The following is a 72,089-nucleotide window of genomic DNA, read 5'->3' as shown; positions in this document are numbered from 1 at the left end:
CTTATAGGCCTGATTCTAATGTTTATCAATACAGAGATTTTAACCTGTCATTTTTCCAGCTTAGGCTGGTATGCCCTTTCTTAGACAGCCTGGTGCTCCTTCATTTTAAAGGCTTTATCTTATAATAACAATCAGCATAGCCACTACTGTCTTACTCAGAACTCCTGTATCAAGTTATCCACCTATTTTAGCCTTTCCTGGTCCAGGGATTATAGGTGTGTGCCATCCCAACCAGCCACACCTGCTATATCTTAAAGCAATGTATCCCACTTTGGGACAGCTCTAACTGTTAGCAAGCCTTTTCTGGCTTTAAATATGACTGGTCTCTTTACATTTGTTACCTAGTTCTGTCCTCTGGGGCCGAGCAAAACAAGACTAATTCTACCTCAATGTTATAGCCTTTCAAATTCTCAAAGGTAGCTAGCATGGTCCCCTAGTTTTTCCTCCAAGTTAAATATCCCTAGTTTGTCCAATCGGTCTTCATATATGTTGTGTACACAAGGCTTTTCACTATTTTTATTTCCCTCCTCTAGATATTCTCTAACAACAACAATTACACAACTAACATTTCTATAACACTTACTATGCACAAGGTTTTATAATCATTAGGTGCTTTAGATAGTATCTTATTTCATCCTTACCACAACTAAAAAATAAGTGCTATTATTATCCCCATTTTACAGGTGAGAAAATTAAAGTAGACTGACTTTCTTAGGGTCACACAGCCAGTAAATATCTGAAGTCAAATTTGAACATAGGAATTCCTGACTCTTGGCTCAGTACTCTATCTACTGCAATACCAAGCTACTCTATGTATTCCTGAAAGGTATGATCCTCTTAATATATCCCAAGGTCACACTAACTTATTTAAAAGTCATATTGCACTACTGACTTATAGTTTGTAGTTCACTAAGAACCTCAGATACTTTTCAGAACAGCTATTTATTCATGCCTTCTTCATCTTAAACTAGTAAAGTTGAATGTTTACCCAAGTGCAGTTATATTTGCATTTATTACTTATCCCTTCTGACCATCTTATGTGATTCAGCCCAATGCTCTAGTCTGTCAAGAGCCTTTTAGATCCTGACTCTATAAAATTTTATTTTTTCTATATTTTTAATGTCTTCTAGCTTTTTATCATCTGCAAATTTCATGAGGATGCTACCTATGCATTTTTTCATTGTTACTGATAAAAATGTTAGTAACATAGCATAGGGTCAAAGTACCAATTTCTGGGATACTTCCAGGTATGATAAAATTGAACTATGAACAACCACTCTTTGAATCTGTCTATCCAAACAGTTTTAAATACATTTAATTGTATTATCTTCTGGTTCATATCTTTCCATATTTTCCATAAGATTAATATGAGATGCTTTATCAAAAACTTTGGTAAAAATCCAGGTAAATTATATATCCAGAGCACTAATTCTCATCTCCACTTTAATAATCTTATCAAAAACAAAAATGAGATTAATTTGGCATGATTGATTCCTAATGGAGCCATGCTGTCTCTCTATAATAATGATTTCCCTTACTACACATTCCCAAGCATTTTTTAAGTGATCTGTCCTAGAATGTTTCAAGGAATCAAAATCAAACTTACTGTCCTTTAGTTTTCAGACTCCATTTTCTTCCTTTAAAAAAAATGAGGATATCATTTGTCCTTCTCCAATCTTGCATTATCTCTCCTGCTTTTGAAGATCTTTCAAATATCTCCGACAGTTGCTAAGCAACGGCATCTGTTCATTTGTTCATGTTCATAATCTAAAAATATAGTTCATCTGGGCCAGCAAGGTGATCTCTTATTATGTCGTTACTTCTCTTGAGTACCAACTTTTTGTGAGTGTATTGTTCTGGCATTTCCAGTGTAAAGATTATTCTCCTTTGCAGAGAAATCAAAGTATGAATTAATATTCTTGGCTTCTCTCCAGCTGTCTGTCATCATTATTCCATCTATCCTAAGTAAAGGTCCCATACATTCTGTGATTTCCATTTTTCTCCCAATATAACCCAACCCCCCCCAAATCCCCAAAGTTTGTGTTTCTTGCTTCAGCTGATTTTGAGTTTTAACAATTTTAACACAATTTTATAGAACAATGGTACACTCATATGTCTCAATTATTAATTGGCTTTGCCTCCTTCTTCCCCCCATTTAAAAAAAAAAAACCTCTAAGATGCTGAGTTTTTTGTGCTTCCACACTGATCATTTCAAACAAATCTCATTTTTTCCTCCTCCTTGTCTTCAGAATTTTACTCTTGAACATCTCTCATTCTTTCCTTGAGGTTTTTTACTCCATGGAATACCACCTATCTTCCCTCTAAACTCTTTGAAATCTGTTTTTCCACTGTCAAATAACACCCAAATTTCCTCTTCTCATTTATCACAAAATTCTACTATATAATGATCCCTTTCTCATAATGACTTCAGTATTTCCAAATTTTCATCCTAGGAATCAGTTTCTCCCTAAAGTGAGAATGAGATTGGAAAAAAAAAATTGCCTTTTGTCAGCTCCCTCATATATTAAAGGATGAAATTTTTACAAGGCAAGTAAAAAAATTGCTAACTTTTTCTTTCTTTCTTTCTTTCTTTCTTTCTTTCTTTCTTTCTTTCTTTCTTTCTTTCTTTCTTTCTTTCTTTCTTTCTTCTTCTTCTTCTTCTTCTTCTTCTTCTTCTTCTTCTTCTTCTTCTTCTTCTTCTTCTTCTTCTTCTTTTTAGCAATGAGAAAGTTCTAGGTGATGCAAAGATAATTGAAGTTATTCATAATTACTGTACCATGCTACAATGTCAGGTTTGTAAACTTTCTCCCAAACTCCTCATCTATGTTCTCTTTTTGTCCAGGTGGCCTGTAATATACTCCAAAACAAATCACTTTTTCTTCCTTCTTTTTTTTTAACCCATACATTCCCAATCATTCTTTCTCTGCCTGGTTTCTAGACTTCTTTAAACTAGTCTCTCTTTTTAATATATTGCTATCTCACAACATTTTTACCTATTTTTTCTTTTGAATAAGGTATTGCCATTCAGAGATACAATTTAGTCAAAAATTTCATTCTACCAAATCCCAGTAATTACCAATAAGTTCAATTTTGCTTCCTTGTATCTCTATTCTCTCATTTGTTGACTAAATTTTAGACACTATAAAGCTACTCAGTTTCATGCCTACAACATTTGCTTGTTCTCACTGTTGGAGAAAATGATGCCTGTCTGTATGTATATGAGGCAAGGAGGGGATACTAGATCAATAAAGAGATCATTTTTTAGGAGAAAAAGTAGCTTTTCCTTTCTCAGAGCATCTCTTCTCATCTGGAGGTGTATCAAATATGTTTTGAAGTTCTTAATGAACAGCTGTCCTTTTCATTCCCTTCTCCTCTGTGTAACACTTCTATTATTCACCATCCTGACAAAGATCATCTCCCTTCTCCTAAGATTCTTTCTTTTTCCATTGAATTCTTGCATCTGTTTACTTTAGGAACCCTTCCAGCTCTCTAACAACCTTCACCTTCTCTACAAATGAGAGCAGCCTACACTTGGAGCACAAATAAAAGGCCCTTGGCTACTGCAGAAAAACAAACATTACACAGTGGAAGCAAATTGTATAATTTGTCCAGCTCTCTGTAATGACTGAAAATTTTAGCTTTCTTTCTTGAAACTATATTTGGATATTCACATTTCAAATCTAAGCACCTAGTTAAAATTTTATAACCAATTATTCCTTCTTAATAACCTTTCAACCCTATTCTGCAACTCCACAGTCACAGCCATAGACATCTCCCATTCAATGTTGTACCAAACTCCTAGCTGTTTCACCAATTTTCTCTACCCACAAATCTACTCTATCAAATTGCTTAACCCTCTCTCTAAAGGTTTTAAAATCAGGGAGTTTTTGCATGTTGTCATATATATAGGAAGGACATGATCAAAACAGAGAGAATTTGGCATAATTAAGTAAAAATAGAATGTGTACTAGAGCATCTTCTCAGAGTAAAACATGAAGTTTTAGAGATTCTTTGGGAAATATATGTGAAGGGAAAGAAAGAAACAGAGAGAGAGACAGAAACAGAGAGACAGCGACAGAGAAGGAGGGAGGGAGGGAGAAGGGGGTAGGGATGGGGAGAGAAGGGAGGGAGGGAAAAAAATGAGGAAATCTGTCTACTCACCATGTTGCTGATTTCCAGCTTCTCTAGAAACGGCTACAATGAGCCTCCTTGAGGGAGAGTGAACCTTCTTTTTGGTTGGAGCTGAGATCTCATCTCCATTTCCAGTTAAAGAGTTCATTCACTTTTAATATATGGTGATCTGTATGACATCTCCAATTTCTGTCTCTTTTTCACTTAGATAAATGAGTTTTCTTCTTAGTCTCTATTTGTGATTATTGTAATCTTCCTTGATCCTCCTTAATCCTACTTAGTTTTTTTTATATTTTCCTCAATTGACATTGATCTGACTTCTCTTCAACTCTTAAATTGAATCCAAACCAATATCTGGGCCTGGAGACTGTTCTGCAAACTTTCTGTATTAAGTGCAAATCTCTCCTTCCCAAATTCAACCTCTGACCTACTTAAATAGTTCAAATCCTTGCAAGTCATCTGTGTAATTTTCTTCCTTATGTGAGTTAAGTTTTTCATTCTTCTCTTCTTTCTCCTATAATTTTTTCCCATAGTTACAATTGCCCATTAGATATTTTTGTTTGTCCTTTATAACCCAAGGAAAGAACATAAGAATAAAGTTCTTCCACCTCCTTCCCATTGTCTGTTATTATCATCCCAGATTACTAGAACAGAGGCTCCATCCCTCCTCTTTTCCCAAAACTTTTAAACAACAACCAAGGTAGTCCTTAGGGTTTTTTTTCTTGACCATCTCTTTCTGGGCTATACTACTCATGACTCTGATTTGACAGTGCCATCAATTGGAATTCATCCTCCATTGGTTGCTCTTCCTTCCTGTCACAGGAGCCACCTGCTAATGACTGCTGAGATCTAACTCTGACTAGCAGATTATGTCACCTGAGAGGCCAATAATGATACAAGGAGACTGAGAGGCAGTCTCTTGACCTCTTACCTCTCACCTCTCACTTTTCATTTATTTTATCTCTATACCGAATATATATTTTCTAAGCACAGCAAGGTTATTATTGTTTAAAGAAAAACATACATTCTTTCTCAAGCAACATCTGTATCAATAAAAATGACCTCCAAATAGAAATCTCTGACTCTTTGGATCATGTCAGTCTTTTTTTTTTTCCTTGTCAGCTCTGCTCAATGAGTAAAATAAAGATTGTAATAACAAAACATTCCTTAAGTCTCTCTAGTGTGCTTTCACAGCTATGGGGGCTGAAGAACTAATCCACCCAATGGTGCAATCCCCTCTTACCTTTTTACAGGTTTTCCGGGTTCCACACTTAAGTGTGGTCCTCAAGACCTTCCATTTTGTTTTTTAAAATTTGAATTCACATCAGTCACTTCAGACACTTCCCCTTTTCTTGCTTATCAAAATTGTTTTTTTATTTATGTATCTTTAGAATTTTATCCTTTAAAATTTCTTTTTCTTCTGGTTGACTTCCCTTATAGAATTTAATTGATGAAATGCCACCTATCTAGGGTATATGTCTCACTATATGTGATTTTCCTCTTCTTCACTATTACAAATTCTAAAACAGAATTGTGATTTCATCTTTTACCAGCTACAGTGGTTACTTCTCCTATCTCCTGATTCTTGTAATTTCTATCCCCCAAATCCCCTTTGTTGATGAGAATTCCATAGCTATCCTCCTGTCCCTAAAAATTTTCCTTACTGACCTTTATGCCTGGGATGAGATCTTTGCTTTTTTTTTTTAATTTAGACAGAACATCAGCAGATGTCTGGAAACATTGATATCCACATCATTATATATCCTGCTTCCATGCCAGATTTTTTTATCATTTTTCACAAAAATTCCTTATTAATTTCTTCTATCTGTATGTCCTATAACAAATTCTGATGACAGTAGTACATTTTTTTTGGCTGAGGCAATTGGGGTTAAGTGACTTGCCCAGGGTCACACAGCTAGGAAATGTTAAGTGTCTGAGGTCAAATTTGAACCTAGATCCTCCTGACTTCAGTGTGTTACTTTTGTTTTTGACTCTGATCTTTATTCAAATACTCTCTTTCTCTCTTCTTTCCCTCTGGTTCCCAGAATTCCTCCCATCAATATGCCTTTCTAATATATAATACCACTATTCCTTCCTCTCTCCTTTACTTTTCTTTTTTTTTTAAAGTTAGATGTATTTTCACAGAACCATATTACATTCATAATTACAATCCTGACAATTTTCATTGATATTCATAAAGCCAAGCTACTCTTTGCATTACTATCCTTATTCATGCTCCTTAACCCCTGTTTTGTGCATTTGTATCTATACATATGACTTAGATTTTATTACTTTAGATTGCTTCTTGTAAATTTCTGGATGTCTTTATTCATATTATTCTTCCTGCTTTATGACTATTTTCTTTGGCAGCAGCTCTCAAATTATTGGTCTAAGAAACCCTTTATATTATTAAAAATTATTGAGGATGTCAAAGAGCCTTTGTTTATGTGAATTACATTTATTAAATATTTATCATATAAAAACAAAAGCTGTTAAGTTTTTACAATATTTATTTATTTTGCTGAGGCAATTGGGGTTAAGTGACTTGCCCAGAGCCACACAGCTAGGAAGAGTTAAATGTTTGAGGTCAGATTCGAACTCAGGTCCTCCTGACTTCAGGACTCTTGAGCTATCCTCCACACCACCTAGTTGCCCCTAAAATATTTAATTTTAAAACAATTGACTCATCACATAATAAGTAACATTTTAATGAAAAACAACTCTTTTTTCCAAATTGGGGAAAAACAGTAAAATAAATGACATTGTTTTACATATTTTTGAAAATCTCTTTCAATGTCTGGCTTAAGGAGAGCTGGGTTCTTCTATCCTGTTTCTATATTCAATCTATTGTGCTACATTGTTTTGGTTAAAAATAAAATCTGGCAAATCACACAGATATGTAATTAGAAAAAGGAGTTATGTTTTAATAGGCAAATAATACCTTAATATTATTATGATAATAATAATCCTTTAAAGGTCTCAATCCCTCCCCTAGGGGTCCATAAAACACATTTGCTTTATGAAGTTCTTTAGAACCATTGCTTCATGGTTTCCATATTAGGGAGGGCAATTGACTGGCACAATGGATAGAATTCAGTGCCTCAAGTCAGGAACTCATCTTCCTGAATTCCAGTCTGGCCCCAGACACAAGTTATATGAATCTGGGCAAATCATTTAACCCTGTTTTCCTCAGTTTCCTCATCTTAAAAAGAGTTGGAGAAGGAAATGATAAACCATTCCAATATCTTCCCAAGGAAACCCAAAATGTAATCACAAAGAGTATTACACAACTGAAACATCTGAACACCAAAAATCTATATTAGCATGTTGTATTTATATCCACTATTTTTTCTCCTTTCTCCTTCAAAGTAAAGCCCTTCTGATATTTTCAAGATTCCAGACAAATAAATACATTTTTATCATTACTAGTTAGATGCCATCCCCAGAATCCTGCCATCTCCATATATTAAGCCATAAAACCAAATAATCAAATTCTATTCCCGGATATCCTTTTCTTAACCAGTTGTTCAATTCCTAAATCTATCTTTTCTTCTGAATCTCATGGCTTGAATCAATAGCAGTGACAAAAATACCATTTAGATCATTAAGGTTTTCATTTTCTTGATCAGTTCCAGCTAGGGTCTACCTTATACATAAGAAGAATGAGTTCTCATGCCCTTCTTCTCTGCCTTCCTTCTTGCCACCATCAATTATGCATTCACTATTGCCACTTAATCCTATCCAATAATTTTAGCCTGATTGGGAAAAATGGAACTGGATATTGTTCTGCAGATTAAAAATTTTACCAGGATGGGCTCATTCTCTGTGGGAAGATACTTTTTTTCAAGGATTTTCAATAGTTTCCAAAAAATATCCTGTCAGATATCACACTTAGTTATTATCAATAGTCAGTTTATCATATTCTTTCCAGTGTGAGTCCCTCACTGAGACTAGACTGGAATACCAGGATAAGTAATTTCTTACAGAAGAATAAATAAAATCTATCCTTTCTGATCCTATCTGAGAGGATAGAAGTACGTGCAGCTGTCCTGGAGGGGACTATCAGACACTTGAGGAAGAGGTGCTAAAATGAAATAAGAGGGGACTAAAGCAGTCTGGGTAACTCCAAGAACCAGTTTTGTCTAGTCTACTAAATTGCCTGGGGCCATCCCAAACCCCAGTAAAAGATATTCTCATAATGGGAGACATTATCAATGAGGAAGGAAAAACAAATGTGTATTTTATAGTAAGACTTCAAAGGAAAAAAAAATATTTCCAGAAGAAGACACAACATACTATAGTAGATAGAGAATTGCCCTCAGAATCAGGAAGATGTAAGTTCAAGCCTCACTTCTGATACATACAGACTGTGCTAAATAGATAAATCATTTAATCTCTTGGTGGCTTCTGGCAATTCTCTATAATTTGCAAAGAAAATTCCAATTCAATTAGAGGAAGAAGTCTCTTTTCTTAATTAGAAGTTCCTTATATGAATAAAATCAAAGATCCAGTAACCATTTCTAGAAGTAAGGATGTTGAAAGAGCAACAAAAATCGGGAATTCTTTTTTCCATGGAATACTTTCAAACTGCATGCCATAATTTGAGTAAAAGTCTATGGTAACATACTAATATGGAAGTCCCTATCTCCTGTCAACACTATTTCCATTCAACATATCCTCCTGTCTTGGTGTTCTTTTCTCACTCTTGGGTTAACTCAAATGAAAAGTGTTTTGTTGGCCACATTTTATGAGATACTATTGTTATTTCAAGCTATAAATAAGTTCAAGAAACCTCCTGCTTTAATCATCTTCACTGGAGGCTGTTTTAAAAGCTCTTCAACCCACAGAGGAAAATTTGATCCAAAGGAATGAAACTTTTTGTTCTTTTTTTGACTTTGGGGCCATTTGTTTTAGGTAAGGAGATGATAAATAGGTCAGCTTAGGTATTTCTGTAGGAAATTTTGAAAAACAAAACAAAAGAAAAGAAAAAACCCTAGGACTATTCTGAGACTATCTGTAAGAGCACCAGTGACAACATTCAGTCAAAACACACAATCCTACCTTCTCCACTAGTGACTACCATTCTAAAGGAATGTATAGTCCTTATGTGTTAATTTTAGCTCCATCAATATCTATGTATTGCTTGTTATATCCAGAGAGCCTTTCCTTGGACACAATGAATCAGGGAGATGAATCCCACACTTGGAAGGGTTGGGCATGCTGTTGGATGATGGGGAATGAGTAACTCAGCCAAAGGGACAGAGAAGGCTGTATCTTGACCCATCAAATCTGCTCCATAGCCATCTGACAGGATTCTTTTTTAGAAGTAGAAGTCAGCCCTAAAGTCAGGAGGACCTGAGTTCAAATCTGGCCTCAGACACTAAACACTTCCTAGCTGTGTGACCCTAGGCAATTGCCCCAGCAAAAAAAAGAAGAAAGAAGAACAAGAAGAAGAAGAACAAGAACAAGAACAAGAAGAACAAGAAGAAAGAAGAAGAAGAAGAAGAAGAAGAAGAAGAAGAAGAAGAAGAAGAAGAAGAAGAAGAAGAAAGAAGAAGAAAGAAGAAAGAACAAGAACAAGAACAAGGAAGAAGAAGAAGAAAGAAGAACAAGAACAAGAACAAGAAGAAGAAAGAAGAACAAGAACAAGAAGAACAACAACAAAAAGAAGAAGAAGAAGAAGAAGGAAGAAGAAGAAGAAGCAGAAGAAGAGGAGGAGGAGGAGGAGAAGGAGGAGGAGAAAGAGGAGGAAGAGGAGGGGGGGGGAGGAGGAGGAGGAGGAGGAGGAGGAGGAGGAGGAAGAAAGAAGAAAGAAGAAAGAAGAAGGAAGGATCTGCAGAGATCATCTTAACCTGAATCAGGGGAGGGGAGGGGAAAGGGAGGCACTCAGTGAAGTCTAGATTTCAATCAAAGATTCATAAACTTAGATGAGAAAAAATACATATCTTTTCTCCCCAAAATCAACAACTGAAATTTATATATATATATATATATATATATATATATATATTTTTTTTTAAATCATGACTTTAAAAAACTATTCTGACACACACACAAAAAGTAAGAACTCTTGATCTAATCCAATTGACTCATTTTAGAGATGGAGAACTGAAACTCAAAGAAATGAACTAAATTTTTAAAGGTTACATTGAACAATTAATCATTTTCAGGACATTTATTTCCAGGTTATTATATCCTTTTGTACATTTTCCATTTATCAAGTAATAAAAGCTTATCTTTAATATTAACTCAAGTGAATCTTAGGTCAAGGATTTATGATTCCATTAAGGTGAAGAAATCCCCACAGTCAAGCCAGATTTCACCCACCCAAAACTTAATTGATAGTTACCTGGGAATTAGAAAGATTAACTGATTTGTTCAGAGTAAAAGAACTAGTAAATGTTAGAGGTAGCATTTAAACTCATATATGTTTAGAGCATGCATCCAATGTTCTAGTAACTTCATCACACTGCTTCTTGAGAAAACTTCTTGGGGGAAAAATCATGAAGTCCATTGCAAAACTATATATAAATGATTATATATATATATATATATATGTTGATAGGTATTTTGTATTATTTATGTTATTGTTTGCCTCCTTTAGTGTTAAGAATGGATAACAGGCTATATTTATACCTAGAAAAATATACACAAGTTTAATATTTTCTGCTTAATGGAAAGGAACTGAAAACTGAGTGGATGCCCATCAATAAGAGAATGACTGAATAAGTTATGATATATGAATCTAATGGAATATTATTGTTCTATAAGAAAACATCAGCAGAGTGATTTCAGAAAGGCTTGGAGAGACTTTCATGAACTGATATTAAGTGAAGTGAGTAGAACTAAGAGAACATTAGACATAATGAACAACCAGACTATAATGATGATCAACCATGATAGACTTGGTTCTTTTCTACAATGAGATGATTCAGGCTAATTGCAAAAGACTTGTGATGGAGAGAGCTATCTGCATCCAGAAAGAGGGCCATTGAGATTGGATGTGAATCACAACATGTATTTTCACTTTTTTGTTATTATTTGCTTGCTTTTTTTCTTTCTCATTTTGTTTCCCTTTCAGTCTGATTTTTCTTGTACAGCATGATAAAAATTTGGAATACAAGGTTTGCAAGGTTGAATGTTGAAAACTATCTTTGTATGTATTTTGAAAATAAAAAGCTATTATGAAAATTTTACTTAATAAAGGTAGTAGGTAAACAAAAACTGGGTACAGTAAATTAGGTCCTTCATGATTTATTCTCCTGATTAATGCCCTGGCTTCCATATTGAACAAACTCCCATATTGATTATCAATAGGAAATTTCCATGTGTAATTTTACCTTTACTATCCTTAGATTATTTCCTCTTGAGGCTTTCTCTCTCTCCCACCAAAGAGAGTTATTGTTGGTCTCCTTAGTTCTCAGAATTTCAAGATTCTATAAATAATATGAACTATGTAAGGAAAATAATGCAATTATTAAGGAGGCACAAGCCCAACTTTCCCCCCTAGTAAAAGAAAATGGACTATCAAGGTCATTGAAGAAATAGAAGAAGGGAGTCTCAACTTTCCCAAAGTTTCTCCAGCTATTGTCCCAATCATCCTTCAGAGGATTATGGATGTAGAGGTAGAAAAATCCTCAAAAGTCAACTAGTCCAATATTACAATTTAACAAATGATGAAAATGAAATCAAAGACTTCAGGAAGAGATTAAGTTGCCCAAACTCATATGGATAGATAATAGCAGAATCTATATTTGAAATCAGGTCCCATGATTTAATGCTCTTTTCACAGCATCATAGTGGACAGCAAAGAAGTAGGGGTCAATATGAGTTATCTTTGTTCTTCTGTAGTTGTAGTCTTAATGCATTTCCAAAGTCCTTTTAAAGAAATTCATCTATACACACTTGTGCACAGTCAGGTTCTTTAATCAATTATCAAATGACTAAAAACATATTTATTGACTGCCACTAGATTTAGAATCATAGAATTTTAAAAGTAAAAATGGTTTCTAACATCATATAGTTAAATTCATACCTGAAACATGAAGATTTTAAAAACAACCCCAATAACTGGTCATCCAGACTCACAGAATCTTGAAATCTTTCAAGAATTGGTTGGAGGACACGTTCTGTACTTTGTCGGTTGCTAGCCAACCAGCCAGACACATGCCCCAAAGACAAGTCATATGTTTACAATCTCAGAAAAAAAGCAAAACTTTTGCCAAAATTTTTATTCAATCTGCAATTTTCCAAATAGGCCATTATAAATCCCGAGTAAGGATCTGAGTCTTACAGGTTGTCTCTCCTTTCTCCCTTACCCTGATAGACTAGGAGGGACAAGACAGATTTTGTTTTTATTTCTGTATTTCCAATGCTCAGCACAGCTCCTGCTCTAAGGTGAGTGCTGGATAAATGTTTGTTGAACTGAATTGAGTGGTTAACCAAGGGCAAGAAAAATTCCCCCCTGTTGTGATAGAATCACTCTAAGCCACTGTTTGTAAAATTCAGGGTCTGGATTAGAGAGCTTTTAAGGTTCCTTCCAAATACATATCTATTTAATTAGGAAGCTGGCTTCAGATATTTCCCTATTCACAATTCTCTTTACCTTGATTTAACTCAGTTTTATCTGTAAAACAGGGATGATAATAAAACCCATTTCTCAGGCTTGTTGTGAGGATCAAATTATATAATAACTGTTAAGTGCTAAGCACAATGCTGGCACATAGTAAGTGCTATATAAATGTAAATGATTATCAGTATTATCATCTGTAAAACAGCCATAGCTCCTAACTCTCAGGGTTCTTCTGAGGATCAGTTATAAAGTGTTTTTCATAATGACTGGTACATATTAAGTGCTACAAAAATGTTAACTATTGTTATTACTATTACTATCACAATCTATAAAATGGAGATAATAATAGTATCCGTCTCCCAAAGGATCATGTGAGATAAAAATAATAATAAAGCCACTTAGTACAATGCTTAGCACAGAATAAGCACTATATAAATGTTACTTATTATTTGTTATTGTTTAGAAATGACTGAAATGACTGAACAATAACAACAAAAGTCTTTTTCAGTCACATCTGATTTTTCATGACCCTATTTGGGATTTTCATGGCAAAGACACTGAAATGCTTTGTCAGTTCCTTCTCCAGCTCATTTTAGAGATGAGGAAACTGAGGCAAAAAGGATTAAGTGGCTGACTCAGGGTCACACAGCTAGTTAGTGTTTGAGGTAAGACTTGGAACTCAGGAAAGTGAATCTCTCTGACTTTAGGCCCCTTTGCCACCTATCTGCCCCAATTGTTATTATAGCAAATCTAAATCTATGACTTCCAAGAATAGGATACTCGCTGCCTCCTACAGCATACTATTCCATTTCTGGATAGTTCTCTATATTGGGAAACTCTTTTTTTCATATTGAACTAAAATGTGTTCATGTTATTTCTATCAATTTATCTTTATTTCTATCTTCAGGGGCCAAGTAGAATAATTCCAATCCCTCTGTCACATATCGCAGTATCTCTTCCATCATTGTCATCTTCTGAACACATTACTTCCAACAACTTGGGACTAAACTTGGTACTTCAGTAGTGATTTAATGTAGGAAAAGGGGAATGAGACTATCATTGCTATTACTATAGGTAATAACTCTATACTGAGCCCAAGATTGCATTTTTGGCTTCCCTCTTACTATTTTTTTCTACTGAGGTTACAATCCACTTATACCTCCAACACTCATTGTTTGCCATTCCTGGAAATAAAGGATGAGGATAGAAAAAAGGTTCTTTTCAATTCACCAAGTTAACTACTGCCCCTACTCCATAAATTGCAGTGGCTTCTGAACACCTCCAGGATCAAATATAAACTCCTCTAACTTTTAAAACCCTTCCAACTGCCCCCTATACTGCAACCACACATATTTTTCCAGTATTATTATATCCCACTACTCTCCATGTTTTCTGTAATTAACTAAATCTGGTTCCCCTTGCTGTTCCTTAGACAAGAAACTTGACCTCCCAACTCTGGGAATTTTCATTTATGTCTTCATGATACCTTGAATTCTTTCCTTTATTTTCACCCTTCTCCCCTCATCTTTATCTTCATATGTGAAACCAGTTTTTCTTCCTTAATTCTAGTGCCTTTCTTTTTTTGTTTATTTCTAATTTATCCTGCTTATAGCTTGTTGGCACATGATAGTTTACATGTTGTCTCCCTATTATCCCGTGAACTTCTTGCAGGCAATCTTTTACCTTTCTTTTGTATCCCGCTACATAGTGAACACAATGAATTCTAACGGCACATGGAGATTGAGCACAAACTACACCAAGACCTGAATTTACTTAGGGCTCTCCAGTTACAGTGGAGAAGACACAAACATTTCCTATCTGTCTGACCAAATATAAGCTGTTTTGCCTTTCTCTGCTTCAGTTCCCTCAGCTGTACAAATAAGGGGAATGATAGCAACTACTTCTCAGAGTTGTTGTGAGGATAAAGTGAGTGGACATGGAAATCACTTTACAAATCTTAAAGTTACTATATATTATTTTTGTATTATATATTATTATCACTATTATTACATTAAGAGATACAAAATGGGATAGTTTTTTAATGACTTTATTTTTTTGAGGGTTTTCTTTTTTTTCTCAGTAATGTTTTATTTTTCCAAACACATGTAAAGACAGTTTTCAATATTCATTTTTGTAAGAATTTTTGTTTCAAATTTTTCTCCCTCACTCCCTTAGCTCCCCCCTCCCCAACACCACAAACAACCTGGTATAGGTTAAACATGTGTAATCCTTTTAAGCATATTTTCATATTTGTCATGTTATACAAGAAAAATGAGACCAAAAGGGGAAAAACATGAGGAAAGAAAAAGCAAACAAACAAAAAGGTGAAAATAGTGTATTTCAATCCACATTCAGTCTCCATAGTTCTTCCTCTGGATCTGGATGGCATTTTCTATCCCAAGTCTATTAGAATTGTCTTGCTGAAAAGAGCTAAGTTTGATATAGTTGATCATGACACAATCTTGCTGTTACTGTGTATAATGTTTTCCTGGTTCTGTTCATTTCACTCAGCTCATTTCATGTCTTTCCAGGCTTTTCTGAAATCATCCTGCTCATAATTCCTTATAGAACAATAATATCCCATTACATTCATCTACCATACTTATTCAGTCATTTCCCAACTGATAGGCATCCACTCAATCCTTGCCATTACAAAAGGAACTGCTACAAACATTTTTGCACAAGTGGATTCTTTTCCCTGTTATATGATCTCTTTGGGAATACAGACCAAGTAGTGACACTGTTAGATCAAAGGATATACACTTTGGGCATAATTCCAAATTGTTCTCCACAATGTTTGGATCATTTCACAACTCCACGAACAATGCATTAGCATTCCAATTTTCCCACATCCCCTCCAACATTTACATTATCTTTTCCTATCATCTTAACTATTCTAAGAGATGTGAAGTGGTACCTCAAAGTTGTCTTAATTTGTTCAAAATGGACATTCTTAAAAACAACTACAATTATCGGTTGTAATATTTGAAATACAAAGAAGATATGATTGTCAATTAATGAAACTTGTAAAGAATTCAATCTCAGGTATGAATTGGATCTTCATTGTGGCATCAGTGATGGAGATAATTATTCATAAATGATGAAAATTTTCCCTCTGCCAATGCAAATTTGCAAATGTTCCTCAATTTACTGTGTACAATTGTCTTTGGGGCACAGAAGAAATGAAATCACTTTCCACACACAGCTGGTGTGTGTGTTAAAAGTGGGCTTGAACACAGATCTTCCTAATATTGTGCTACAATTTTCTTCTATACCATACTGCCTTTCTGGTTCCAGTAGCACCACTGAATCAAATGTTCATTAAAATCTTGTTTGCACCCAGATTCATGTAACAATTACATTATGTTGGTGGTATTTAATAAAGGTAGAAGATACTAAAACCAGTGACACTTATCCAACTTCAGAATAAAGTGAGAAACCTTGGAGAGCAGTAAGTGTCCTTATGCTAAAGTTCTGAATAATTATGGAAATTAAAATTAAAAAATCTCAAAATCATAGAATCTCAAGGTTAAAAAGGAGCTCTGAGATCATTAAATTCATCTAATTCTGCACCTGAATGAGAACCACCTCCTATCCACAACTCTGACCTGGAAACAAAAATGGTTATGATATCAATTGAGGAATGGTTGAAAAAATTGTGTATGAATATACAGTAATATTATTGTGCTGTTAAAAAAAAGCCATGCAAAGATTTATATGAAGTGAAATGTGCAGAGCAAAATGAGCAGAATCAGAAAATGATCTATATTACAACACCATATTATAAAACAATCATAAAAAGCTTAAGAATTCCAATCAACCAAGTGATCAGCCATGATTCTATAGTAGTGAAAAAAAATGCCACCTACTCATGGCAGAGATGATAAAATAATATGCAGAATAAGATATATAGATATATATATATATATTTGGACATTAAAAAATTGAATTACTTCTACAACTTTGATTAGTGTCTGATATTACTTGAATATCTTCAGTGAGGGGGAACCTATTATGTCCTAAGTTACTCTAACCCAGTTTTGCTTAGTGCTAATTCTTCTGAGGGAAAAAAAAAACCTACTTTCATATCTGAATATATACCTTCTCTTACCCTACTCAGTAAGCTTCTTTGGAACCAAAATATAAAAGAAAAGAGGGTAGAATGTCAATTTAATCAAATCAACCAGCACATTAACCTTGTTTGAATGTATATATAATACCCCACATCCCTATTTCCTCACCTCTGGAAAGAAGGGAGGAAAGTTTACTTTATAGCAACATAGCTTTAGAGCTGGAAGAGACCTCAGAAATCTTTCTACTCTGACATGCTGCTACAGTACTTGATTATCTTGGCTATTAAACAGACAGAGTTTGTTTTTGTGGTTGTTACTGCTGTTTCCATTTACATTGTTGTAATCAATGCTTAGCACAATGCCTGGTTATTATGTGCACATAATAACCACTTAATAAATTTGTGCAGTATTTTTTTTCTGTCTCTCTGCCAGACTTTGACTCTCTCTTTCCTTATTTAGCTACTTTTCTACTTAGTTATAACTATCTATTTATATTGATTTTCTGTTTTACTATACTTTGCATCAGTCCATATAGGTCCTCTGATATTTCTATTACTATTATTTCTTATTTCACAGTGTTAGTCTATTATATTCATGTGCCACAATTTGTTCAGTCATTTCTCAATCATTGGGCATCTGCATCCAGTTTTTTGTTGCTACAAAAAGTACTTGTATGGATTTTTTGCTTTATAATTTCTGTCTTATATCAAATCTATAACTGTCTCTCTATGGCTTCCGACCATAGTTCCTAGTTCTTTCCTCTGAGTCCAAGTAGAACAAGTAACAGCCTTTCAGATAATTGAAAGCAAATGTTGCATTAACTTTTCCAGGCTAAACATTGTGAGTTTCAAAAGTCTATCTTCACATGTTATAATCTCAAATTCCTTCATTTCCTTGTTTGCTCTTTTCTAAATATGCTATCGTTTATCAGTGTCTTTTATAAACTGTAATACCCAGAACTGAGTATAATACGCCAGATATATTTTGATCAGAGAATAGTAGAGTGGAACTTTCATATTCTCAGGTCCTGAAAACTATCTCAACACAGCCTATGATTATGTTAGCTATTTTGGTTGCCATATTATGTCAAAAGCTACTTCCTGACACAATGGTCCTGAGTTCTCACTTCTCTAGATTTTTGCTCCCTTTCCATCCAGCTCCAGAAATGATTTGTAAATACCATTATTTTGTGATTTTCAAGGTATCCACCAGCTTCCCTAACAAGTGCATAGGCTCACAAAGCACATAATAGAAATAATCCTATTTGTAATTAGATACCTTGCACCTGACTCCACAGAAGGAAGAAAACAAGCATTTATTCAGTGCCTATTATATGCGAGGCACTATGCCAAGTAATTAATAAATATTGTCTCATTTGATCTTCACAATAACCCTGGGAGGAAGGTGATATAAAAATATCCACCAATTAACAAACTTTCTGCAGGAACTTTTATAATAAACATGAGTCATTATATCGCCCTGTGTGAAGCTTCAATTTAAGGCTCCCACATTGAAACTAACTTCCATGGCTCACCTATCTGTGCTTGCCTACTCACACCAGAGAAATCACATATTTGTGAATATTGATCTTCCACAATTTAATTGACCACACTTTGGTGTTGTGCTACATGTACAAAACTATGAATTCTATTTACAAAAGAGATGCTTTAATAGCATTTTACAATGACATAGTCTAAAAGAATAATTGAGCGGTTTTAGATACAAGGCAAGCCTATTTCTTTCCTTTGCTTTCACCTCCTCCTGGCAATTTTTAATGCTATCCCCTCATCCTTTGGCACTGGCAACTTTAGTTGCCATCCTGTGTCATCCTGTCACAGAGTGACAAGAATCTGAACCTTCCTAGCATTCAAGAAAACATGTAAGAGGAGAAGGGAAAGCAATGTTGCTCTATTTACCAGTGGTCCAGGATTACATCTATACCAGAAAACACAATATATAAATCCTGATTTGAGCTTAACTTCAAGTAAGAAAATAAAGCATATCCTACTGATAGAATTGTGTAAGACTCAGGTTTCAGTCCTCATATTATAGAGAAAATAAAATATTGTTCTGAAAAGCTGAATAATTCCTCTATTTGTTTACCAAATGTTGCTTAACATTCATTTTCAGACTCCAGGGATGAAGGACTTGTTTGCCAACTTTTGGTTTCCAGAACATAACATTGAGAAGAACTGAAAAAAGAAAAATTCAATTTATTGAAGCCTACTTTGTTCAAGACCTTATACTAGGTCCTACAGGGAATAGGAAAATAAGTAAATAAGAAAGTCTCTGCCTTCAGATAATTTACAATGTAGTGAAGAACATCAGACATTCACACAAGTAACTATAAAAGAGAATGTGAAAATGGTATATGAAAATGAGTGCCATATGTATTCAGAGGAGGGAGTGATCACTTCCATTTGGGAAATACCATTTTCCTGAGTGTATATATAACCTTTTTAGGGGAGGCTATGAAGACTAATAGAGTTCAGAGAAGGAGTAGAAGGAATTATAGAAAATGTAAAATACTGAAAAGTACTATTGGATTGAGTGCTATGCTGATGGTAGCAATCAATGAATGGGTCAAAAAATTTATAAAGCACTTATTGTGTGACACTTGTTTGCATATTGACTCCTCCTCCTAGATAATAAGCTCCTTTAGGGCAGATGATATCTTTTACCTTTTTTTCTATCCCCAGTGCCTGGCACATAGTAGTTGCTAGATAAATATTTATTGACAGGTACTGTTCTAGATATTGAGGATACAAAGACAAAAGTGAGACAGACTACCATTCTAGAAATTTGCATTCTATCAGGGGATTCTAACATGCTCATATATTGCTGTTGTTCTTATTCTTGCTGTTGTTGTTATAGAGTGGTTTCCAATTCTTTGTGACCTGTTCTGGAGTTTTCTTGGCAAAGATACTGAAGTGACTTTCCATTTCCTTCTCCAGCTCATTTTATAAATGAGGGAACTGAAGCAGAGTTGACTTGTCCCACAGTTAGTAAGTGTCTAAAGTCTAGCTTTCACTCCTCCACCTAGCTGCCCCTATGCCCATATATAAGGACAGACAAAACATAATGCTACATTTGATTCTGTAGTGAGGTGGTACAGTGAATAGAGTGCTGAACTTGGAGTCCAGAAGACTTGAGTTCAAATATGATCTCAAACAAACTTCTAATTGCCTCAGTTTCTTCAATTGAAAAATGGATGTCATAACAGAATCTACTTTCCAGAGTTTTTGTAAAGAGCAAATGAGGTAATATTGTAAAGTACTTCACAGAGTGCCTAGTACATAGTAGCTTCCCATCTCTTGAGGAAATAACAACTAGATCTCAGAAAGAAAGAAATAAGACTATATACTATACATATGACATTGGCCAGAGTGTCACTAGTCTTAGAATCTCATTGTGATCTTTAGTGCTGATACTTAACCTTGAGGTAAAAGTTGTGTTGCCCAAATATCCAGGATTTGTGATATTATTGATGTAGGTATTCCATTCAGTGATTCAGAGAACAGCCCATTATGGACATTACCCAATTTCTGGTACTCTGATCCATATTCTCCCAAAAGTTCACCAAAGGCATTCTATCCAACATTCTAGGGATCTTTTTCAATTTCTCTTAATATCATAGTGGTACCAATGGAACCCACAGACTGTCCATAAAATTAAAGACTTAGAATTTTAAAGAACCTTAGAAGCCCATGATTCCAACCCTCTCATATAATAGATAAGGAAACTAAGGTCAAGGAAAACTAAGTGATCAAAACCATGCACCTTATAACTATCTGAGGTAGCGTGTTTTCTATCTACTTGACCACCCTACCCATTGGTCATTCCTGGCTCTACCTACAAGATCAGCCCATTTTCTTCCTAATTCATACATTCCTCTGACACCATGCTTGACACTTCTTCTCTTGTACCATTCTTGATTTGTGGGGCACTGTAACCTGCTCATGCCCACCATGTACCTCTCCATTGTTTTCTGAGTGAATCTCCATTTAAATTCTCTAGAAACTATAGTGTTCTATGGCTCACTGTTATGTGATGACTTATGAAACAAACAGTAATAAGAATAAAAGCAAAAACTAAAGCAGTTACCTCAACTCCTTTCTTGAGATCTTGTGAAATGTGGAGTGAAGAAGTAACAATACTATTTCCATCTGTTGTACAAAAATGGAAGATGTACCTGCATATTCTAAAAATAGAATTGCAAGTTAATTTTAGATTAAAATAAATTGCTCTGGACCCACCGAAGTTTCCAAAAAAATTCTAGTAGGAAAAAGGACAGTCACTATCACTTACCCATTGGCCTTCTCTTTAGTAGGTTAAATCATCTGAATTCTTTTAACTTTGACCCTGTTTTCCAACCCTCAATACATTCAGACCGCCCTAGTCCATTACTGACTCCAGATTCCTTATAACAATCCCAAACTGGGCCCAGTACTTGATAGGCCTGAGAAGCTCTGAAGCAAGAGTAACAGGATGAAATCCTGGCTTCCTCAGGCTCTTTTTCTGTTTATACATCCGTGTGTCATATTTGCTTTTTTAAAAATAACAGCACTCCATTACTTACTCATGAACTCATCACCCTCGGGAAAGAGATAAGTAGCATTACAGATGGGAAAAACATAGAGAGTGAGAGAGAATCTGCTTGAGTGGAGGGAGTTGAGTTCAGCCACAGAGGTAGAGAAATTGCTGATGATGTTATTTTGACTTTAATTGGAGAGAAAAAAGACAGCTGGGTTTCTGACAGTCTTGTACAACATTGTGCTGTTTATATAGTAGGCACTGAGCTCATGAACATAAAGAAACAACCCATAGGGATTCTATAAAGAGTAATCACTAGCCAACTGAAGTTGAAAACAGCAGCAGAGTGTGGATATTAACTCAATAAGACCCTGTTATAAAATGAGTCATTGAGAGGGCGGCATGACATAGTGGAAATAATGACCAGCAATTTTGATTCATGGGGCCCAGGTCAGAATTCTGATTCTGCAATGTACTTTCTGTAAACTTGAGGCAAGTCAGTCCCCACTTTCTGGGTCTCAGTTTACTCTTATGTAAAATTGAGGTTGGATTAGATGAGTTCCTAAATTTATGATTCTATGATCTTCCACATCCATACCCATACATATGTACCATCAATCAAATCACATCATGTAAGCATAAAGACTATGCATTCTAGTGGCTGGCATAATATAGGTCATAATTAGAGTTAACACTTTGTTCCCTGGGAACTAAGGCATATTTAATAAGGTAACACAGGGATTCATTTGAAATGACACTGCCAGATTATTGGAAATTTCAAATATTGAATAATTCTTCTTTGGGTAAAGTGGCCCAAGTTTTTTTTTATTATTAAAGATTAAACCCATAGGGTAGGGAAAAAGAGAGAAGCAAACTCTATCAATCCATTTCAGTGTCTTGTCTTCAACATATAATCCTAGAGAATTATTTAGAGTACTGAAATGTTCAAGAGACAAAGCAAGACTTGGTGTTGCAACTTCAAAGCCAAATCTCTCCCTCTCTCCCTTCATTACACTAAGATGACTTCTTCTATTTAGTTTACTCTGAATAAATCCACCTTTTTACATAAAATTTCCATTAAGTCTCTTGTTTAACATTGTGTGCCTAGCTTTTTCTCCCTATAGACAGAAAAGAGTTCTCTCTCCAATCAAACCCCTTTCCCAATGTTGGAGCATAGCCATTCAGCTTTTGCCTCCTTTTCTTCCCCATTCCTCAGCATCTCTCTCTCTCTCTCTCTCTCTCTCTCTCTCTCTCTCTCTCTCTCTCTCTCTCTCTCTCTCTCATCCCTCATCCCATACTAGTCAAGAACACAAGACAGAACCTTTCCAAAACTATCATTTATTGCCTTTCTTTCTGTCCATATGAATATTAAGTAAAATAGGCATAAGTAATAGAATTGAAGATTGGAGGAGATAAAAATCATTTGGCTCATCTGAAGTAAGAGTAATGGTCATCTATTCAACTTAATACAACAAACTTTTATTAAATGCTTATTGTGTGCCTGACACTGTTCTGTTGGAGATTAAGACATTGTCTCTATCCTTATGGAGCCTTTGGGATACGGTGGGGGTGAAACTCCTCTCCCCCTCCCAAAAAAGAACTATAATAGATGGAAAAGAAGTACATCCTAGATACAGCATCTGTCCCTAAGACTACTTCCTCACTTGTATTAGACCCTTGTACACAAGCAAAGGGCATAACCCAAATAAATGCACTGACTTGGGGAAATAGCCCTAAAAGTCCATTTAATTTTTATACAAGATGGGGACTGAACTTTTGATTTAGGGAACTCCTAGACAAGGGAACACCCTCTATCAAAGTATGTCTAACTTTTCTGTAATTTATAATCTCAGCCAGTACACTGAAAGATTAAGTGATTTATTTAGAGTCAGTCTGACTGAATATATCAGAGGTGGAATTTGAACCTGGGTCTTCTTGACACTTTTAATCCATTATAAAGCTTCCTTTATTCTATTTTAAAACAGCTGTAATTATTATAAAAATCGGTTCTACATTGAGTTGTAATCTTTTTCCTTATAACTTCCCACTATAAAAATAATATTTGGGGGTGGATGAGTGGAGGAGATCTTTTCTTAAGGTATAAAATTCTAATTTATACCAATGGCCAGAACCCTTACCAAATATTATTCTTTCTCTTCTCATGCTAGAATTCTGGGAATCCCAGGTAATAGCTTTCCATTGACATACATTTCTAAAGTCAGAATAAAGCACAAAGATGTCCATTCAATTTTCAGACAAAAACAGCCACTAGCTAAAATCACTAATGTGGGAGCTCGGGGGAGGGGAGAAGATCTGATGAAATGGAAGGTTAAAACCAAAATAGCAAACTATGTCCCCAAGGGTTGCTCCCATTTGGCCTTTTGCATCCTGAAAGAAAATAATTAAAGCAAGGCCTGGTACAAGTTTAAAAGTTTCTCTTTTCCCATAAAGATTTATGGATAGAAGACTCAAATAACTCAATTTCTCTGTCACTTTGCTTAATTGCTGTACTATCACCGACTTCCACAATGGAAAATCTGACTAGATGGTGGTCATGGCTTAAACACGGCTTTGACTGTTTCCAGCTTGCACAGCAGTTGTGAGAAAGAGGAGGAGGAGGGAGGAGAAGGAGAGGAGGGGGAGAAAGAAAGAAGAGAGAGGAGGAACAGAATGGAAGGAGAGCAGGAAGGAGGAAAAGAAGAGGGTAGAGAAGAATGAGGGGGAAAAGGAAGAAAGGCATACTTCTGTAGAGACCTGTTTGAAAGCTCAGTGTTTGTTCTATAGTTTTCCATAAAAAATACAGGCACCCAGGAGTATACTGTAGGGGAAGGGGAGATGGAGTGATGGTAGGTGTGGGGGTAGAATTCCCTGCCAATAAGCATTTTCCCAAATTTAAGTATTTTCTTATAAATATCACATATAGCTCAGAGAACGAATATTAGCAATTACTTCTTTTTCATCTAGTCTACAAAGTCTTCCTATAGGTAAAGCAAAACACACATACCCAACTTCTTAAAAAGAAGATTTTGCTAGAAGAGAGTTGTGGGACATTGGGTTGTTTAAAACTGCAAGAGCTTCTTAGAATTTGTACCAATCAAAGCCAAATGTGACTTCATGTCTCAAAATAGCAAAGTGAAACATTACTAAACTCAGCCCAGAGAGTGCCGACCCCATGGAAAACAGAGCCAGAGATGTCCAGGCCTGGCTGTGGCAGTGCATTAAGGGAGCTGACCTTGAACTTGGATAAGGCCAAATCCCCATTATTTTTTCCATCTGCTTTTTTATTTTTTAAAAATTATTCCAGATCTTGCTTATGTCCTACTTAAGTTTAAATATCAGATAACACAATTGACTCTCCACAAGGGAAAAAAAAGAAAGAACACAAAAGAAATTCAGCTGACTTTCTTTTTAGATGTTTTCATCCTTCTTTCTTTCTTCCTTTCCTTCCTTCTTTCCTTCTTTCTTCCTTTCCTTCCTTCCTTCTTTCTTTCTTCCTTTCCTTCATTCCTTCCTTTTATCCCTTCTTCCCTCCCTTCTTCCCTCCTTTCCTGATTTCCTTCCTCCTTCTCTCATTTCTCTCCTCTCCTTCTTTCTCTTTTTTCTCTTTCTTTCTTTTTTCTTCCTTCCTTCCTTTCTTTTTTCTCTTTCTTTCTTTCTTCCTTCCTTCCTTCCTTCCCTTTCTTTCTTTCTTGCTTGCTTCCTTCCTCCTTTTTCACTTCATTTCTTTCTTTCCATTCCTTTTTTTCTTCAGTAAGGAATTTCTTTGTTTAAAAGGCATTTGTTCTTGATCTCTAAATTTTGTGGACAATTTATTGATAACATTCATAAGCTTTAGGTTACTCTGATATTGGGACACATAAGGATTGTTCACCACATTTTGGAATGCCACTTGGAACTTTCTAGATCCTAAAGGATGCAAGCACTTCTAGGTCACTAAGAATTTTATTGAATTATATTAGTCCTGCTATCTTAGGCATGACCTATCTCATACCAGACATGCCTCTTTAAATGCTGTAATTCGTATAATGCCGTAACCGCCTAGTTTTAGTAGAATGGCAGCTAATACTATAGAGCCTGCCCCTGAACCATTCTCTACCATGCCCCTGAAAGAAGGAAAAAAAAAAAGGAAAAGAGCCAAACTGAACTCCCTCAGTTCTCTGGGCTTCTTTCTCCCTTTAGGCTAGCTCATTTTCCTCCTGAGCTTTTTTCACCCTTTCAGTCTTTTCTTTGATCTTTCCCTCCTCACATTTTTTTCATATTATTATTGATGTTCATCAATCTTCTGGGCCCTTGGTTATATTTTGTTCAGTGTACCATTGACATTTTTATCACAATCCAGTTTATAAACTTTAGCAAGATCATGGCCAACTCTTCCCAATAACCAAGGAGTCTTTCTCTTGATGCTTGTAAGGTTAAGCAGAGTTGAGGTTTATTTTAATTACTCTGTTACAATCTGCTAGCAACACTGGGATTTTGCAGTTTCATAAACATACTGGTTTTCTTGGCACATAAAATAATAAAATAGGATTTAGTCTAATAGTCTCTAAAAGTATTCCTTGGCTTTCTGAAGCTCACCACTAATTTAGGGCATCTCTGGCTACCATCTTTTTATTAATCTGATCCATCATTTTACCTGTAATCTCTACAATTTCATTTGCTACTTCTTTAATCCCCACCACTAAAGAAGGTGTTTGGTGAATATTTTCAATTTCTATTTTACCCTATAATTCTAGAATATCAGGACAATTTTCTTCAACAATTTTTGAAAGATGATATCTACGTTCTTTTTTTGATCATAGCTTTCAAATAGACCAATAATTTTAAAATCATCTCTCCTGGATCTATTTTGCAGGTCTGTTGTTTTTCTAATGAGATATTCCATTTTGTGTTCTATTTTTTCATTCATTTCCTGACGACCTTCCAAGTTGTCCTTGGTGTCTGGGCTGAGAGGTCTAGAAACTGATGCTGTTGCCACTGATTCAGATGCTCCAAGGCCCACTCCTGGTGAGCTAGAGCCAGACCTGTGCTGATAACATCTTTGCTGGAATTGTCCTCCAGTCCCACCCTGGTGCAACAGATCTTTCCTGCTGACCTTCTAAGTTGTCTTTGACTAGGAAATTGCTTCACTCCATCTATCTTGGGTCCTGAGACTCTAAGATTTCCTTAGAATCATTATTTATTTGTATTCATTTTATTGTTGTTACTATTATTATATTATATTTTGGAAATGCTTGTTTTATTCCATAAGTTGAAAATAAAATAAATAAATAAAATTAATGTTAAGAAACAAAATAAGAGATAGCAGGGTGTTGTGAATGGAAGCCAGTCTTGAAGTCAAGAGGCCCTATATTCAAGTCATATCTCTGACACATACTGACTAGGTAACCATGTACACTGCCCCAAAGTCAAGTTGTTGATAGCTGCATTAGGAAAAGGAATTTTCACACTGGAAATTCTTCACTGAAGAACAAAATGTAGACATATGGATGCATTTAATTCAGCTAAAATATCAACATCTACCAAAAACCAAACAAACAAACAAATAAACCCTTTCCTAATTTTCACCCACCCCCAATTCCCAATGTCTTTCCCTTAATCATTATTTTTGTATGTATTTTTTCATATATGTGGATGTATTATCCCCCAGTAGAGTGAGCACTATGTTCATTTTTGTCTGTGTCTCAGGGCTCAGAATAACATCTGAAACATAGCAGGATCTTAATAAAATTTTGTTGCTTAATTAATTCTTGAAAGGACAATTCTAATAAATTTCATCCAAATAACTTCAAGGAAATAAAAAATACCTGAACATTAACTAAGTTTCTTGTCCCATGGTACACATGATCTGGTTAGAGGTGTCAACATAGGTGCAGCCTATAATCATCACACAGTCTACAACACTACCAAGTTCAGTCTAAGCCAGATGACAATGTAATTAGGAAATATTTAACAAAATAAAAATATAATAAAACATAGATCATAACATCACATTTTAAAATTAAGTCAATTTACAGTTGCAGTCCCTGATTCTATATGAATTTAATATCACTAATTTAATTCATTTTTTGGAGCAAAACTTACCTATGCCTTGAGATCTTCTACTGGAACTGTTCTTAATTTGGTTAATCCATGAGCTATTTGACTTAAATTGTAAAACATTGTAAATGGAACACAGTTGAAAAGTGAATAGTAGGAAACAGAGATAAATTTCTACTCATATGTATTCCGGTCATGATGTTTTGTTTCTTCCAACTTGAGTCATTCAGCTGACTACACTCATACTGTCAGATCTGAGGTTCCCAGGGAGGTACATTTCAAACTTTTATAATTCAAAATAATAATAATGCCAGCATTTATACAGCATCTACTATGTACCAAGCACTGTTGCTAAGTGTTTTACAAATATTATCTTACTTGATCACAATAACCCTGGAAGGTGCATATTCATAGATGAGAAAACTGAGGCAGACAGGGTTAAATGACTTGCCCAGAATCACACAGCTAGTAAATGTCTGAGGCCAGATTTGAACTTAAGTTTTCCTGATTCCAAGCTATCTCGCTGCCTCTCCATTCCCATGACTCAACACTATAGCAAATGGACCCTTACTAGTATACTTCTCATTTACTAATCACCATGACATCATTAACTGTTAAACATAAAACATTTGCTTAAGAACAAGGTAAAGGCAGAAATACTCATAACACTCATCAGAAAGCAAATGCAAGAACACTATTTTCTCAGTAGAAGTCAATAGAAGAAATAATTATAATGCTTATTCAAACAGATGGCAGAAGCAGGAATAACCAAAACATTCAAAAATTATCCTTTAAACCTAGGTTTCTCTCACCGATATGTCCAATGTCTGTGAGAGAAAGTGGTTACACACTTACAGAAACCTAATAGAGAAGTATATGAGTGAAGAAATCAATGTGTCTACCTCACTTCTGGGTTATAGTCCATGATGTCCTATTCCCTTCAATCAACCAATCAATAAATATTTATTAAGTGCCTACTATGTGCCAGACAGTGATAGGTACTGAGGTTACAAATACAGAAAATGAAATAATCTTGAAAGCTATGTTATAAATGAAAATTCTGAGACTCAGGGGAGGCTATGATTGTCTGTGAGCATACAGGTAGTACTCATTCTGTCATATCATGGATTATGAAAGATGGAATAATTACTTTTCATATCTTTAATCCAACATAGGCTAGATAACTCCTTTGGGGGAAAGAAGGGATATTAGAGCAGAATTTTGGTAAGATGATTTCTGCAGTCTCTTACAACTTTAGCACCCAATGAGCCTCTAGGGATTCCTGGTATATGTGAGATATTCTTCTATCATTTCTATTCCACGTCACAATTTCTAAGTTTATGTATTCTTTTGCCAAAAAGGATGTACCAAAGTAAATACTGGAAAAAGAGTCAGAAGGAGGGGAAATAACTGTCAAACTAATGTCATTTCATCTTGTGACAGGGTAACTAGACTTATGAATCAAAGGAAGGTCACAGTCATAGTGGATTGATTTCAGGAAGACATTTGACAAAAGTTCTCATGCTATCTTTGTCAATGAAATAGCATTCAGCTTCTTAACTTGTATTTTGCAACCCCATATGAGAATTTGTAATTGAATGTATGGGTCCTGAAAGTATGATTTATTATCAGTAAATGTTTGATTTATTACATAATATATTTATATTTATATACCTATTTATATGCCTATATACCTGGGGTAATGTAAAAATTTATCAGGAGAAAAAGGGTCACTAACAGAAAAAATTTAAGAAGTTCTAATTAACAGAGGGTAGCAGAATACTACAGTTAAGTGAATTGGTAACCATCTCTGCAACTACACCTGAAGAGTGGTAAGTTATAAATCACTTGCAATTGAAAGGAAGTAGAGATATGTAGTACAGCTCTATATTCACCCCTGTCTAGTTCCCACATTTTGACATTGTGATAGGTGTAGAAATGAAAAGCATGCTTATTATGTTTACAAATGACACAAATGGAGGCTGGAGTAGATTTTTTAAATGTTGGATGAAAGCGTAAAGATTCACAAAGATCTTTTAAAATCTTGAAAATATGATAAAACTAACTAGATTTCAAAAAAAAAGAAATTTTGGTCTGAATTTGTTATTTCATCAATGTGGGATTCTTTTGCTAATGGAGAAACACCTTCCAATGATACAGATCCTAGGATCTTAAGTCTTGAACTAGAAAGGAACTCAGAAGCCTTTGGGTATAATTTCTCTTTTGACAGATGTTGAAATTGAGGCAAAGAAATATTATGTGATTCACCTAACAACACAATGGTTTTTAAGAATCAGAAGTAAGATTTAATTTAAGAGCTTTTGTTTCTAAAAGAAGGTTGTCTCCGAACATAAATTTGCAATTGAATGAAATGTGTTTTGTAGTTAAATCATTTTTGAATCATGTTCAACTCTTCATGGCCCTATTTGCATTTTTTCTTGGAAGAGATACAGGAATAGTTTGTCATTTCCTTCTCTAACTCATTTGATAGATGAGGAAACTGAGGTAAACAGGATTAAATGACTTGCCTAGAGTCACACAGCCAGTAAGTACCTGATGCCTGATTTAAACTCTAGAAGATTACTTGTCCTGACTCTAGATTCAGCACTCTATCCACTATACCACCTAACTTCCTGGCTATTTTGTTAATATATGTTGAACTGAACAGTATAGGAACAAATTTGCTCTATTTTGTGTCCTCTTATGAACTTTTTTTGTTTTTCTTTTGAATATTTGAATATTTTATTGATGCTCACTTCCTTCTCTGTCTGAAAATGTGTCTCATTCTCCAATTCTAGTCCAGTAATGATTTCCCCTGTAATCAGAGTCCTGAACTCTTTTAGAGTTATTTTCCTTTGCATTATTGTAGTCATCAGGTAAATTGTTCTCCTCTTGGCTCATTTCACCCAGCATCAATTCACTCAAGCCTTTCTAAATTTTTTTGAATCCTTCACATTCATCACTTTTTTATGGCACAACAACAGTCCATTGTATTCATGTACCACAATTTAACCAGCCATTCCCCAGCAATGAGCACCTACTTTGTCTCTCTTCTGTTTACTGTCTTTGCTGTAAACACCCAAATACATCAAAGATTTGTACATGCTGCAAAATGACCTATGATGATGGTTTGTGTTCTATGATGGGATAACTTAGTGCAAACAGCCTCTCACCTAATGATTTTCTCTGTTTTGATGGTGGATGTTGACTTACACACTGTTCTTTCATCTTGATCTCAAGTCACTGGGCTTTGATCTTAGAAAATTGTGAAAGAGAGGAAGGCAGTCCTTTAACAAGCCCATTTTCCCCATTAGAAAGTCAGTCTATTTAGTTTCTTCCCACTCCAAGGAGATTTCTTCCTTCTATAAGAGAGTACAGAATGTCTCTTCTCCAAACTCAGATAAGCACAAGGTACACAGGGAGAATGGGGAGGGGCAGAAATCAGCAAAAATGTCTGACTGAGGTGACTTCTAAGAACAATCTATTGCATGTTGTGCTGAGGACAACCAAATTTCTGATTTTTATATTAATACAAGCTAAGATTTATATAAACATTTTAAAGTTTGCAAAGCATTTTGCATATCTAAGTTATTTTTTTTCCTTTTAGAAATAAACCCTGCTTTATAAGGCTACAATGGTCACTGTTTGTTTCTCATTTGAGATGACAAGAGCTGTACATAAGACAGAAGTATTCCAAAAATCTCCTCAAGATTTTAATGACATTCTTTTTTTCACAATTGTGTTTTTTCCACTTATATGTAAAGGCAGTTTTCAATATGAATTTTTCTTGGATTTTGAGTTCAGGTGTTTTTTCTCCCTCTCTTCCTTATCTCCCCCCTCCCCAAGATCACAAACAATTTTTATAGGTTATATATGCACAATAATTTTAAAGATATTTCCATATTTTTCAAGTTGTAAAAGAAAAAACAGAACAAAAGAGAAAAAAATCCAAGAAAGAAAATGGAAAAAAATAGGGTGAAAATAGTATGCTTCAATCCACATTTCAGTCTCTATAGTTCTTCATCTGAATGTGGATGGCATTTCCCACCCCAAGTCTATTGGAATTGTCTTGGATTACTGTGTTGCTGAGAAGAGCCAAATCTGTCATAGTTGATCATGACACAATTTTGCTGTTACTGTGTACAATGTTCTCCTGGTTCTGCTCACTTCACTCAATATCAATTCATGTAAATCTTTCCATGTTTTTCTGAAATCAGCCTGCTTGTAATTTCATATAGCACAATAATATTCTATTACATTCATCTACCATAACTTATTTAGCAATTCCCCAACAGATGGGCATCCACTCAATTTCCAGTTTCTTGCCACTACAAAAAGGGTTGCTATAAACATTTATGTACATATGGATCCTTTTCCCTCCTTTATAATCTTTTTGGGATGTAGACCCAGTACAAACACTGCTGGATCAAAGGATATGCACAGTTTGATAGCCTTTTGGGCATAATTCCAAACTGCTCTCTAGAAAGGACATTCTGTATTATCTCTTCTGAGAGATCACAACAATCCCACAAAGTAGGGGCTACTACACTTATTTTACAGATGAAGAATGTGAAGCTGAAAGGTTATATGATTTACCTAAAGTCAGATATGAAATAAGATTTGAGTCAAGAGTGGAACGTAATCCTGACCCCAGATCCAGAGCTCTATTCATTATGCTGCCTAGATACTCGATTTGATACAACGGATAAAATCTGTTATACTCTTTCTGTTTTTGATTAAGTTCTTGCACACATTTAGTGAATTACTTCATTCCCTCTGTGCCTTGGTTACCATTTTGAAACCGGTATAATAACATAATATCACGTCAACACTTCTCTCTATGACAATGATTCTATCTTATACCACCACTCACATAAACAGAAACTTTGCTTCATTCTTTCCCTTCCCTTGCCCAAACATTGACTTGGGATACAATGAAAGGCTCTGGAGGGAGATAGAGGAGATATTATTTGTAGAGGACTTTGCAAACCTTAAATTGTTACATAAAAGTTAGCCATTAGTATCATTATTATAATGACTAATTATTAATCAAAGTCTTGCAGTCACTCAGATTGAAATATATATGTTTACTTCTAGAGTGTTTTCTGACTTCCCCATAAATCCACTTCCTGTTTGTCACCCTATGCTGCACTAGTATCATCATCACAGGACTCTTGACAAGGATATTGGTATATGCAGTCATTAGGAGAGAGCTAAGTTAGGCTTAATGGAAAAAAAACTGCAGATTGTCTAGGTTTTGGAAAGCGAAAATGGAATACCTAAGGAGAAAGAGGGTGAGAGAGAGAGAACAAGCATTTGTTAAATATTTATGTCAAACATTGTATTAAGAGCTTTCCAAATACTATCTCTTTTGAAAAATTTTTAACAATCCTAAATTTTTCCTATTCTCCCTGAATCCCTATGTTCATCTGGGTTTGAAGAGGAGAGACTTTGTGCCTTCTTACAGGAAGAAGAAATCTTTTTGCTGTGGGAAGGGGATATTTTCACTTTCAACACAATCCTTCATTATGACAGATATGAGCTTGATTTTTCTACTCAATTTCCACATTTATAAATTAAGAGGATTGGATTAGATGGCTTTTGAGGATTAGATGGCCTTTGAGGTCCTTTTTAAGTTTAGGTTTTATATATATTGCTGAGGCAATTGGATTAAGTGACTTGCCCAGGGTCACATAGCCAGAAAGTATTAAATGTCTGAGGTCAGATTTGAACTCAGGTCCTCCTGACTTCGGTGCTGGTGCTCTATCCACTGCATCAACTAGCTGCTCTCTATGATTATATTTAAGAGCAGTCTTGGCCCCTGGAATCTTTTTATGATATGATGATGAAATCACTCACTGTTTTTATTCTCTTATGGGCAACTAGGTGGGACAGTGGATAGTCAGATCTTGATCTAGGAAGATTCATAGTAAGTTCAAATCTGTCCTCAGACACTAACTAGCTGTGTGGTCCTAAGTAAGCCATTTAATTCTGTTTACCTTAGTTTCCTCATCTGTAAAATGAGCTGGAGAAGGGTATGGCAAACCACTACAGTATCTCTGTCAAGAAAACCCCCAAATGGAGTTACAAAGAATCAGAAATGACTGAAACGATACAGCAACAACATGGAGATTGACTACCTTTCAGGCCAAGATAATAACTGAGAACCCTCTCTGAATCAGTATTGACTATGTCACTATGATCATCTATCCATGACTGGGTGACTCAGTGCATAAAGCACTGATCCTGAAATCAGGAAGATCCAGCTTTAGATAATTTATGAACTATGTGACTTTAACCAAGTCATTCAATCCCTACCTATCTGCCTCAGTTTCTTCAACTGTAAAATGGGGACAACAATAGCACTTACCTGGAACTCAAAATTTTACAAAAATGAATAATGAAAATTATATTTATATGTAATTGGAGAAATAAAGTACTATTGAAATTTTTTTTAAAGAAAAGAAAGAAATGGTCAAGAGAACCAGAGAGGAAGAAAATCAGGTAAAAGTGTTGTTTTTTTTTCACAGCTTTGCTGTCCAGTACTTCCAATTACAATTCTATTCCTTACTGTGTTTCAGTAAATCATATGGCAACTAAAATGTCAGTCACCCACATCTCATTAACAAGATTGGCAGACAAAAGATCTAGGCCTGATGATGACATGAGAGATTAGTTATTATTTCTCTTATAGTTATCTGTGACTATATATTCAATCTTGCTCTTAGATCAAAATTGAACCCAGCATCAGCAGTGCCTTCAGATAAGCTCCAAAGAGCTCAGGGCAATGGGAAGGGAAGTAGCTCCAGTTGGTAGACTGAATGAATGAACAAGACTATATTAAGTGCTTACTATGTGCAAAGCATTGTGTTAAGCTTTAAAGATACAAATCGAAAAATAAGACAGTCCCTGCTCATAAGGAAGTTGTGTTCTAATGCAGGAGAAACACCTATGGATGGTTTTAGCTGCAAGTCAGATGGACAGCTCCCAAGGTCCGTCAGATACAACAACAAAGCATATCTTGCTTCTTCAAAATCATTTCCACTGAGAGAATTCTATCCGTTTCTAATTTGAACCTTTTTTATGTCAAATAATTTTATTGGCAAGAACTTTACTTGTTTTCTCTTTTTTTAATATAATCAACATTTGAATTGGTATTATTTGCTCATGCTTTATTGTGGCTATAGCACCTGCAGGAGTAGCTACTAGGCTATATCTTCATAGGAAATGCTTCCCAAACTGAGGACTGAGAGCATTAGGCTAGAAATATTATTACCCCAAAGACTCTTGGATTTAGGGTCCGGAGTTATCCTCATCAGGGTCTGATGGTCAAGTCAGCGGTGATGATTTGAAATGGTTGGAACATGCTTCCTCTCATCTCTCCCTCAGGGTAGGTTGCTGCTTTCCCAGTGCCCCGTGGAGAGCAAAAGGGATAACAAAAAGGGAAAGCCATTGTATCATCATTCTTAGTCACTGGACAAATGACCTGAGAATAATGCCATCTGGTGGCCAGAATACATATCTCTACAGCAATATTGTCAAATGAAAATTAAAATGGGGATCACTAAATCATACAAATGGACTCCAGTGAACCTCATATAGACCTAGAAAACTACATATTGACATTACTCATGTTCTATTGTATTTTTATTTATTTTGTTACGTGTTTCCAAGTTACATTTTAATCTAGAACAGACCACACTCAAGAGTATTATAGGTAGCAGTGTGGCCAAGGTAAAATAATAGGCAGAATTAATTAGATGAGATTTTAAGAGGAGAGTATTTCAGTTCACTAAGTAAACTACATAAACAGCAGATAAAGGAAGTTTGTCTAACAGTTTCTGTGAAAAAGATCTGGTAGTTCTAGTAGGTTATAAGATAAATAAAAATCAACAGAATGATAACAGGCACCACAAAAGCTCATGGGATTTTTAGCTGGGAATGATCATTCCACTGTCATGTTCTCTGGCTAGATCACACCTGGAGAACTGTACTTAGAGAGGATTTTTGTCAGGGATGTTAAATATAGATAGAACTGGATTTCTTGAGATTTTCTCCAGATCTGAGATTCTCTCATTCCTATAGCCTTTTAATAACAAAGCTTAGAACAACATTGCCTCAAGTGATATAATGAAAAGAATATTAATTTTGGCAGAAGAAATCTTGTTCTTGAATCCTGACTTTTTCATTGCCATCAATGATAAAATGGTCAAATTATTTCCTCCTTCTGGCCTCAGTTTCTTTGTAATATAATATGAAAGGATTAAGATGGCATCTGATACCCTTCTCAGTTAAAAAAAAAAATTCAATAATTCCAAATCCTGCTTTTCTGGGGAAACCCTTGGAAACCAAGTAGGAGTGTACTGACAAATGTTTAACAACCAGGTCTCAAAAAAAAAATTATCAAAAACAATACCTGGAGACTAGTTCTTTATCAATTTAATCTGAGTTAACATTTTCTCTCTTTTTCTTTCTTTCTTTTTTTTTTTTTTTTAATTTAATAGCCTTTTATTTACAGGTTATATGCATGGGTAACTTTACAGCATTAACAATTGCCAAATCTCTTGTTCCAATTTTTCACCTCTTACCCTCCACCCCCTCCCCCAGATGGCAGGATGACCAGTAGATGTTAAATATATTAAAATATAAATTAGATACACAATATATCTTTTTCTTTTTAAGACAATATTCAAAAGAATAAATAAACATTTGAATTGGTACCATTTGCTGGTTTCCGAAGTATAAATGCTCACACTAAAAATTTAACAATCAGCTTTCATGAATCATTAAAAACTGGTTCCAGGAAACAAATCCTAGAAAGGATCCACTCATTTGGCCTAGCTCTTAACCCACCCCCATCAGATCCAATGAAAACAATCATTGCAAAACCAGCCCCACCCTCACAACCTTCTAATTGTCCTACCCCATTTCTGAAGTGTAGAAATTTCCTTAATCCCTTAATCTCTCTGCAATTTTTCCTACTACTGACCATTTTACGTTTTTTTTCTTTTCTTTTCTTATTTTATTTATTTATTTTTTTGCTGAGGCAATTGGGGTTGAGTGACTTGCCCAGGGTCCACATAGCCAGGAAGTGTTAAGCGTCTGAGATCACATTTGAACTCAGGTTCTCCTGACTTCAGAGCTGGTGCTCTATCCACTGACCATTTTACCCTTAAATTATTCTCTCTTGATTCTCCTTTTGGCCTGTGTGATAACTCTTTCCCAGTACCCTTTGCTACATTATTATCTGTAGCTTCCAGAGGTTTTGCTTCTAGCTCCCACCATCTGACAAAACCTCCCCTCTTCTACTTCTCCCACACCTTACCACGGGAGCCCTCTTTCCCTCCCAGAAGATCTCTCCCAAACATTTAAGGACTATTCAGGGCAAGAGGATTGGAAGAACTGATTTCCATTGCAAGGGATGGAAGGAATATGCCTGTGGGCTCCACAAACCCTACTCCTGACTTGCCCATTTGGGATTTCTAACATATTTCTTCATAGAAACAATCCTATAAATAGCTATCTGATTCCAGATCATTGTTTGGTCATTGTGTTCACCTCTGTTAAGGGCCAAAAGGACTTTTAAGGACTACCCTGGGAACCTTATCTGTTTCCCAGGATCACATTAGCTATGGTACACTTGAAGAAATGGGTCAGCAGCCAAATAATTACTCCACCTCCAAAGAGACAGGAGAAATATTATTTTTCAGGTGGTGAACTGTACATTGCCCCTGGTAGTAGTTTGCTTGAAAAGTACCATTTGGATGTGAAAGATGGTGCCTTTTGTCAAAGCAAAAAAGAAAGTGCCTAAAGGGATATTTTGTTGAAGCTTGAGGTTATGATGGCAGCCCAAATGAATGCATGGTATTTTCCCAGCCCTTGACTAATGATGCCTGCTATAAATCTTCCCCACAATCATGTTGTTGTTCAAAGGTCTTTCAAACAATTCCAAATGATGGTCTTCAATAACAGGTGCTGGGAAATGGCATGAGATTTTCATTCTGCTATTCTCAATTGCTTTATAATGACAACAGTGACTTTGAATGGCAAGAAAGATTGTTGGTCAAATAACAACAGAATGACAGCTGGAAAGTATGGCTGACTAGCCATTAGAGACATGACAGAAAGAACACTCATATCCTTTGGACAGTAACTTATTGATGGGCAGTCAGGAAAGAAGAGGACATACAATGGAGGTCTAAGTATGCAGAGCATCACACTGAGAATCAGAAGTCCTCTTTAGGTCCAAGCTTCTCGTATGTAAAATGAAGGAAAGGAGACAAACTAGATGACCACTAAAGCCTGAAACAGTTGTACAATTCAGGAGTTCTTTTTTGTCATTTTTTAATTATTGTATTTCAATATATTTGGTTTCTTTTGTAATATGACAATTTTATACATCTTGAGATGGTATCCATAAGTTTCACCAGACTGCCAAAGGGGTTCATGACAAGTTAAGAACCTCTGCTCCAGATCTATTATCCTATGACCTCATGTATTTCCTGAATTACCTATACCCCAATCCTGGACCAGTCACTGAACATTGAGCATGTAACTGAATGTAGGGATTGTGAAATTAGAGTTTATTATGAGTGTTTGCTTTTATATACTTATATTCTCAGGGTTACATAAAAATTTCTTGGATGAAAAGGGATAGTGAGTGGGAAAAAGTTTAAGAAGTCCTGGTCTAGACAATCAGTAATATCTTCACTAGTTCTAAATCCTTTGGGAGAATTTGTGGTATGGTACAAAGCACTCTGGAGAGCTCAGTTAAAATCCAATTGTTATTCCTATTATGCCAAATAAGTTTGAACTAATCAGTTCACTTTTTCTAAGCCTCATTTACATACACATATATACATATTTACATACACATCTAAGCTTGTGTAAAATGGAACTAATAATATTCACTCTATTGGTTTTGTGGTGAAAGTATTCTGTAAATGTTAGTCTGTATTATATGAATGTGAATTATAATGATGGGATCTAAGAGAAATAACTGTCAATAACCAATGATTTAGAAGAGTTCCTCCTTTTTCTAAACTCATTTCAAAACTCAGTCTTCAAAGAACATTGCTAATAATAAGATTGAATTAATTTTCTCTTCAATTTTGGTCAGAGTCCAGCCAGTCTTACAAGGAATTTAATCTAAGGTGAAACTCCCAGTAGTCCATTGTATTCTGCTGGGGCTTGGGTAAAGTATATAAATTCTTTGATTAAATTATCCAAGGAGCGAAAATTTGGAAGTAAATGACATAATCAAAGTTATATTCTCCCAGACCCTCATTAGAATTTATGGACCTTTCATTGTAATATTGATTCTCTCTTATTAATCATTAATCAATCAATTTTGATCAGGAACATATAAAGGCGCATTTCAAGGGCATATAAACTGTGAGCCTACAACCATGAATTGGCATTTAAAAGTGTAACTGACCCTTTTATTAATAAAATCCTACCATTATTAATAAAATGGTTAATTATGCAGAAACTACAAACATTATAGATCCCAGGAAACAGAGTTCATGTGGGAAAGAGATAAATAACCCACCAGGGGAATTGGTAGAGCAGGGGAAACGCTCTCTCTTTAGAGAATATGTGCAATAGTAACCACACTAATTTGGGTCTACAAAATGGGGTGTTCGGGTAAGAGTGTTGTACAGGAACACTAAAACCTAGTGGAGGCTTTAGGATAAGAGTCACAATCACTTTGGCTCTTCTTTCTTCATATTAACAAAATGGGTTTGTTATATTAGCTTAATAACCACTTTGAGAAGGAGGGATCACCTTTTTCTAAAGAGAAAGAAGAAAAAATCCTGAGAGCAGGAGGTTTTCAAATGGGAAAAGCCAAAAATTCTTCTCTAATATGAGAAAGGAATTAGTCAATAGTGTTGTGTTTTGATTCATCTCATTAATAGCCCAGCACTTAATCAGCTTGGCTCAGCCCAGGTGCCTCATCCTCCTCTCCTTCCCCATGCACGGAATCCTCAATTGGTTGGGCTTTCTCTCAGAGTTTCTTCTTCTCTTTCCTATCTTTAGGATCAGGTGCTTTCTCCCTCCCAAGATGGCTATTAAGCTACTATGACAAACTCATCTTACTAAAATGAGAATGAAAGGAGGCTCTAGAGACAACAATTACAGCTTGTTCTTTCTAACATGTTATATTAACTTGTAAAAAATTAAATGAATCATTAGAAATGTTCTCCAGGGTGTTCTTACGCAGATGCTTGCCCATCGTGTGGAGGCAGCCCAATTGTGCATAAAGACTGGGCTACAATGTGCTAGGGCAATTGAGAGTGAGCAATACCATTAACTCCTGCCCTTCCCAACAAGGAATTTCCTTCTCAGGGGAAGGGTTAATGATATGGGTGAAAGAGTAGGTTGCTAAATATTGATTATATGAACACTTTGGAAATCCCAAATGCTAAAAATCAGGAATTGATTTGTTGATTGTCTGAGCTTAAGAAAGTGATAGAGAAAATGTTCATAATGTAAATTAAACTTAAATGTGCACCATGACATATTAAGTGAAGTGAGTAGAACCAAGAGAACATTGTACACAGCTACAACAAGATTATATGAAGATCAATTCTGATGGATGTGACTCTTTTCAACAATGAGATGATCCAGACCAGTTCCAATGGTCTTGAGATGGAAAGAGCCATCTGTACCCAGGTATACTGTTTGTGGGTCTAAGTGTGGGGATTGAGTATGGATCACAACATAGTATTTTCACTTTTTTGCTGTTTGCTTCCATTTTGTTTTCTTTCTCATTTGTTTTTCCTTTTTTGATCTGATTTTTTTTTGGTACAGCATGATAATTGTGCAAATATATGTAGAAGAATTGCACATGTTTATCATATAATGAATTGCTTGTTGTCTAGGGGAGGAGGTGAGGGGAAGGAAGAGAAAAAAAATTGGAATACAAGATTTTGCAAGGAAAAATGTTAAACATTACCTATATATGTGTTTTGAAAATAAAAAGCCTCTTAAAAAATAAAAATATGCATGAAAAAGTATATCATAGGTATATTATTTTCTCCCAGAGAACCAATAGTTAAAGTTACCATCACAACCCTGACTAATGGCAACTAATGATAGCTCTAGATACTGGTCCTAGAGACCACATTCTCTACATGTCTTTAATATGAAAGTGATCTAAAGTTCTCAGGCACTATTGTTGTGGTATCTGGAATGGGGGGGGGGGGGGAATGTTTAAATGAACACAGATGAAGTTAGTATAAAATCTCTTTGGCATTAAATGAAAAAAAGTGCACACTTAATATTTTGACAGTTAAATGAATCTATGAGCTCCTTGAGACCAGGGCCTGAATTTATTTTCTTCTTTCTTTACAACACTATAACTTAGCAGACTTCCTGGCAAATATTAGGCACTTAATGCTAGTGGAATGATGATTTCATCTATGTGATACTATGGAGGTCTTCTCTCCATTGATGCAGAGAATATGAGGCATAAATTTAGCATTGGCTTTCTCATATTCCACCACACAACATTATTTTGGGATCTTTCTGACTTCTTTCCTAGAAAACCTAGAGGTTCTCTAGGAACCTCATCATTGGGACACATCATCCTGTTAAGATTCCATCAGGCTTGGTTCTCATACCTCATCACTTATCCTCTGCCCTCAGACTGAAGGGTAGAATCATGAACTCCGAAGTCTCCATTTAAAGAGGGGCCCTGCACAGTCATTTACTAATTTCCCACCTGGCTATACTACTTTTGGACTTCAGTATACCTTACCTGGGTACCTTCCTGTACCAAAGACCCTCCCTTCTCCCTGTACCTTCAGCTTCCTTTTGTGTTGTCTGCCACTACTGTATTTTAAGCTTCTTAAAATCTAATCTCTTTTTTTAAAAAAATATTTGTATCTCCAGAGTTTAACATGGTGCCTGATATGTAGTAGGCACTTAAGAAAAGTTTATTAACTGACTAGTTAACACTCCAATTCTCTAGAGTCTTTGGAATTTCTAGTTACCAGTGACCAGAGCATCACTTTTTTGCACTTGAGGGAAATAATCAGCTGAAAGTTTGCTGTTTTTCCGATTATGACAGAGAATCGGGGGAAAAAATAACAACCTAGGTGAAACTTGAGGTCATTTGTCCCTACAAATAAGATGAGTTATTAAGACAATAGTATTGGATTAAAAGAAAAGTCCTAAAATCATAAACTTTCTCTTTGTTTCTCTATTGTCTTAACATTATCCTCTTGATCAAAGAGTTCTTCAAAGAATATTGTATTGAGCTGTTTACAAAACAGATCTGGTCTCTGTCCCCCAGGAGTCTAGGCTGGAAAACAATGACGCAAATACATTTGAAAGGCAGACAAAGGAACAAACACATGAAATGAGAAGGCATGTACCAGTTAAGGCATGAGATTGGGTTTCCTGTGTGGCACATAAATGGACTCCAGAGGTAATTCCAAAAAAGGAGCTGCAAAAAGATATTGAGCAATTTATACCAGTGGGATTTGAGAATTCTCCTTGCTTATTTAAAGTTTATGGTTGAATGTGGAAATTTGTTTTGCTTGACTCTGCATATTTGTTACTCGAGTTTTCTTTTTCTTTTCCTAATGTGGGGAGGGATGTGGAAGAGAGAGAAATTAGATGATTGTTAATTATTTTAATTTAATTTTTAAAAGGGGTGGTTAAATAGTGCAGTGAATAGAATACTGGCCTTGGAGTCAGGAGGACCTGAGTTAAAAAATCTAACCTCAGACATTTATTAGCTCTGTGACCCCCAAGCAAATCATTTACTCCTCATTGCCTTGTCTTAAAAAATAAAATTAAAAAATTTTAAATATTCATGGATGTAAAAAGAGAAGAGAAGGAATAGGGGCAGAGACTGGACATCTGATTTCATATTCATCATAAGACATACTTTTTACCATTGGAAGCTTGAATTATTATGCAGTTTATGATCTTAGATTGATGTCTATTGACACTGAACTTGGCCAGAATATGGTAGAGGTTATCTGAATGTAGGTCTTATTTGAGGGGGTGGAGGGCAATCTTCTTATGTGAATATGAGTTGTGAAATCCTATAGCTTCAAAAAATTAAAGTTGAAGATCATTCAAAGGATAATGGAAAGATAAACACATTGCAAAGGTCAGTAAGCTGGAAACTTTGTCAAAAAGACTTGTGCAAAAGAATCAATGAAAATTAGTGCATCAGAAAGATATATAATGGGAAAATAAGAGGCTGGTCATATAGGGAAAGACAGGAATAACTAATGGTTAGCCTTCCTGCTCCAGAGGTATCCAAGTAATATCTAGGAATCTAAAAGAAAATTTCCAGAATGTTGGGTGGACCACTTGGGGAGGATTTATAGCAGAACACAATCGAAAGTCTTAAAAATTTGATAGGATGTTGACAGTTAAAATCTGCATCAATGGAGAGAAGACCTCCATAGTATCACATAGATGAAATCATCATTCCACTAGCATTAAATGCCTAATATTTGCCAGGGAGTCTGCTAAGTTACGGTGTTGCAAAGAAAGAGGAAAATAAATTCAGGTCCTGGTCTCAAGTAGCTCATAGATTCATTTAACTGTCAAAATATTAAGTGTGCACATTTTTTCATTTAATGCCAAAGAGATTTTATACTAACTTCACCTGTGTTCATTTAAACATTTCCCCCCCCCCCCCATTCCAGATACCACAACAATAGTGCCTGAGAACTTTAGATCATTTTCATATTAAAGACATGTAGAGAATGTGGTCTCTAGGACCAGTATCTAAAGCTATCATTAGTTGACATTAGTCAGGGTTGTGATGGTAACTTTAACTATTAGTTCTCTGGGAGAAAATAATATACTTATGATATAATTTTTCATGCATATTTTTATTTTTTAAGAGGCTTTTTATTTTCAAAACACATGTATAGGTAATTTTTAACATTTATCCTGGCAAAATCTTGTGTTCCAATTTTTTTTCTCTTCCTTCCCCCCACCTCCTCCCCTAGACAACAAGCAATTCATTATATGATAAACATGTGCAATTCTTCTACATATATTTGCACAATTATCATGCTGTACCCCCAAAAAAAATCAGATCAAAAAAGGAAAAAAAATGAGAAAGAAAACAAAATGGAAGCAAACAGCAAAAAAGTGAAAATACTATATTGTGATCCATACTCAGTCTCCACACTTAGACCCACAAACAGTATACCTGGGTACAGATGGCTCTCTCCATCTCAAGACCATTGGAACTGGAATGGATCATCTCATTTTTGAAAAGAGTCATATCCAATCTTCATGCAGACAATATTTTAGGTAATATTTGTAAAGCATTTTGCAAACTCTAAAGTGATATATAAGTAGTAGTTATTATTAACATTACCATGATTATTATTATCTACTTCATTATGGATTCTCTCTATGGCTGCAAATTCTAACAGAAAACATAAAGAATTCAAGAAAGATCTTCTGTGTTCCCTCTCTCATGAGAGAGAATTCTCCCAGGCTCAGATATATTTATTTCTAAAGGAGTTCAATAACTCATCTTCATTGAGCTCCAAAGTATTACTTTTTTTTTCTTTCTATACTCTGTACCCAGCAGAGATCTTGGCACATAACAGGTATTTAACAAATATTTGTTGAATTGTATTAAAGAAATCTCAATTAAGAACTTAGTACATGTGGATAGAGCACCAGCCCTAAAGTCAGGAGGACCTGCGTTCAAATCTAGCCTCAGACCCAACACTTCCTAGCTCTGTGACCCTGGGCAAGTCACTTAACCTCAATTGCTTCAGGTAAAAAAAAAACAAAAACAAAAACAAAAAAAACTTACTATGTGTATTCATCTAAACAAACAAAAACAACCCCTGTCTTCATTCTATTGGAATAGAAATTCTGCGAGAGGAAATTAGTGGACACCAGATGGCACCATAATGCACAGAGCACTGGGCTTGAATTCAAGACTTGTCTTCCTGAGTTCAAATCTGACCTCAGGCATTTACTGACTGGGTGACCCTAAACAAGTCACTTAAACCTATTTGCCTCAGTTTCCTCATCTGTAAAATTACCTGGAGAAAGAAATGGCAAACCGCAATAAAGTTCTAAATGGAGCCACAAATGGCCATGATTGAATTAACTTAACTGAAACCTTCCTACTTGGGCTAATAATGTCGCAGTGGAGGACTCCTGAACCCATACACACCATTCAAGAAACAAAGGCAGCCAGAATAGTAGGATTTAGTCACAAAGCCTGTACGCGTCATAGCAAGATTGTTACTTGGTAAATTTCTATCTCATTGAAAACATTGTCTTAGGCTTTTCCAAGGTGGAAGAGTTAGAGTCCCATGCAATAGTTCAGCAAATCTGAGAACAAAGTTTCATGATCTATCCTCTGTTGCAATTCCTAACCTTCTGCTCGTAGCTCAAGAGAGAGATAAGCCTTAAAATTTGGTTAATGTTAACCCTTGGAAGTTGGTATAGTGAAGTGGAAAGAACAATGGATTTTGAGTCAGAAAACCTAGATTAAAATTTTACCAACTACCTGTGTGATCCAGAATCCATAACTTAACTTTAATGGGGTCTCAATTTCTTTGATTGTAAAATCAAGAAGTTGGACTAAATGGCCCCTGAGGTTCCTTCTAAGCTCCATTATGGTTGTATGATCCTTTTGGAACTTCTGGTTCAGCCTCTGAGTGAAGAGATGTTCCTAGTTGAGCACTGGTGTGAGCCCCAGCAGCACCTCTGTATTAGGGACAGGGGAAGAAAAACAAGTTTTTATTGCCCATCAGGACAGGTGCAGGAGGCTTGGGTTGTAGTAAATGGGACATGGTTAACCACCCACCCAGATGCAAGGAACTTGGATTCTAATAGGCAGGATGTCAAGAAGCTTGGGTCCTGCTACATATTTCTATTCTTTATTTTTCTCAGTGATTAAGAAGTAAACATCTTCCTGGGAAGAATCCAATCAATGAGCAAAGAGTAAACTTCTTCCCCTCTGTGCTTACCTTTCCCTATAAAATACACTTTCTGGAATACCCTCTTAGACCAACCATTTCCCTGATGATGTTTGATCTCATGTTGCTTTATAACACAACAAAGCCTTTTCCTTTGAGAAATCAGTCCAGTGTCCAAGTAATTCTTACCTATTAAATCTGCTCTCCCACTGCAACCTGCAATCAATATGGAGAAATAGGAAAAGCTCTGAATTTAGTTTCAAAGACCAACATTTCAAATCTTCACCTTAACTTACTGTCTATGTCTTTGCTCAAGCCATATTTAATTTTCTATGTTTTAGTTTCCTTCTGTGTATTTCAAAGGAGTCCCTTATGGAAAACAACTGAGAATGAAATGGGAGAAAAGAAATAATCAAACTAATCAGCCTTGACCTAGAATCCCAATGCTGGTTATATACTATAACAAAAAAGAAGAAAGAAAGAACCAAAGTCAAAATGGACCAAACATGTCAAAATATTCAAGTAGTAGTTTTGTGGTAGGAAAAAATAAAAAATAATACTTCTCATGAGGAAGGGCTAAATAAATTGTAATATGTGAATGTAATGGAATATTATTGTTCTGTGAGCAATTCAGATAACAGGAATTCAGACAGACATGGGGAAATCTGTATGAACTGATGCAGAACAAAGTAAATAAAAGCAATAAAATAAAATCCACACAATTATATAAATGTAAGCTAAAAGGACAAGGAAAATCTAGTGTTCTTTTGATAGCCCAGAGAAGAACTGAGAAGATACACCTTCTTCTTTTCCTTGGGTAAATGGGGGAATTATGAATGTGTAATGTTGCATATATTGTCAAGCAAGGAAGGTCTAAGTGTAAGTTGGTTTTGACTAATGTTTTTGGTGACTTTTTGATTGAATACAAGCTTATTCAAAGTGGCATAGTTCAAGATGGTAAATATCCAGGGTATATCCAAAGATGACCACAATACAAAAACAAAAGATATCAATAAAACTTAAAATAAAATCAGGGGGGTAGACTAGATGAAGTGTAAGATCCTTTCCAAGTCTAAAAATATTTGTCTTTAAATTTTTTCTACTTTTCACAGAAAAGAATTCACAGGAAAAACAATTCTTTAACCCTCTCAAGACCTTATAGGTCTCACAAACTTAACTGAACTTCTTTGTGTTTTAGAGTATAAATCTCTGAGCTCTCTTTTCTTATTTTACTGCATGAGCTAAGCCTAAAAGCACTCCACAGGGCAGGCCAAAGCTTCTTTCACTGAGAAGGGAGGAATTCAGAGAGAGTGCTGGGACTTTACAACTTTCTTCCTTGTGTTATTTAAAATCTCTGTTTTCTGGCAGTTACTAGCACTAAAAACTCTCAGAACATCTAAGAAAGATTTAACTGCATATCAGAAAATGTACCTGAAAAATATTGGATAAATTGTAATAAATTACATTTATTTTTAATGTTTTCTTTCAATTACCAGATCAGGAAGCTTGCAATACATTTTCCTTTTCACAATTCCCTGAAGTAAATAGTTCAAGGATCATTCTAATTTTTACAAACAAAGACAATGAACCTCAGATGGTTTAAAAAAACTTCTCAAGCTCTCATATCCTTAATAGATGTCAAACCTGGCAGTTAAACTCAGTTCTCCTGACACTCCTGACTTTTCCCACAAAACACACTGCTTGTCTATGTCTTCATAGGGAATCTGGATCAATGGAATCAGGGGAGAAGATGACAGAAGATGTGAAAAGATGATGGTGATAAATACCTAGAATAAGACACAAATAACATTGGTCTCAGTGGATGAAGGAGCCAACTTAGGTTTAAAAAATATTTCCATAGGCTTAACATCAGCAAGATACTTCTTTTAGCATCACAAAAGTTCCTGATCTCAAAAAGTTTACAGTCTAATTGACAAGACAATACATATACTTAGGAAATAATTAAATAACAGAGAAAGGCAGTAAAGAGTTAGGTATCTAGCACATCAATTGGGAAATGGCTGAATAAATTATGGTATATGAAAATCATGTAATATTATTGTACTATTAAAAAAATAATGAACAGGCTGATTTTAGAAAGGCCTAGAAAGATTTACATGAACTGATGCTAAGTGAAACAAGAAGAACCAGGAAAACATTGTTCATAGCAACAGCAGGATTGTGAGATGATCAGCTATGACAGACTTGATTCTTCTCAGTAGTTCAGTGATCCAAGGTAATACCAAATAAATTTTGGATGAAAAACAGCATCTGCATCCAGAGAGAAAACTATGGAAACTGAATGTAGATTAATGCATACTATTTTCACTTTTTTTTCCTTGTGTTTTTCCCCATTTGTTCTGATTTTTCTCTCCCAACATGATTCAGAGTGAAGTATATAAAAATGACTGTACATGTATAACCTAAAATTTTTTTAAGAATTAAGTATCTAGATCAGTGATAAATGCTTTACCTTTCTTTTCTTCCCCCCGCCCCGCCTTTTCCATTCCTGAATCCATTTTACAAGCTAAGTGCCCAAGCACTAAAATAGTTTAGTTTTTTAAAAAGAGGCTATACTTATATATGCTTCCTGAATTTCCTCATTTTTTTTTGACTTTGGACTTCAGATAAAACATGGTATAGATAAATATAAGGGTAAGTAGTTTCATTTTTGAACCTGTTTCTAAATGACCCTTAAAGCATCAGAAATACCACTGCAATTGGTGTATAATTTCTAAAAATACCATCTTTGAAAAACAATATTCACTCTACAACTCTATATGTTGATGCTTCTTTAATAACTTGGGTCATAATACTATGACTTTCAAAGGTTCTGATAAAGGCCTCATTTCCAAAATATATAGAGAATTAACTCTAATTTATAAAAAATCAAGCCATTCTCCAATTGAAAAATGGTCAAAGGATATGAACAGACAATTCTCAGATGAAGAAATTGAAACTATTTCTAGTCATATGAAAAGATGCTCCAAGTCATTATTAATCAGAGAAATGCAAATTAAGACAACTCTAAGATACCACTACACACCTGTCAGATTGGCTAAGATGACAGGAAAAATAATGATGATTGTTGGAGGGATGTGGAAAACTGGGACATTGATTCATTGTTGGTGGAGTTGTGAACGAATCCAACCATTTTGGAGAGTAGTTTGGAACTATGCTCAAAAAGTTATCAAACTGTGCATACCCTTTGATCCAGCAGTGTTACTACTGGATTATATCCCAAAGAGATTATAAAGAAGGAAAGGGACCTGTATGTGCACGAATGTTTGTGGCAGCCCTTTTGTAGTGGCTAGAAACTGGAAACTGAATGGATGCCCATCAGTTGGAGAATGGCTGAATAAATTGTGGTATATGAAAATTATGGAATATTACTGTTCTGTAAGAAATGACCAACAGGAAGATTTCAGAAAGGCCTGGAGAGACTTACACGAACTGATGCTGAGTGAAATGAGCAGGACCAGGAGATCATTATATACTTCAACAACAATACTAGATGATGACCAGTTCTGATGGATCAGGCCATCCTCAGCAACGAGATCAACCAAATCATTTCTAATGGAGCAGTAATGAACTGAACTAGCTATACCCAGAAAAAGAACCCTGGGAGATGACTAAAACCATTACATTGAATTCCCTAATCCCTATATTTATGCACACATGCATTTTGATTTCCTTCACAAGCTAATTGTACAATAATTCAGAGTCTGATTCTTTTTGTACAGCAAAATAATGTTTGGTCATGTATACTTATTGTGTATCTAAGTTATATTTTAATATATTTAACATCTACTGGTCATCCTGACATTTAGGGAGGGTGGGGGTAAGAGGTGAAAAATTGGAACAAGAGGTTTGGCAATTGTTAATGCTGTAAAGTTACCCATGTATATATCCTGTAAATAAAAGGCTATATAAATATATATATATATATATATATATATATATATATATATATATATATATATTTAACATCTACTGGTCATCCTGCCATTTAGGGAGGGGGGGTAAGAGGTGAAAAATTGGAACAAGGGTTTGGCAATTGTTAATGCTGTAAAGTTACCCATGTATATATCCTGTAAATAAAAGGCTATTAAATAAAAAAAATAATAATAATAATACTATGACTTTATCAAAATGGCTATTTCTTTTAATAGTGCAGTATATTGCCAATACATACCCTCTCATCCTATTTCATGCAGTTTGTCTTTTTTTTTCCAATGAATGTTCCACAGGGGATCTACCTAACATGCTGGATTTGGTAGATATAAAACCAGTCCATATCTTTTTTTAGTCATATATCTCTTTGATAACATGTCATATATCTGCACAACTTTTCACTAATAATACTTTGCATTTGACTTAGATCTATCATGAGTCTTTTCCATTGTTTTCTCAGACAATTCTTAATTTTTTGTGTGTGTGTATAAATTAGAATTTTATTACAATTACTTTTAACATTTCTTCTTTTCCTCAATCATTTCCATAAATGTGATAGGAAAATTTGAAATAAAATACAGAAACAATTAAGAGTTTAAACCACAAGAAAAAAAGAACTCACCTATCTGTTGACATAATTTCTTTTCTTTATTCTTTATTATTATTATTATTATTAAAGCTTTTTATTTTCAAAATATATGCATAGTTTTTTCTTTTTTTTTTCTTTTGCTGAGGCAATTGGGAATAAGTGACTTGCTGAGGGTCACACAGATAGGAAGTGTTAAGTGTTGGAGGCTACATTTGAACTCAGGTTCTCCTGACTTCAGGGCTGGTGCTCTATCCATGCACTACTTAGCTGCCCCAAATCATATGCATAATTTTCAACATTCACCCCTGCAAAACTGTATTCCAAAATTTTTTCTCCCTCCCTTCCCTAGACAGCAAGCAGTCCAATATATATTAAATATGTACAATTCTTCCATATATATTCCCACAACTGTCATGCTGTGCAAGAAAAATCAGATCAAAAAGGAAGAAAAATGAGAAAGAAAACAAAATGCAAGCAAACAACAACAAAAAAGGTGAAAATACTATGTTACAATCCACACTCAGTCCCCACAGTTCTCTCTCTGGTGCATATGGCTCTCTCCATCACAAACAAGACCACTGGAACTTGTAGCCTTAATTCTTAAGAGACTATGATACCCAATGACACAGTCATCCAAAATTATTGGAAGAATACCAGGGTTGAAAAGACAGACATCTGTTTGAGGGAGGGATTTGTGGAAGGTCTTTAAAGTACTACATGATTTGCCAACTACAGTCCACCCTGCTCTCCTCTTTCCCCTCTTCAGATCTAAGCATAGTTGATTGTCCATTTGCAATTTCTGTGCAAGATATACATAGCAATGAACAGCTCTATGGACTATCCATCAAAAACACATTTTGAACAATTGGCATTTGTCATCTATTTGTTTTTCCTATGTGAATAGTTAAGCTGAGCTCATGAGTAATCATCTATGTCATTAGTCTTTACAATCAAGAGTCCAGATCTCAATACATAGCACAATGTTATTACCAGCAAGAATCTCTGCAGGCCCTTTTATCTGTAGAGAATAAATTTTTATTTGGACTTTAGGCTGAATGAGCAGGAGCAACACCTTTGCAAAGAATACATCTCTAATTTATTCTTTACGTATATATGTAATCAGAAAGTTATCAAGTGATCAGGATCTCTGCTGTTGATGTTCTAGAGAACTTTATATAATCTTGACATGGATGAAAGACACTTTGGAGGAGATATTCTTATTGTTTGGGGTCATTTTAAAAGGCTCTTTGGTGGAGGTATTTCTAAAATGAGTTTTGGATGATGAATAGGGTTTTTTAATAGATATGAAGAAGAGAAATGTATATAATTCTCCAATTGTGGAGAGTGGTACAATCAGTGACACTGAAGCAGGAAGATACAACAGAGTAATTTTGAGATTCTTTTTAAATAGAGTATAGCTTTCATGTAGGAAATCATTGTAAAATAAGACTGTGAAGATAGGTTGAACCAGATTGTAAAGGGCCATGAAGACCAAATTGAGAAGTTTGAAATATAATGGTAGGCTACTGAAGGTTCCAATTAAGAAAGTCAAGTGATATTTTAAGAAGATTAATTTGGCAGAGTTGCAGGATGGATTTTTTTTTTTTACAGAATGGATTTAAAAGCAAAAAATGGATATGGTTTTGGTGGGGAGATTATAGTTTTAATGTTGCAGAATTAATAGAAAAGCAGAGGATTAAGCAATCATTCAAGTAGGCATGAAGGACTAAACTGGGGAGAGAGGTCCGGGCTCAAGACAGGGATCTGGGAATCATCTACATAATAGTAGTAATGGAATGCATGGAAGTAAATGATCTAACTCTCATGAAAAAGAAACAGGTCAAGGACAGAACCTTCAGGAACATTCACAACAAATGAATGGGAGGTTAACCATTTAGAAAGGTAGGAGAAAAAACAAAACCTTGTAGTGATGAGGAAGTTGAGGAAAGAAAAATTTCGAGAATGAAGGACTAGTCATCTATCACAGAAGGTTCAGAGGACAGTGACTGAGAAATAATTATTGGGTTGAGTAAGAACTATTTCAATTAATTAAAGCATTGGAAAACACACTATAGGATACTGAGAAAAGAGTGTGATCATCAGGGTCCCTACTATTTGCGCTGGCAAAATTAATTTGGATCTAAAAACTCTAAAACCAAATTCTAAACTTGCAAGAGAGGAACTGATGAGGTACAAATGATGATGTTAGTGGTAGTGAAGAGCGGTAGTGGGGAATCCCCTCTGATGGCACAGGTCCAATGAGAAAGAATTCAAAAGCTCGAAAATCTGTATGGCAAAAGGGATTTTTATTGGCACTGAGAAGCCAGCTTTGCTAGGAAGATGGACTTCTTAGTGGCAAGGTCCTGTTAGGAAAATGGCAAAGGTTAACACTGAGAAGAGAATATCTTCACAGTGGGCAAAAGTCCTAGGAGGCAGTTTTGCCAAGAAGAGAGCTTCCTTTGCAAGTATAGCCTTGTTTTGGATTTCTGCAAAGATTCGGGGGGTGGGGGGTGGGAGGGTGTTCAGAGTTATTATTTATTAGCAGTCTGAGGCTTGGGTTTCAATGCCCCAAACCTAGATTTCCAATTGAAAAGAGATTATGTATCTTAGAGTTTCGAGCCACTCAATAGGACTATCAGGCTGAGATCTCCAACTGAATGAGACCACTTAACTTGGGGAGGGCGTTGTCTGTATGCTTTTCCCAGGGGAGAGCCTGAGACCCCAGTCACCCTTCTTTTACAGATTAAAGGGGACACAGTTTCGGGGTTCATCCCCATCATTTCCTCCTCAAGCAGTCTCCCTTTGACAAATTCCTAATGAGGAATTTTGCCCACTAAGAAAGCTTCCTTCTTAGTGAACAATAAAAATCCCTTTTGCCATATTGATTTTTGGGTTTGTGAATTCTTTTGCATTGGACCTGCACTGACCAGAGGGGATTCCCACCCCCCAGTTCTCACACCTCTTCATTACCACTAACCTCAGCATTTGTACCTCATCATTTTGGTTCCCTCACTGGAATCCCCTAGAATCTGGACAAGGTAAAGCCTTTTCTGGTTTATTCTATAGCTAGGACAATCCAAATTCCTGGAAAATTTTGGATTGTTGGAGCTCGATGCTCAGCAGAATTTTCTGTCTGGGGACACTCAGACTGGAATTCCTGTAACTTCACAAAAGTCCCCTTAATCAGGGCAAGTTTTTGTCATCTCTCTCTCTTTCTCTCTTTCTTCTCTCTCTCTCTTTCTCTCTCTCTCTTTCTCTCTCTCTTTCTCGACGCCTAAAGACAATGAGGAACCATAGAATTGAAAAAATCTGGAGCTTGTGGCAAAATGGGACAGAACACCTCCATTTCTAAGGATCCCTCCTTAGAAAATCTCTTAAAAACAGATACAAATTTGGCTTGAAAGATTCAAAACTAAAAAGCTTAAATTAAAACAGCATTGCAGGGTGCTGCTTAAACTTGCTGGAAGGAAATCAAACTGCCCCCTTCCTACCCCTCTAGGACCTCTACTCGTCCTTATCAGGAGGCATCTGGATCCCTTCCAGAACAGGACCTTATGCCCAGCACTATCTCTTTATCTATCTCCCTCACCTGAACCAGATCCTGAGACTCCCAGGCTTTTTTCTCCTAACCTCTGCCCCTGGGGAGAAGCAGAAGGCTCTCAGGGAGAGACACTCAGAGTAGAGGTGACTCTTTCAATATCAGATCTCTCCCAGGTTAAGAAAAAACATGGCCATTGTTCCGGGGACCCCACCCAGCCTTTTGAGGGGTCCAAGGCCAACACCCTTCTTGATCAATCCTGGGGGGATGTTAATATGTAACAATCCACCCCAGATATACGGAGGAAGCTGCAGAAGTTAGCCTTGGGGCCCCAAACTCCCATGATCCAGCTGTTAGAAAAGGCTTTTAACAACAGGGAGAGAGCTGCAGCAGAGGAGGAAGATGGCAAGGCCAGAGCAGGCCCACCCCTTGGTTGCTGACATTTCTGAAAGGTAGGTAGTGCTTTAGGTGTCCCAGAAACTGTCTGAGGAGACTCCCCAGGCTTGTCCTGAGTTTGAGCAGGAGGAACACTGGAGCAGGGACTGCCTATAGGGGACAAGCTGCCCCCCAATGCCCTGCCCTCCAGCAGGAGTCTGGGGCTTGGTCCAGCTGCCCCTCACTCCACTACAACATTGACATCGGAACTCTGACTATCCCGGGATGCAGCTGAGGATCACAAAATTTCTTTTTGCTATGGGGGGGAGTGGGGGGGGGTTCTCCTTCACTCTGGCTCTCTGGTCTCTCCTGCCCCTCCCCCCATAGAGTGGGGATTGTAGGGATACTTAAGAGCTGCCTTGAGACCTCTCCTCTGCCTGGCCAGCGCAGTGACCTGTCATTTAAATGCTTGTTTATTATTCCCTCCTGTCCTGCTCCCTTATTGGGATGTGATTTAATGGTGAAACTGGGGACCCACTTTTCTCAGACCTCCAGATGAATTTGTTAAGCACAAACTTTTAGCTATAGAGTTAAGAGATTTGGAGCCCCTTAACTGCAGTCTTATCTTGATCTGCAGGCAGGGCCACACCCTGGGCAATCCCAGGCTGCTTACTTCTCAAAGAAACCAGACTCGGTTTCCCTGGAATCACCCTACTGCCTTAGAGCAATGACTGCCAAGGCCCTTTTAATTTAAGAAGCCTCAAAAATTAACCCTGGGACAGCCATTAGAGGTTTTAACCCCTGGGATTCAGAGCATTTTAGAAGCCAAAGAGCATCCGTGGCTTGGTGGGAGGCTTAATAGATACCAGAGTCTCCTACCTGACCTGACTCTCTGTGTGTATCACACTCTTAATCCTGCCAGTGGCTCCCTAACATCACCCAGTGGGGAGACATTATTCACAGCTTTCTTGAAAATGGGGAAAGAAAGGTGGGTTATTCTGTGGTAACTCTCAATGGCATCCTAAAAGCTAAGCCATTGTCCCTGGGACTTCTGCCCAAAAGGACCAACTCATTCCCCTAACCAGAGCTTTGAAATGGGGGAAAGGAGTGAGAGTGAACATCTATACTGACTCCAAATATGCGTTTCATATTTTGCACACTCATGGAGCTATATGGGAAGAGAGGGGTCTTTCAATAGCGCGAATTCTCCCATTAAACATGCAGGAAAAATTCTACAGCTATTGTAAGCTGTCCGTGAACCCAGGGAGGTTTCAATCATATTTTGTAAAGGACACCAGAAGGGAGATTCACTTCAGGCCAAGGGGAACAGACTTGCAGATTCAGCTGCTAAAGCTGTTGCCCTTTTACCCCTGACCATGGCACCTTTAATCCCCCAGCTCCCTGATTCTTATACCCCTTTCTTATGGGCCAGAACTCTAAACTTGAAACAAGGATTTGTACAAAGTGCTAACTTGGTGGAATCCATGAGACAATGGTTATCTAATTTAGCGTGGAGATTAATAGTTCTCTAGTTCAGTATGATTGATTTAATCTTACAACAAATAATGGTTTCCTAGTGATATAATGATTGGTTTATACTCAGTGTAGAGAATATAAGTTGGGACTCAGAGCCAGAGAGAGATTCAGAAGGGACCCAGAGACAGATTCATTCATTCCATCTTCATCAGCCTCATGGTGGCTGTAGTTAACTCCTTCTTAGCCTTTTAGCTAGGGACATACGTGGGCAGTGGGGGCATTCAGCATTGTTGGGTGGGCTATCAGCATCCTTAAGGCAGCCCACAGATGGGACCTGATGCGTTTTTTGCAAAAGGCCCCATTCCCAAACATCACCATCTCCATCGTGGATGACACCCCATTTTTAATCTACTTCTGAAATCTGTTTCCTCTAGGCTTCAAACTATGAATTTTCATCTGCTCCTCCAGCCTAAAGATCATGGAACACTCCACATCTCCTGTCCTGAGCTGCTCCTGTCTTCCCCTCCTGGCCTGAACCCCCAGTGAATGTAGGAACATCTCTACAACCCTTGTTAGCTTGAAGCAGCTACTGAAGATGAGACATTAGCTCCTTTACCCCAAATGAATTTGGGGGACTGCCTGGACTGCTTGAGGATCATGGATAAGTCATTTCTCTGAGGCTTGTCTATAAAATGGGCATAACAACTGCACACTTATTCCATGATGTTGTCATCAGGTTCAAGGAAGATGATGTTTACAAATTTCAAAGTGCTAAATAAACATCAGTTATTATTAGCCATCACCAGAATTTCTGCAAAAACAAGAGTAACAACACAAGCCCTCTTTAGAAATTTATTTTTGCAAGAAGAATAAGTGATTATCACTTCATTTTCTTTAATTACCCAACTGATTCTAAATCAATCAAAAAGACCAAGTCAATCAATGTTAAATTCATCTGTAAGGAAAATTCATTCTCCATAGTTTATGTACACTCAACTCATAACTAACAATGAAATATGTATGAAGTTAAAAATGTATTTTAGAAAAGAAGAGAAAATATTCTCCACCCCCAGTCAATCACAGGACAAATTATATGAAATTAAGCAGATCATTATCAAGTATCTTAAAATAGATTCTTTTCCTAAAATATCATTCCTTTACATATATTGTAAAAGAAGCATTCCTGGGAAGAAAACATGACATATTCTTAGTTACCAGGTTTGGGTAAGAAAACTGAAATTTACTTTTCATCTGATTCCAATCTTTTGCTTGCCTCCTGAATACTGACTGACTTTTGCTGACAAGGCCTTTTCACAAGGTGAATTACTCCCCAGTTATGACTAGCTCAAGATTATTTTTAGTTGATGTTTTCTGTTTCTTGCATCACTACTATATTCTATGTATTCCTCTCTCTCTCCCTCCCAAGAGTCATTCCATATGAAAAAATAATATTTTTCAAGGCAGGGGAAAAAATAATTAATCTTTAGTTCAATGCAATTAACATGTATTGAGTGTCCACCATGAGCAAGGTGTTACGCTAAGCAATGTTGAAGCATATAAAAAATAAGAAATAATCTTTGCCCTTAAGAAAATTATAATTAGGCTTTGTGATCCCATCATATGAGAATGATTTGAAGCACTTGGGAGATGTTTAATTTGGAGAATGGAAGGCTTAGGGAGAGACATGATAGTATTTGGAGGGCTGTTACATAAAAGGACTAAGCTTGTTCTATTAGAGCCCAAGTTTCCAAATCAAAAATAATAGATTTACGTCCCAAAGAGGCAATTTTAGATTTCACATGAAGAAATACTTCTTGGTCTCTAGAGTTAATGGATTTCCTCTTAGAAGAGGTCCATAAACAGAGGCTGTTTGTTGGTTTGTTAAAATGAGGATTCCTTTTTGGATAGACTGGAAGTTCAAGGTCATGATCAGTCATCTTAATCTATGTTTTATCACTGGATTCTGAGGATAATGGAGAAGGTAATGAGGCTGATGACTTTAAGCAGCTCTTCTCACTTAAATCCAACTCATGAGCAAGTCAAGACATCACCCTCGGGATATCTTTGGTTCTCTTTGAGAACAAAGGATTAACAACAGTAAGCTTCAAAAAAAGGAAATTTTAGCCTTCCACATCAAGAAAACCTCCCTAACAATTAAAGCTCTCAAAGGTGGAATGGTCTGCCCAGACAGGTTGGGGGTATGAGGCTGATTCCTTCATTAGTGATTTTCAAATCATAGTAGGAATTCCTTAAGAGTCCTTAAGCTTCCTTCCAAAACTAAACATTCTAGGATGCTAAGTGGAACTGGAGGATGAGTCAGAAGTTAGCATTATCTGGTAACAAGCACATTAAATTGAAAGAAAGGAAACTAAGCTTTAGTTCTGATTTTAACAATGTCACTTTTTTGCTCATATAGCTTCAAGGTATGTGTATATATACATATATATATATATATATATATATATATACACACACACATATATATATGTATACATGTGTATGTGTGCTTACATGCAAATTTCTTTCTGTTTTCCTTCCTTCCTTTCTTTTCTTTTCTTTTTTCTTCCTTCCTTCCTATCTTTCTATCTTTCTTTTCTTTTCTTTCTTTCTTTCTTTTTTCTTCCTTCCTTCATTCCTCCTTTCTTTGTTAACTTTGTACCCAAATGACCACCCATTTCAGGAAACTTATCTTGATCCTTCCATCAGTAATAATGTTTTCCTGTTTTAATTCATATAATTCTTTTTCCTTTTCCCTTTAGCTCTCCCATAACATACATTATATAGTATGGTAAATGTTTCTTCTTCATTTACTAGAATATAAATGGTTAATCATTAATTCAATCAACTAATATATTTGAAATTGCTTTTTTTTTAAAAGTTTAAATCATTCTATGAATACCAAGCACCATTCAATTCCTAATTTAATACAAAATTATTCTTTTTTATATCTTATTTTTATTGATATATTTTATTTTATATCACTTTCATTTATGAGTATATCTCTTCCTCTTCCCCTGCCCAGGGAATCATTCTTTGTAATAAATGACATGTAAGTTTTACAGTATAAGCCTTTCCTGTTCTACAGCATATATGAAAACACTCATCTTATTTAGGGCTTGTTAAGTTTCTTTTACAATAATATGAAAAGGATTTTAATGTACACCTGTTAAAACAGGAAATAAATCTTTGGAGTCAGCAATATATTTCTAATTATGATTTGCTGTGTTTATAATTCTCTACCTTAAAATTGTAAGCTGATATAACCATAGTTCTTAATCAGACCTCAAGAGGGAGTCCTCTACAAGAGGCTGCCTTTAAACCATTCAAGTAATAAAGCTCCCTTTGTTTTCCAAAAAAAAAAAAGATATCTAAGAACTCATTTATCCTAAATGTCTGCACCAAGGGGTCTTAAAAGACAAAATAAGATATCTTGTAAAAGGCTGGGTTTATCATTAGAAAGACCTGGACTCAAATTCTGCCTCAGTAGAACCGTGGCTGGGTTCTTCAAATTCATTTATAAAATAAGGATGATGATTCAACTGTTTCATGTTGTTAGTATGAGGATCAAATTATAATTATGCAAAGTGCTATATAAATGATAGCTTAACTTTAAAATGGATTTTTGGGATTCTTGATTTACATTGAAGTCTTTCATTCTAATCTTAATTAATCAGTCAACAAGCATTTATTAAGCAAGCAATGTACCAAGCACTCTACCAGAGGTACTGGGGAATAAAAGACAAAGAATGAAATAATCTCAATTAAACAGAGCTTGCATTTAATGGAGGAAGACAAGTATGCACTCTGAATGTAAAAAGAAGAAATACAAGTAAATAATAGGTAGTTGAAAATGAGGTAGTTACTAGTTGATTGGAAGAAGGTAGCAGTGGGAGACTATCACCCTATGATTGTTACATAAGAAACTATAAAATCTACGTAATTCATATTTCTGTAGTGTTTCCAGTTTCCCAAAATACTATTCACACAATATCTCCATAAGACTGGCAGCTGCAATTTGTTGTTCAGTTGTTTCAGATATGTCTAATTCTTCGTGACCTTATTTGGGATTTTCTTAGCAAAAACTCTCCTCCAGCTCATATTAGAGATGAGAAAACCAAGGCAAACAGGACTAGGTGATTTGCCCAGGGTCACACAGCTAATATCTGAGGCTGCATTTGAACTCCCAAAGATGAGTTTCCAGATTCCCAGCCCAGTGCTCTGTGCTCTCTGGTGTCCTCCCCTTGCCAGCTCAAATACCCTTGTCCTTTTTGTATTCATCCTGATCTACATCTGAGCACTAGACCCAGATAGCTCTGGGAGAGAAAGTGAGGCTGGGGACTTTGCTCAGCCCTCCTTCCTCACTTAAATCCAACTCACTTGAATGCCATGGCAACACTTTCCCAGTATCATGGCCCTCTTTAAGGGCAAAGGACAAAGAACAACAATAACTTAATTAAACGGAAACTAACAGAGATTAAGGGAATTGTCGAGACCTAACCAAGGTAGAAAATCTAAGACTGCTAGGATTTGAACCTAGGTTTTCTGCCTCCAAACTCGGTATTCTTTCCACTTTTCAAATGTCCTGTCACATGAATAAGACAGTACCCCATACTCCCTCACCTCCCCCCACACATATTCTGTCCAAATCTGGGAACAAGAACTGCATTTTCACAGGAACAATATTATGTTGCATTTCTAGGAGACCCAAGGAACATCAGGTCAGTCAGTCAATAAACATTAATTAAGTGACTGTGATGTGTCGGGCACTGTTCTAAGTGTCTAAGAGCTTGTTAGCTCTGCACCCTACTAGGAATGGCAATCATCAATAAGCATGTATTCAATGCCTACTATATATTGGCTATATGCTCAGGATTCAAACACAGAAGACAGTGCCTGATTACCAGCAGCTCATATTGACATTGAAGCTGATAGGTACAAACAAGCTAGACTGAATAAACTGGAAAAGATCAATAGAGGGAAGGGACTAGAACTAAAGGCAATTCTAGACATTGGGGACATCTGTGTCACTTTCCACCTAGACATATTTCCCTTGGGATGAGCATAGAATATCATAGAGGGAGTCATAAAGGATGTCATAGAGCCCAGCTTCTTAAAATGTGGGGGGCTTGGAACTGAATGTGGAGGTTACAAAATTATGATTTATTATTAATAAATATTTGATTTGTATACCTATTTTATATAGTCATATACCCAAGGTCAATTAAAAATTTCTTGGGCAAAAAGGGATTGTGAGGGAGAAAAATTTAAGAAGCCCTGTTATAAAGGACTTAAGAGTGCCTTCTCTCTGTTAAAAAAAAAATAAGGTAATAAATACCTGAAGGATACTACTGCCCCCCAGTGATAGCCAATTCCTAGGACAGCAGCCACTCAGGGGGTACATGTGCTTTACTTGAGGGTTCACCTTCTGACTCCTTAAAGATGTTTTTCAAATGGCTAGGTGTTCTCCTGCTAGTGCGTCAGTTCTTTTGTTGTTTGTACCTAATCTATTTTAAATTATAATTATTAGCATCTATATAACGTTTTAAAGGTTACAAAGTACTATACATAATATATAAATAAACATAAGCACTATATATCATTTTAATAATAATTATTAGCATCTATATAGCATTTTAAAGGTTACAAAATATTATATCTAATATATAAACATAAGCACTATATATAATTTTAAGTAATAATTTTTAGCATCTATATAGCATTTTAAAGGTTACAAAGTATTATACTATATATATATATACATAAAGCACTATATATAATTTTAAATAATAATTATTGGCATCTATATAACATTTTAAAGATAAAATGTAGCATTTTATCTTTAAAATGTTATATAGATGCCAATAATTATTATTTAAAATTATATAGTGTTTTTGTATATTGTATATTTATATATATGTATGTATACATAATTTTATTTGACCCTCACAACAACCTTGTGACATAGGGAAAACTGAGGCATAGAGAGATCATATGTCATGTCCAGGAAGAATTAGAATTTGATCTTCGGTCTTGCTGACCCTGGATCCAGAGCATTATCCCCTACACTATCTATATAGCAGCCTTGGAATGAGAAAGACTAAATAGTAAGGGGCACATTTTATTCCTATTGACTCACAATTTAATTTGTATGGCTCCAGCTCTCACGCCGGCTCTGCTTTTGCGGAAGCAAGCTGACAGAATCACAGCATTTGGGAAAGGTTTGCCTGCCTTTTAGGGAAGGGACCCGATTTGCTCCGAGACGTGATCACCGTTTTTATGAGAAATGAATGCTCAAGAATTGGATTTTCAGGGGGCAGCAAAGACGAGGAGGAGGTGATTCTTTTCTCCGCTTAGCCCAAACTGCGTCATCGTCTGGGTACCCGGGGAGAACAGCTCATCCGAGCCCTGCGCAGCCCTTGCTGAAGTCATCCCTCCTCTCCTCCCGGAGTTGGCGGGCTGGTTGCTTGCGTGCGTGCGTGTGAGCATGAGTGTGTGGCAGGTGGGCATCTCGGGGCAGCATCTGCTCAGTGCACGAGAATTGGAGCCCTGCGGGGAGAGGAAATTTTACCGCAGAACATCGCTTATTTCTACTTTAAATGATCTGGGTCAGCAGCCGCCCAGCTCCACCTGTTGGCTACTTCAGGCAATTGTAACAAACTTTCCCAGTTCTTTGTATTTGTATTATTAAAACTTTCTATTGCAGTCCCTTCATGCAATGCTTTTCTAAAACTAAAAAACGTTAACACTTTTTAGTTTTGGTTAAAACTTTCTACTGCAGTCCTTTCATGCAATGCTATTCTTCTTTCTCCTTCCTCCTCCTCCTTCTCCTTCTCCTCCTCCTCCTCCTCCTCCTCCTCTTCTTCTTCTTCTTTTTTTTTTTTTTTACTATAGCTTTTTATTTACAAGTTATATGCATGGGTAATTTTACAGCATTGACAATTGCCAAACCTTTTATTCCAGTTTTTCCCCTTCTTCCCCTCTCCCCTTCCCCAGATGGCAGGTTGACCAATACATGTTAAGTATGTTAAAGTATAAGTTAAATACAAAATTAGTATACATGTCCAAAGAGTTATTTTGCTGTATAAAAAAATTGGACTTTGAAATAGTGTACAATTAGCCTGTGAAGGAAATCAAAAATGCAGGCAGACAAAAATAGAGAGATTGGGAATTCTATGTGGTGGTTCATAGTCATCTCCCAGAGTTCTTTCGCTGGGTGTACTTGGTTCAGTTCATTACTGCTCTATTAGAACTGATTTAGTTTGTCTCATTGTTGAAGAGGGCCATATCAGAATTGATCATCATATGGTATTGTTGTTGAAGTATATAATGATCTCCTGGTCCTGCTCATTTCACTCAGCATCAGTTCATGTAAGTCTCTCCAGGCCTTTCTGAAATTATTCTGCTGGTCATTTCTTATATATATAGGAGTCAACCATAAGAAAAAATAGTCAATTCCACAAATTTGACAATGATGGTTGAAATCTGGAGCATAAGACTCTTAAGCCCTACTAATATGCACAGGAAGTACAGTTCTTACGGTATATGAATGCAATGGAATACTGTGATCCTATTTCAAATAAAACTGAGTTAACTTATATTAACTGATCCAGAGTGAAATAAACAGAACCAGGGAAAGAAATTTATATATTAGGAAAAAATGACTTTGAAAGGGAAAAAAAGTATATAATGATCTCCTGGTCCTACTTATTTCACTCAGCATCAGTTCATGTAAATCTCTCTAGGCCTTTTTGAAATCATCCTGCTGGTCATTTCTTACAGAACAATAATATTCCATAACATTCATATGCAACAATTTATTCAGCCATTCTCTAATTGATGGGCATCCACTCAGTTTCCAGTTTTTGGCCACTACAAAGAGGACTGCCACAAACATTCTTGCACATACAGATTCCTTTCCCTTTTTTAATATCTCTTTGGGATATAAGCCCAGTAGTAACACTGCTGGTTTAAAGGGTATTCACAGTTTGATAGCTTTTTGAGCATAATTCCAAACATGCAATGCTTTTCTAAAACTAAAAAAAGTTAACACTTTTTAGTTTTGGTATTAGACAATCAAACTCTGCCTTTAACAAGATTAAGCTATCTGTGTTGATATTCAAAGACAACCTTGTTACAGTTTCTTTTTTTTATTTAATTTGTTTTCAATGAACAAAAATTATTTTCTCTCCCTCCCAATCCCTCCAACATTGGATTAGAAAATTATAAATAAATAAATAAACAAATATACAGAGTGATGGAGAATAAATTCTACAATGGCCACATTCAAAAAAAAAAAAAGTTTCATTCTTCGCCTCTGTCAGAAAAAAATCTAGAATGTTTTATCATTGGTCCTCCAGAATCATGGTTTGTCATTGCTTTGTTCAGTCTCAGCTGGGATCAAGTCCCAGCCTAAATCTTTCAGAGACAAGGACTACTCAGTTCAGAGACTAATCTGACATAGCAAACAAACTTAAAGGTATTTCTGGGAGACCTGCTATGACATTGTGCCCAGGCCATGTTGGGCAGGGATGTTTTACCTTTATAATATGACTTTAAAACATGTCCTCAGAGGAGTTGGACTTATTTTTTACACATGGATCAGTGTGTCCTTAATATAGAAAATTCAGTAGGAAATTTGTAGCCCCTGCTGTAAATACCATCTTCCTATTAGAACACATATCTATGGGAAACCCACAAATCAGCCTCAAGACAATCATAGAATCATACAATGCTAGGATGAAAAGGAAGTAAAAGAGTTTAGTACAAAGTCTTCATTTTACTAAGTAGACAATTAAGACTCAGAAATTTAATAGGATTATAGATTTAGAGTTGGAAGATGTTAGCAAGTAATCTAGACCAAATTAACACTTTATAAATGAAGAACTAAGGCCCAAAGAATTCAAACTACTTGTCCAAGGTTACATAGGAAGTAAATAGTAGAGCCAGAATTCAAAAGGAGAGAAGAGGAAAAAAAGGGGAGAAAAAGAAATTTACCCCAAAATCTTATTATATATTTACAAGAAAAAGCAAGTTGTATATAATATATCATGTGCAATCATCTTTTTAAAAAATTTCAACTGTATAGAAATGCTTCTTTTATTTCATAAATTAAAAATAAGATTTAAAAAAAGAAATAAAAAACAAGCTCTCTGATTTCAAATTGAACCCTCTTGATGCTGTATTGAATAAAGTTTCTAGCTTTCTTCAATCACAAAGGATATAGTCAGAGTGAGAACTAGAAACCCAGACCTCCAAATTTCCGACTCCAGTGTTCTTTCCACTAAGATGAATCCCAATTCTGTGCTGTTTCCCCAGGTGATTGCCTGGATATTGAGTAATAGACTATGCCTGATAAGGTCACTTACACCAATAGTCAAGAATTTTGCAATAGTTAAATAGTTAGTGTAAATAGTGAAATGTAATAGCAATCATAAATAAGATCATTTGTACCAACGGTCAAGGATTTTGTCTATAAACAAACATTAAGGCAAATAAAAATACTCGATATTGTATTGGTACCTGAATTCAGGTCTTCTCAATTCCCTAAACCCTGCTTCTAATGTCCTGCACATAGTAGGTGCTTAATAGCCATGTTATGTCGATGTTAAATTGAATATGATGTTGCAACTAAGAAAATGGCCTGAATACATAGTGCTAATATAATGAACCAAAATACAGTATAGATAAGAGGAATAGAGTAATTAATGAGAAGCTACAGAATAAGTACAACCTAAAGAAAAGAATAATTTTCAACCTGGAAAGTTGGCATATAATCAAATTGATAAAATTACGAAGTATATGTATGAATAATAAATGTATATGTATGTATATGTACACACAATATGCATACATACATGTGTGGCCACTAGGTGGTGTCATAAGGCATAGAATGCCAGGCCTGGAGTCAAGAAGACTTATTTTCTCAAGTTCAAATCTGACCTCAGATACTTTCTAGCTGTATGACCTTGGGCAAGTCACTTAACTCTTTTGCCTCAGTTTCCTCACCTGTCAAATGAGCTAGAAAAGGAAATGGAGAATCATCCCAGTATCTTTGCCAAGAAAACTCCAAATGAGGTCACAAAGAGTCAGACACAACTGAAATAATTGAACAATAAAATATATGGATAATTACAATGAATATAAACTCTTCACCAAATTTAAGAAGAAAAGAACTAAGGACTACCTCCCTTGAAGAGAGATATTGTTATAAGATAAACAAAAAACTAATTTTCCTAGAAATTTGTAAAAATAAAAAAATTCTCTCCCTTTCTCTCATCCCTTCTTCCCCCCAAAATAACTATAGGCTGAAATCTTAATTTTTTTTTTTAATTTTTGAAGTAAAGTTAATGGATGGATCAGTAGACTATCCTCTTTCTCTCCATCAGTGTCCATATCTATATAATAATAGGACTGGACTAGTTGATTTCTAGTCTCTCAAAACTCTACATTCTCTGATCCTCTAATGACACTATTATCCCTCCAATTCTCTGATTCTGTGGTTAAAATGAGATTATATATATATATATATATATATATATATATATAGAGAGAGAGAGAGAGAGAGAGAGAGAGAGAGAGACATACATGTATAGATAGATGTAAAATGACTTTTTGTGCTAAGAACAGGATTGTATATGTGTGTATAAAATATATTAGGCACTCAATAAATATTTGATGAATCTATTAACCTACAGAACATTACAGAAACTCAGACTTAAAGGAGACCTTAGAAGACCTCTGGTTCACCTATGTCAGAACAAGTATTTCTTCTGTAATATCTCCAGTAAGTGACTTCCTTCAAAGACGAACTCACCCAGACCCCGTTGTAATCAGTAATACTTGTTTTAAGAATGATAGGCCAGAGTCTGAGTAAAATCTATGGCCATGGAACTGAATTTTATGCAGACTTGTCCTTTTGGGGAAATAGACAGTCTGACTTCTACTTTGACCCATTAGAATGTGAGTTTATTAAGGGCAGGAACTGTGCCATTGGCTCTCTTTGTATTCCCAGCAGTTGGCACAATGTTTGGCACATTGTTGCTTGATAAACACTGGTTCCCTAATTGACTGACCAACCTTATTCTTTCTGCCAAGTACCTTTTAAATGTCAAGTACTTCCACCACACTGAACTCAAGGACAAGATGAAACATTTCCTTTCTTCCAGGAACCAACCCAGATAAAACACAGGTACAAAATGAATGCAAAGTAATTTGGGATCAGGTGGGAGCAAGGGAGGGAATGGCATTTGAGCTGAGTCTTGGGGGGAATAGGTGGTTTTAAGAGTCAAAATTGAGGAGGAAGGGCTCTCCAGGCATAAGTAATAAACTTCATAAAAGCACAAGCATTAAAGATGGATGAAGCAAAACAAGTAGGGCAGTTTGTCTGAAATGTGGAATTCTTGTGGAAATCCTGAAAAGTTAGGTTGGATAATCAATAGTCAATAGACATTTATTAAGTGCTTACTATGTGCCAGACAGGGTGCTAAGTGTTGCAATTACAAATGAAAAGGAAAGATAGTCCTGAAGGAGCTTAAAATTTAATGGGGGAGGGGGGTGGATGTATATAAAAGAAAGCTAAAAAGCAGTGAGAAGAAGGTACCTAGCATAGGAAATGGTGAAAAAGCAAAAGAAAGAAGTCTGAAATGAATGCAGCCAGATGGGTCAATCCTGTTCCACTCATGAAGGAATTTATGACTTTACCGTCCAATCAGAAAACATTAATGAGCTGTGAGTAATCAATCTGTAGGTTGTATTTTACATGCAGTTTTCCCTTCCACATCATGGGTTTTGATATATTGTGGATTGACATTAAAAAAACTAAATGCAAATCTTTGGGGACTTTTTTGGAAGCCATAGATGACAAGCAAAGGTCAGTAATGACTGAAAAAGTTTAAAAAATCAGAAAAGCAAATAGATATAGATATAGATATGTAGTATTGTATAATATCAACAGATTTTATGTTCATATGAACATAATAATTCAGATGGGTCAAAAAATTTTACAAAGATTTTCCAGATTGTGGGAGCACTGTGCCCCTAACCACTGTGATATAGAAGGGATAACTGTCTTCTATGTTAAAGGCAATAGGGAGCCACTGGGATTTCTTGAGCAGGGGAGTGATGTGATCAGAACTGACTTCAAGAACATCATTTTGGCAGTTTGTGGAGGATGGTTAGGAGTGGATGGAGGCCAGATGCACGTAGAACAGTCAAGAGACTATTGCAGTCATCTAAGTAAGAGGTAATAAAGTCCTGAATAAGAAAGTAATGTTGTGGAGGTAAAATTAATAAGACTTAGCAACTGATTGAATTATATGGGGTGAGCAAGGAAAAATTGAAGATGACTACTAGATGTGAGCCTGGGTGACTTGAGAATGATGGAACCCTCAATAGAAACAGGGAAGTTAGGAGGAGGAGGAGGAGTGAAATTGAGGAGGACAAAGTTGGTTCTGCTTTGTACATGTTGAGTTGGAGATGCCTTTAGAATATTTGGGTAGAGATAAGTGTTGAGCATTTGGAGGTTCAGGACCGAAGTTCAGAAGAGCTGAATTGCCTTAAGTTCTAAACAAAAGAGCAATCCAAGCATGGTCCATTGTTGTTCAGTTGTTCAGTCATTTGTCTCTTTCTCCTTGTACCACACTGTTTGCTATTCTTGAGTCATTTTTTCCATCATGTCCAACTCTTCATCATGACCCCATTTGGGGTTTTCTTGGCAAAGATACTGGAGTGATTTGCCATTTCCTCTTCCAGCTCATTTTACAGATAAGTAAACTGAGGCAAACAGGGTGAAATGACGAGTTCAAAGCTGGTGTTAGGCAATTACTAGCTGTGTAATCCTCACTGACTCCAGGACCATCTAGCTGCCTCTAGGAAAAATGAGACTCATAATCTTGGTAACTTTCAAAGTTCTTACAACATGAGCTTTTTATGTGCCTAAAAAGCATTCGCCCAAAATATCAATCACTTGTCTTCTGTAGCTTGTTTTTAGAAACCTGTTTTGTAAACACAGTAGAAATTCCCTCCTTACCCTCTCCTTTTGGGGGAACATCTGTCTTTTTACAAAACACATACAAACAAGACAGAGCAAAACCAAATGTGCCCATAGAACATTTTTGTCTGTCTGCTTAGAACTTAGTGTTTTGAATGTTGAACTAATTTCAAACTTGATAAACTTAAAATTGGAAAAATCTTAGAACATTTTGTAGAAAGGAGGGGAAGACCTAACTCAAAGACATCAGAATTGAGGAGCACTTCTTTTGATGTCTTTTCCCTGAGAGAAGTAGCAGGGGCTATCAGAAGGAGGGCAACCACAGCTCCCACAATTCAAGTGAGACTTGAAAAATCTGGTTTTGACCTATGAATCATCAGATGTACAGCTGCCAACCAGATCACACATGGCCTGAAACTTGGAGAGTCTGCTGATTTTCCCAGATTGTCTCTGTTCCCATTGATTTGATACGGCTGAAACAGGCCAAGTCCTCAGACAAGTACAAATAGTCAGTCCTGTTCCTGGGTGACTCTCCTTTTTAGATTAACTGCGTTTTAGGAGCCAAGTGCATATCCAAGCAGAAGTGTGTCCCTTCCTGGCAACAAATGTTTCTTGAGGATGAATTTGTTGAAATAGTAAAGGAAGAAAGAACTGGTCATTTCTGACAGCAGCACTATTTTTTTTTAAACTACCAATAAAACATCTCTTCTCTAGCAAATCTACTTGAGATCAGAGGCCCAGTCTGAGTTTAGTCAGCATTTCTGCTAACTAGCTGAGTTTCTATGCATTTTTAGGCTTGAAATTAGTATTTACTTCCTTTTAAAAATATTTAGCCACAAGGTTGCTAGGCAACCAACATTTAATAAATTGTAACTTGTTCTCAAAACCAAAATAATGATTTTAATTTTGTTATTCTTTTTTTTTTAATGGAGAAGCAGTGAATTAAAACTTGATCTCAAAAACAGAAAGAGCCAAGTTTTAGCTCCACCTCTGACATAGATTGATTTTATGACCCTGGGCAAAGTAGGCTTTTAAAATCTCAATGTTCTAGGTAACTCTGCATGTTACAGACAAAAACCTGCATTGGAGAGAAAGTTTCTTCACCTAGAAGTTCCTGATACCCATGAAATTGCAGGGATAGTCTTTATCTCTATGATCTTTAATAGTATATTCCAGAAGAGAACCCTATCCCTACCCTCTCCCCACCCCTCTCCATCCACAATATACCCAGAGAAGTTTTTTTCCAGAATTAATGCAAGGAACAAAATAATCTGAACCCTAATTCCTGAGGTTTCAACAAACAGTCACTTTTATCATATTTCATCAGTATCAAAGATACAAATGTCAGAATTTGGAACTATGCCTTAAGAGTTGTAAAACTATGCATACCCTTTGATCCAGCAGTACCACTAGTGAGTCTGTATCCCAAAAAAATCATAAAAGAGGGAAAAGGAACCATATGTGCAAACATGTTTGGAGCAGCTCTTTTTCTGGTGGCAAAGAAATGGAAAATGAGCAAATGCCCATTAATTGGGGAATGGCTGAATAAGTTATGGTATATGAAGGTAATAAAATATTATTGTTCTATAAAAAAAAATGAAGAAGCTGATTTTAGAAAGTTCTGAAAAGCTTTACATGAACTGATGCTGAGTGAAACAATCAGAACCAGGAAAATACCATACAAGTTAACAGGAGGATTGTGTGGTCATCAATTGTGACAGATTTGGTTCTTCTCAGTGATTCAATGATCTAAGGCAAGCCCAATAAACTTTGGATGGAAAATGGCATCTTCATCCAGAGGCAACTATGGAGACTGAATGTAAATCAATACATGCTATATATGTTCATTTTTTTTCTTTGTTTTTTTTTCTTTCAGGGTTTTCCTCTTTTGTTCTGATTTTTCTCTCCCAAAATGATTCATAAGGAAATATGTAAAAAAAATGAAGATACATGTGTAACCAAAAAGAAGAAGAAGATGATGATGATGATGATGATGATGATGGTGATGATGATGATGATACAGATGCCAAGCTGGTAGGATCACAGGCTTAGAGAAAAGCTCAATGAAGAGGGGTACCAAATAGAATGAAAAAGCTCTCAGGCTAAAAACCTTAAAAGGAACTAAAACTATGTGAGAATAGATAGGATGAGGTAGCTATGATCCCCATTGTTCAGTCCCCTTCTGGAATAGATTTAAACATGCTGTGATCCTAAAAAATAAGATTATATCCTAATACTTTTTATTGAGGTACATTAAACAAAAATTTTATCTATCTTTTCCATAGACCTCAGAATACTAAATATAAAAGAGCATTAACAATATTGTTGCTTGTCCCAAGGCTATTTCTATAATCAAAATAGTCAGTCATAGTCAGTCAACAAGCATTTAAAGAACTTTCTATGTGCACAGCTCTGGACTAAGGATGGATATGCAAAGAAAGATAAAAATACAGACCCCAACCTTCAAGAAGATACTTTCCAATGGGGCAGACGGGAGAGAACATGCAAACAACCATATACAAGATATCTATAGCATGAATGGAAAGCAATTTCAAAGGAAAAGAATTGGAAAGGGGATAAAGGAAGGACAAAAAAAAATTTCTTGCAGAAGGTGAGATATGAGCTGAGTATTGAAGAAAATCAGAGAAGTCAATCATGGAAATAAGGAGGGGGAGCATTGAAATGGGGAGTGATAGGAAGGGGCGAGAAGGATTGAGGAGAAAAAAAGGAAGGGGAATTGGGCAATTAAGCAAAAGGCAGAATTAAGGGATCAATTGTCATATTTGTATGACAGTGCAGCCCAATAACAGAGTGTGAAAACAAAACAAAACAAAACAAAAAACAGAAAAACAGAATGGGGCTAGGATATGAAGGGCTTTAAAAGCAATATAGAACATTTTATATTTAATCCTGAAGATAATAGAAAACAAATGTAGTTAATTGTGTGTTTTGGGGAAGGGAGTAGAAGTGGGGTGATAAGATTAAACTTAGACTTTAGGAAAATTACTTTGACATGTGAGTGTAGAATAGACTGGAATGGAGAGAACAGGGGTTACTAGAATAGCCAGCAGGCTTGAACTAAGGAGAGCCTGCATCAAAGCAAAGACAAGATAAGATTTAACAATGGCTTAGTTGTGTGGGATGAGTGTTAGTCAAGAACTGAGGATGAGACCTATCTTGAGAGCCTGGGGGAGTGGCAGAATGGTCATGTTCTCAAACAGAATATGAAAATTGGGAAGAGAAGAGAATTTGTGGGGGAAGATAATGAGTTCTCTTTTGGATATATTGAGTTTGAGGTGATCACAGGACATGCAGTTCATGATTTATAAAAGGCAACTGATGAGGTAAAATGTAAAAGCTCAGGAGAGAAACTAGAGTTAAAAATAGAATTGGGAATCATCCATATACAGATGGTAATTGAACCCAGAGGAGATGATGAGATCACCAAATGAGAGAGTTTAAAGAGAAAAAGGAAGAAGGTCCAGGACAAAGCCTTTGGGGAACACCTAGAATTAATGGACATAACGAGAGACTAAGAAATAGCCAATTAGATAAAAAGAGAAAGAAGAACCATCAGAGTGAGAAAAACTTTAAGAGGAGAGAATTTCCAAGTAGGATGGTAATATCAAATGCTATGGAGAAGCCAAGAAGGGCAAATATCAAGAAAAGGCCATTTTACTTGGCTATTAAGAAATGACTGCAAAGAAACTTTGGAGAGAGCAGCTTCACTTTAATAATGAATAAAACCAGATGGATGCCAGGGATTTGGAACCAACTGACAGAAAAGGAAATGGAGATCCTAGCTGATTATAGGTAATTTTCTCAAATAGGTTAGCTGAGGAGATAGGTCAGGGGCTATTGAAGAATGATCAGATAAAGTGAGGCTTTTTTAGG

This window comes from Sarcophilus harrisii, chromosome 1, assembly GCF_902635505.1.
Source record: "Sarcophilus harrisii chromosome 1, mSarHar1.11, whole genome shotgun sequence".
Lineage (NCBI taxonomy): Eukaryota > Metazoa > Chordata > Mammalia > Dasyuromorphia > Dasyuridae > Sarcophilus > Sarcophilus harrisii.
This window is presented reverse-complemented; position numbering follows the sequence as displayed.